The sequence below is a fragment of the Ambystoma mexicanum genome, chromosome 13 (genome assembly GCF_040938575.1).
Source record: "Ambystoma mexicanum isolate Mex_15411 chromosome 13, UKY_AmexF1_1, whole genome shotgun sequence".
NCBI classification, from domain to species: domain Eukaryota; kingdom Metazoa; phylum Chordata; class Amphibia; order Caudata; family Ambystomatidae; genus Ambystoma; species Ambystoma mexicanum.
In genome coordinates, this window is record NC_090938.1 from 733,682,762 (window position 1) to 733,751,200 (window position 68,439).

At 49.9% G+C, this 68,439-nt stretch overlaps 1 protein-coding gene across 1 annotated transcript; it reads right to left on the bottom strand.

Annotated features, from left to right (window-relative positions):
- Window positions 1-16,055: 16,055 nt before the first annotated feature.
- LOC138521843 (uncharacterized) lies at window positions 16,056-60,376 on the bottom strand. The gene is made up of 2 exons (XM_069634983.1): window positions 59,598-60,376; window positions 16,056-24,367 (listed from the first exon to the last, which is right to left on the bottom strand). Exons 1-2 carry the CDS (start codon window positions 60,159-60,161, stop codon window positions 23,936-23,938), a joined length of 996 nt encoding a protein of 331 aa, XP_069491084.1. The 5' UTR covers window positions 60,162-60,376; the 3' UTR covers window positions 16,056-23,935.
- Between the last annotated feature and the right edge of the window lie 8,063 nt (window positions 60,377-68,439).

Sequence of the window (68,439 nt, forward strand, 5' to 3'; positions counted from 1 at the left end):
CCCAAATATTCAGTCACCCTTGACATGAGACGCCTATAGGAGGATTTGGCATGGGTCCCAGGCACAGGCCTGCCAAACTCCACCTCCGGAGAGGTGTCAAGACCACTGGCATCATGCAAGGACTGACAGAGTTCCTCCATCTGACTGTGCCAAGACAAAAGGTCGTCAGGAACATCAGGAGGCACAACCATCTCCTCATCAGACCCTTCCTCCACCTCCAAAATATAATCCAAAGGTTGGAACAAATCCAATCTGGGAGGAGGAACAGAGAAGGGCTCAAAACCAGGCCTCACAGACTTACTGAGAGCCTTCCTCTGAGTTTCCACCGCCCTCGGGGGCACCTCCAGCAAATCCTCCACAAATGGCGTCGAAGGTGCTTTGGGAATCAGCGTCGACATCGACCGAGGCGCCGACGGCATCGACCACTTCTTCGAGGGCGCAGCCCCGAGAGTGTCCCTCGATGGACACGGCGCCGATGGCGTTGACGACTGCTTTGAGGGCGAAGCCCTGAGAGTGTCCTTCGACGGACACGGCGCCGATGGCGTTGACGCCTTCCTCGAAGGCTTCACAGGTTCCGACGGTCTCGATGGCATTGCGGACTGGGACCTGGGCCTGGCACAGCTATGGCGATCTCCCTTGTCCGAGCGGGAACTCGACGGCTCCCGATGATCGCGCCGACTGCCCGAGCCCGAAGGCATGCGAGTGGTGGACCGAGCCCGTTCCCTACTGGCATCTTTCGAAGGCGCGGCCGGAACTGTGCCTTGCGATTCAAAAATCGCCATCATATGCTGGCGGAATGCATCCCGTTCGGCCCGCGACGAAGACTTGGTGGGAAAGGTCAACCATCTGGCGGAGTCCTCCGACGAGGACGAGGAAGGCGACCGGTGATGGTGCTTCCTAGAGTACCTCAAAGAGGCAGAGGAATGTCGAGAACCACTCCGAGACCGAGACCCTCTGGATTTTCGCTGATGCGGAGAGTCACCCCTCGAGTCATCGGTCGAAAGCCCAGGAGACTTTGATTTATGGGGCTTAGACACCCTACCTACCTTTAATTTCTTATTACATTCCCGCAAGGCCTTAGACGTCAGGGACTGGCAATCATCGCAGTCATCGGTGGCGTGGCTTTCACCGAGGCACCAGAGGCAGAGGTCGTGCGGGTCCGTGATGGACATCTTCGATCCGCAGTCACGACATTTTTTAAAGCCTGACTTCGGGGTAGCAGAAGAAGAAGACATCACTATCGAAGAGAAGAATCGAGCGCGCCGAAATTCCGAAGCAAACACTTTTGCGGAAAAAACTGAACGGAACTGGAACTGAGTCTACGGGCGCCGTGCTCCTATATATAACATCCGGTGACACCGACGCTCGACGGAGGCCCTCGACAATGGATCAATGTCATCGACGCAGGACGCCCTCTGCTGAAATTTTCCGAAGTAGCACAGCTGTGGTCATTACCTGTCATAGATGCAGAATACGTCGGAGGACACAATCCCCTCGAATAGGAGTTTTCCCAATCCCAACCATTTATTAAAGGTTTTACAAATTGCACCCATTGTGTCAGTCTCTGCTTGTGATACCATGCCTCCCCTACATAGCGTTACCACCACATTTTTACCACTCTGCCCAACCCCTGATGAGGCCCAAGGTTAGATAATTCTGCAGCATATCACACAACACTTGCTTCAGTGATATAAGTTGGTCAGGATGATTCTGGAACAATTCACAAAAACATCTTAGTGGTTTTGCCACTTATTCACCACATCTTTTCACCACCACATCACAGTACTTCAACTTCCACCTGGTACACTCACCTACCAGGCCTACTACTACAAGGTGCTCTGCCCTGGTGTACTCTCCTGCCAGGACAGAAAAAAACTACTAACTATAAGTACTTCTGTGGTAAAGGTTAGCTTCCAACAAGTTAGCAATGTCTTTTGCTCAACAACATCAAGATTAAATATTCTTTCTGGGGAAACAAGAAGCACACTGGTGCTATTCGTTACACTCTTGTGTTTGCAACACGCAATCCAGGTTATGCTCCACACCTCCTGAATTTCTCCTGTTAGATGTATAGCCCTCCTGCCACTCTTGTTTCCCCACTTTTTAATCAACCAAATGCTGACAAAAGTTCTCTCTCATTTTCACACTCGCTTGGCTTTGGCAATGTGGGTTTAAGCCAGTTCCACTTATGACCTCCTTTACATATGGGCAGCATGTTTTACAAACACTAATTCTCTTAATTGCCTCCTCTTGGCTTTGGCAATGTTGTTTCTTTTTAACTTCCCTCAGTGTGATTCTCTTCTGGCTTTGACAATAGCTGTTTGTATTGGTTTCTATGAATATTGCCTTCTCTTGTTGCTGGCCTTTATCTTGACCAACATAAATACAACCACACCTCTCTGGTCTATTTGTTAAGTTCTTATTTTGTCAACTCCTTCTTTTACATCAGCTAGGTTTTCAAATGGATTATTATTCAGCTCTACATCAGTTTGCTATTCTGTATTCAAAATCAAAGTTACTTTGCCCCATCACTCTTTTTTAGTAGTTCTTCGGTTATAATACCCCGGCTTGGTCAGCGGGCGATCACGGAGCACTGCGGGGTCACAGCACAATAGTGGACTCGCCGGGTCTGGCGTGCGTGTCTTGTGTTGCTGCTGCTTCACGCAGCCCGGCAACCTGCTTCCTTTGTCCCCTGCGGCCTGTGCCAATCGGAAAAAAAGGAGCTCTCTTTGCTCCAGAGGCTCTCTGGTGCTCGGCTGCCACCAGAGCTTGCCTTACTTCGGGGAAAGCTTACAAAGTGTATGCTTCCTGCAGTGCACCCTCTGCTCGACACAACACAACAGTGGTAAAACTAGAAGACAATTTGGCGACAAGTTTCTGCGCTCAGCTTATCCTGATGGGAGTGTGGACGAGACACACCGGAAGGTTAGACTTGATATCCCCCATTTCCTGTCAGTTATTCACCCTATATTCCCTCTACCTTTATGAGATACTACAACTCCCATAACTCCCCTCCTTTCCTATCCAATCCAACTACTGAGACCAAGAAGAGGAAGACTGAGACCACGAAGATTACCACTAGTAACATGTACTGCCCTTGTCCCATTAATAAGTTCAGGCACTCAGTCGCAATCACACACACCTGAAACTCATGGACCGTTTTCAAAACTATAAAAGGTGGAGCACAGAAAAACAGAGAGATCGAGACGGGGCCAAGAAGGAAGACAAGCTGGATGATGAGCCGGAGGAGCAGCTGAGAGAGAGCTGCCAAGACCCAGGCCAGGGAGAACAGGATGCTGAGACGCTTACAGGCTGTGAGTTGAGGCAGGGGAAAGCGTGGCGAGGGAGCTGTGTCTCCAATAAGCCAGGAGAGTTCAGAGAAGGGAGCCGGCTAGTCCCTTTCCTCCATGTGCCAGCAAACTGCTTGTTTCCTCCTATGGGCCGCAAGGCCACTCAGGAGTGTCTGAGGGGTAGGTGTGCAAGACCCTGACCTCGTGGAGCTGAAAGCAGAAGGATGTGCAAAAGCAATCACAGCCGGTGAGTTCAAAGAAACGGGAGAACCCGGTTTGTGATATGTGCGATTGTGGAAGGCTACAGTGTTACACGTAAGGCTACGCGTTGAAGGATAAAGACATTGAACTGAAAGCTTGAATGTATTTAGCCGGCGAGGGAGCCGGTGAGAAACAAAGTAACGGAGCAGTGCCATGTGAGAAGGCACTTTGTTAAATCCTTCATGAAAGATATCAGAAAAGTGAATAATGAAAGCAAAATATGTTGAAAGCCATTGATGGGAAGGGCACGAGGGAAAGAGAGCATGCAGAGATCCCGAAAGGCTAATGTAAATGTGAATGGATATTTTTGTGAAACGAGGAACAGAGTGAACTGAATTGAAATATGCGAGGGAAGCCTAACACATTTGTACTGTGCATACTATCCACCTTGAAGGAACTTTGTGAGAACCGCATTGAACTGAACTTGGGGAAGGGAATGGTGAGCCACTTTCATTGCCATTCTGTCATTCTTTTGATACACTCTTTTATTTTCATACATTTTCCCACACTTAGTTATTGTGAAGCGGGAGGGCAAGTATATGTTTCTGACAGACTTTTCTTTGTTTGACGGGCTGAGTTGGACCATTTTATTTACTTTGATGGTAGAGACTACTCTCTTTATAGAATTAGGGCCAGTTTGGAAGTCTCCAACCCCAATCACACTTAATAAAGGTGTTGAAACGTGTATCCTTGCGTCTGTGTCCCTACTTGTGATACCATGCCTGTCTCACAGTATACAATTCAAATAATGCTCAACACGGATTCAATTATCAAATTACTGTTTATTGACTTTGTTCCCAGCGTTCGAAGTCATGTATTTATGATGTGTTGCTCCACATATTACTTGGATCCTTGGTTGTCATATAATGCGCATGGCCATATGAATTCTAATTTCTCTGCTTGGATCTCTTATTCAAGTCTTTATGTTATTCAAAGTGTCGGATTTCCCTGTTAAGATCTCTTGTTCAAATCCTTACAGTATTCAAAGTATCACTATACATCCTTGTACTCCTCAAGCTTGATTACTCTTTTTTTCTGTCCACAATTATGGTCCTCACTATAGTATTCCTCAATACGTGTGGATATTCAGGAGGATCTCTTGGTATCAATCAGTTGCATCCTGCTTAGTTATATTCATTGTGATTCTGGGAGTTATCCTACACTGTTCACAGTCTTGACAGTATCTGTTGTCACCAGAAATATGGTGCTCTATATGATAGTCCTGCTTTGCACTCAAATGCTGTTCTGCTGCCTCCAGGTTGCTGCTGCTTCACACGGCTCAGCAAATTGTTTCCTTGGGTCCCCTGCAGCCCGCGCCACTCGAAAAAAAGGGCTTTCTCTGCTCCAGAGGCTCTCACTTACTTGCCTGCCACCAGAGTTTGCCTTACTTTGGGGAACGCTTACAAAGTGTATGCTTCCCGCCGTGCAACCTCTGCAATTCAAGTCTCCAGGGGGAAAGCTTCCAACTTCAACGCTTCCCGCTATGTGACCTCTGCACTGAAGACTTAAAGAGGAAGAGACCGTTTCAGGACCGGCAACTGCTCAACATACGACAGTGGCCCCAGCGTCTCCATTCTCCTCCAGATTCTGCCTCTACTGCAACGTGGCGAGATCACGGCTACTCCACCTCCTGCTGTTACTCTTCTTCATGGCCTGCACCTGAGGGGGCCTTTTATGCCTCCCAGTCTCCCTCAAGAGTGGGTCATTATCACTAATAGGCGGCAACTTTCCATCTCGTGCCTCTGCAGCCCTCTCCTTCTTACCCGTAACTTCGGGAACTGTGGGACTTGGAGTCCACAATGTAAAAATCAGCTTTGCCTACAGTTTCGATTTTACAGTATGTCATCAAAAGGGTAGGGTTTCTGGGGAAGTTATAAAATGGATTTTCCCATTCTTCTTGGCCTGTCAACCCCCACCCCTAAGTGTGATCCTGCCGCAGAGCACCCCCCAGCCCTCTCCAGGGTCCGGATCAGGAAACGTCTAGCTTTCCCTGGCAACAACATGAAAGGGGTCCCAGGCTGGGGTTTTCTGGGGGAATCATCTCGGATTCATCACGTAGTGCACAGGATAATCATGTGTATGCTTGTAGGAGAGGGATAATCCATTGAGTGAAGGCTGGGTAGATGATGGAGGCCCACAGCTATGCATATGGGGCAGGTAATTGGGTATGTGGGCACATGATAGGTGTGTATATGGGGCAGGTGATAGGGCATTTGGGCACAGGATAGGTGTGTATATGGGGCAGGTGATAGGGCATGTGGGTACAGGATAGGTATGTATATGTGGAAGGTGATGGGACATGTGGGCACAGGATGGGTATGGGTTTAGGCTTGGCTGGGGCACTGAGTCAATACTGGTATCTGTTAACGTCCCTGCGCAGATCGTAGATCAGGGTGGTATCGGAGCCCTTATCCTCCTAGATCTTTCTGCTGCATTTGATACCATTCATCATGCCATCCTGATTCAGAGACTGTCATTGGCGGGTGTCTCTGGCTGGGTCCGTGACTGGTTTCTTTCCCTTCTCTATGATGGATCTTAATCTGTCTTTCTCTCTCTCTTCACTTCACCTTACCTTCCCTTCACCTGTGCTGTGCTTCAGAGTTCTGCTCCCCCCTCCTCTTTAATGTATATATCCAGCCTCTCATCAATCTCATTCACTCTTGGTGTGTTATTTTTATGCTGATGACACCCAGATCCTGATTCAGCTTTATCTTGCCCTCCTCTCTACAGCCAAGTGCTGCCTCTCCCGCTTTTCCACAATCTATGTCTGGATGGGGCACAACGGACTCCGGCTCAATGGCGATAAGACAGAGGTTCTTATGGTTGGCACCCCTCCCTACGCTTCACCATGGTCTCCCGCTTTTTGGCCGGCTGAGCTTGGCCCCCTACCACTGCCTTCCACAATGGTCAAAGACCTGCGGGTTAAGCTGTCAGCCTTTCTTTCCTTGTTGCCCCAGTTGAGCGCGACTGCCAAACCGTTCATTTCAAGTTATGGATCTTGCGGAAAGTGCTTCCCTTTCTTCCTCCTCCACTCCGTCCTCATGTTGTTTCCTCTTTGATCGCAGGCTCTTTCGATTATTGTAACTCTCTTTATCTTGCCCAACCAGGCAATCTTCTTCATCACCTTCAAATTCTGCAAAATTCAGCATCTAGACTGGCCACTGGGACCTCTCGCCTTGCCTCTGCCCCCATTATTCTCAACTCCCTGCATTGGCTGTCAGTATCTAAGCGTGTCACATTCAAGGCACCCTGCATTGTACATCGCGCCTTCTATAAGATCTGAGTACCTGCAGAATACATTCATCTGTTATATACCCCGGTGGCCACTCCATTCTGCCGCTGCATTGTGTTTGTTTATTTGTTTGTTTATTTATTTATAGCGTGCACCAGACCCGAAGGTATCCGGGCGCGTGTTCAAGAATACTTTAAGCTTTACAGGTTACAAATGTTTACAGGTTGCAATTACTTACATATAACAGTTACATTGTGCATTTCTGTACCTTGGTTCAAGCTCTCCTGTGTGGAGGGTCGCTCTTTTTCATTCTCTGCAGCTCAGTTGTGGAACTCTTTTCCCATCTCGTTTCTGTTTTCTGCTTGATTCTTCTCCTATGTTCTTTCAGCTTCCAATCATACTCATTGAGTTGGGTAGAGTTGTATCTCTCTCTCTCTCTCTCTCTCTCTCTCTCTCTCTCTCTCTCTCTCTCTCTCTCTCTCTCTCGTACTGGCGATACTGAAATCTGAACGATCCCGCCCATTCGCCCTGCACAGGGTGGGGTCGGGCCCTGTAGTATCAGTGTAGGTGATTTCGGGAGATTGATGATTTTGCAATTTTTCAAAAACAGGAAATGAGTACACAATATAACATACACAAGGCTATAGCAGACCCCCACGTGCATGTCAGCTACAGACCCGTGCAATGCCGGTCGGTATGGCTAGTGGGTAATAATTCTAAACTGGTGAAATATCCTGTGGAGTTAATGCACCTACGGCAGAGTTTTGTGTTCAATTGGTTTAAGATGTTTCAGGCACCTGCTGCAGAAATACTTGCAAGGTTGCTTGCTCTAATTACAGGGCAAACGACTAAGCCTTGATCTTTCCAAAACTGATGCGCGTGAGTACTATTGATCGTTCATAATAATGCACTTGCTTCTACAGTTCATGCTATTTCATAGAAAAGTCAATGGTGGGCGCCACCATAATTCAGTTTAGACAAACTCTATTTACATAAAAGGGAAGAAAGGCTGAGCCTTGATTGGCAGCTGTAACCTTGCCAGCATGTGCTTAACTCTCTGAGCTAGACTATTTGACCAGATGTGTCCTTTCTTTATCACATACCAGTTTTCCCTCTATTTTTACAGTAGTCTGAGAATGCATCTCTTCACCATTCAAAAGCCGGAGCGCTCAGGGACGTCATTTGGGGGTCGCAACTGTGACCCCTGAGGGCTCCCTTGCTACCCCTGTGGTCTCCCTTGCTACCTCTAAAAAATTAAATTAAGTACTTAAGAACAATGCTATGTGATGCAAGTTCCTGTTTTGTCTAGGGGTGAAAGGTCGTGTTCCATCGCTTCCTGTGATATCACTTCAGGTGGGGTGAAATGACATCACTTCCTGTGATGTCATCAGAGGTCAAGGGTTGTGTGATGTCACTTTCGCTACCCCTGGCCTTTTGGTGAAATGACGGACATGGTCCGAGCGCTGAATGCCAGAAAAGGTGGCCACCGCTGGCTGGCAGGCGGCATGAGTAGGCAACCATGCCACATCGGACAGGTGGACGTGCACACCTAATGCGCCCTGAAACTGATGCCATTGCCTACAACTTCCACGCCTGCTGTGCGCCTTCCAGTGGGCTCAATTTATAATTTCATGTGTGGCCACATAGAGACTCTGGAGCCCAATTCATGGAATTTTTTGCACAGTTAAAAGTCACTTTGCACTGCCGACACAAACCCTGATTCATGGAACTGTGCACAGTGTATTCTTGCAGTGCAAAGTCAGTGCAAAGTTCATGCTTCACTGCAAAAATGACTTTGCACGGCAAAAATACACTTTGCACAGTTCCAGGAATCAGGGTTAATGTCGGCAGTGCAAAGTCACTTTGAACCATGCAAAAAATTCCATGAATCGGGCCCTTAGTGTAGAGCATGGACTGAACTGTGGGCTGTGTGTAATGCTGTGAGATGAGAAATTGAGTAACTCCACAAGCATTGGCAAAATCAATAGCTATGACTTTTGTGTGGCTTGGGACGGGCATCTGCCAGGCACTCTTATAATAGCACTGGTAACAGCTGGAAATGGTGTGAGAACCTGGGCATATCATGTCAGTGCCTACTGCCTGGCAGTACCTATCTAATAACACATTTTTGGGAGTTCTGATTTGAACTGCGAATACAGCGAGTGCACATTTAAAGTGACACGCCTTTGGTTAGTGGGGACTGATGCTTGCTTGGGGATGTGAGCATGCAATCAGATCAAGCCTTTGGGAGGGGCTGCAGATTATCACGGCAGAACAGCCTTATTCAGAGGTGCCGAGTCCAGGGGGGCAGGAGTGTCATCTTGCCACTGGTGCGGTGGAGAGTCATGCTTTCTCAAATGCTGGTAAGATAGCTCAGGGGGTTGAGCGCTCGCCGCTGTGCTCTCTGTGTGATCTGTAGATTGCAGGTTCGAATCCCGTCAAGGCCAACTCAGCCTTCCATCCTTCTGAGGTAGATAACATGACTACCAACTTTGGTTGGGTGATATTGTTCTATGGAAAGCGCTTTGGCCAAAGCGCTATGTAAATAGCACATCGATGGGTACGGCAGGACTTTTGCCTCCTCACCTGCTGTGTTCAGGCCTTGTGAAGGGTTAGCATGCATCTTGCAGAATTAGCAATGGCTGCTCACTTCAAAGTAGGAAGGACACCTGTAATCATCTCAGCCTTGATTGGAGGGGGCGGGGACAGGCCAGAGCTTTTTGTATGCATTGGAGGATTAGGGAATCCTAAAGCCGAATGCTGCAAAGACAGCTCGGAAGGTTAAGCGACTGCTGCTGAAATGTTATATTTTTAGAGCTGCCTGTAAATACTGTCCTTTTTGCAATAGCTGCTGCTAAATGTTCTGCCAAATGTGTTGTTTGGTCCCGGGGATGGGTACGCCCCTCCCCAACTTCACTAGGTGTGGGGATCTCTGCCCCAGAGCAAAAAATCAAAAGTTGGCACCCATGGGTTTATTGGCCTCACCCCAATAGGAGAATGCCAGGAAGTCAGTGCAGAGCTGCGGTCGTAAATTACCACATATACGATAAGCTTTCTCAGCCAGTCACAGGAGGGGGGCAACAGAATGGAGCTTTTTGGCCCTAATACTGGGCCTGGCTAAAACATGAGGTGTCCATTTGGGCAGAGGAGGTATGCGGTGGGGAGAGGGACAAGGGGACTGACTTAGCCCATACCACACATTTCATTGCACGCAGGGATCTCGATGTGTCAGGACCAGGCAGTGCTTTAAGTGGGCCAGTGCTATCCGGTCCTCAGTACCTACACTTCGTATTTTTGAGCATTTGAGTACCTGGACATCTCAACGCCTGAAAGAGAGTACCGGTACTCAACTGTGTTGCAAGGCGACAATGAAAGCTTTTCCACTTTGTCGCAACTTAAAGGACTCGGCTTCTGCAGCCTTTGCTGGGGAAAGCAACACCCCTCCCTTCTCCTCTCTCCACCACCCGCAGTGACCATAATGTCTCCTTCAGGGCTCACCCTGCAGAACAAAAGGAGAGGCAAACATGCAGCCACTGTGCTCTCAGGACACCAGGTGCCGAACACTGTCTCGCTAAATGGGACAAACACGCAGACACTGTGCTCTCAGCACACCAGGCATGGAATACTGTTTCGCTAAGTGGGACAAACACGCAGCCACTGTGCTCTCAGCCCACCAGGCGCCGAACACTGTCTCGCTAAGTGAGACAAACACGCAGCCACTGTGCTCTCAGCACACCAGGTGCCGAAAACTGTCTCGCTAAGTGGGACAAACACGCAGCCACTGTGCACTCAGCACACCAGGCATGGAATACTGTTTCGCTAAGTGGGACAAACACGCAGCCACTGTGCTCTCAGCCCACCAGGCGCCGAACACTGTCTCGCTAAGTGAGACAAACACGCAGCCACTGTGCTCTCAGCACACCAGGTGCCGAAAACTGTCTCGCTAAGTGGGACAAACACGCAGCCACTGTGCACTCAGCACACCAGGCATGGAATACTGTTTCGCTAAGTGGGACAAACACGCAGCCACTGTGCTCTCAGCCCACCAGGCGCCGAACACTGTCTCGCTAAGTGAGACAAACACGCAGCCACTGTGCTCTCAGCACACCAGGTGCCGAAAACTGTCTCGCTAAGTGGGACAAACACGCAGCCACTGTGCACTCAGCACACCAGGCATGGAATACTCTTTCGCTAAGTGGGACAAACATGCGGCCACTGTGCTCTCAGCACACCAGGCGCAGAATACTGTTTCGCTAAGGGGGCCAAACATGCAGCCACTGAGCTCTCAGCACACCAGGCGCGGAATACTGTTTCGCTAAGTGGGACAAACATGCGGCCACTAAGCTCTCAGCACATCAGGCGCGGAACACTGTGTCGCTAAGTGGGACATACACGCGGCCACTGTGCTCTCAGGACACCAGGCGCAGAACACTGTCTTGCTAAGTGGGCAAACACGCAGCCACTATGCTCTCAGCACAGCAGGCACGGAACACTGTCTCGCTAAGTGTGACAAACAAGCAGCCACTGTGCTCACAGCACACCAGGCGCCGAACACTGTCTCGCTAAGTCGGACAAACATGCAGCCACTGTGCTCTCAGCACACCAGGCGCCGAAAACTGTCTCACTAGGTGGGACAAACACGCAACCACTGTGCACTCAGCACACCAGGCATGGAATACTGTTTCGCTAAGTGGGACAAACACGCAGCCACTGTGCTCTCAGCACACCAGGCACCGAACACTGCCTCGCTAAGTGGGACAAACACGCAGCCACTGTGCTCTCAGCACACCAGGTGCCGAAAACTGTCTCGCTAAGTGGGACAATCACGCAGCCACTGTGCACTCAGCACACCAGGCATGGAATACTCTTTCGCTAAGTGGGACAAACACACAGCCACTGTGCTCTCAGCACACCAGGCGTGGAATACTGTTTCGCTAAGTGGGACAAACATGCGGCCACTGTGCTCTCAGCACACCAGGCGCGGAATACTATTTCGCTAAGGGGGCCAAACATGCAGCCACTGAGCTCTCAGCACACCGGGCGTGGAACACTGTTCGCTTAGTGGGACAAACATGCAGCCACTGTGCCCTCAGCACACTAGGCGTGGAACACTGTTTCGCTTAGGGGGCCAAACATGCAGCCACTGTGCTCTCAGCACACCAGGCGTGGAACACTGTTCGCTAAGTGGGACAAACACGCAGCCACTGTGCTTCCAGCACACCAGGCGCCGAAAACTGTCTCGCTAAGTGGGACAAACACGCAGCCACTGTGCACTCAGCACACCAGGCATGGAATACTGTTTCGCTAAATAGGATAAACACGCAGCCACTGTGCTCTGAGCACACCAGGTGCCGAACACTGTCTCGCTAAGTGGGGCAAACACGCAGCCACTGTGCACTCAGCACACCAGGCATGGAATACTGTTTCGCTAAATGGGACAAACACGCAGCCACTGTGCTCTCAGCACACCAGGTGCCGAACACTGTCTCGCTAAGTGGGACAAACACGCAGCCTCTGTGCACTCAGCACAGCAGGCATGGAATACTGTTTCGCTTAGTGGGACAAACACGCAGTCACTGCGCTCTCAGCACACTAGGCGCGGAATACTGTTTCGTTAAGGGGGCCAAACATGCAGCCACTGAGCTCTCAGCACACCGGGCGTGGAACATTGTTCGCTAAGGGGGCCAAACATGCAGCCACTGTGCTCTTAGCACAGCAGGCGTGGGACACAGTTTCGCTTAGGGGGGCAAACATGCAGCCACTGTGCTCTCAGCACACCAGGAGTGGAATACTGATTCGGTAAGGGGGCCAAAATGCAGCCACTGTGCTCTCAGCACAGCAGGCGTGGGACACAGTTTCGCTAAGGGGGCCAAAAATGCAGCCACTGTGCTCTCAGCACACCAGGAGTGGAATACTGTTTCGGTAAGGGGGCCTAACATGCAGCTACGTTTCTCTCAGCACACCAGGTGTGGGACACTGTCTCGCTAAGTGGGACAAGCATGCAGCCACTGTGCTCTCAGCACAGCAGGCGTGGGACATTGTCTCGCTAAGTGGGACAAGCATGCAGCTACGCTGCTCTCAGCACACCAGGCGTGGGACACTATCTCGCGAAGTGGCCTTCACCTGTTACCACTGGTGTCCTTTGATGGAGCAGGGATTGATTTACTTTGTAAGATGTTAATTTGTTACTAGCAGTGCCTATTCTAATATGTAAATGTTTAAATTAATGGGACTTGTGATGGAAAGTGTTCGACTGAAAACTCACACTCAGCTCCAGTTACCAACCGAATTGCTTATTAGGCAATGAAAGCGAGCAATAATGAAACTTAGTTTACAGCAATGATATCTGCTCATTTGATGCGCAAAAAAGAAAGTCTCATTTCATATGGATATTCCAACTTTCTAAACACAGCGCATAACAACAAACTGGAAGTGTGTGTGTGAAAGGATCTCAGGTACACTGCTTTACCAAAGTGTGTGCTCCTTGGCACATAATTAATCTCACTGGGCATTGCCTACAAACAACAGGGTGTGCCCAAAGTGCTGCGTCAAAATGGCCAGCGCCGAATGTCCGGTTTTGTAGCTTGGTGGGTACCTGCACTTCTATCTATCTATCTGTCTGTCTGTCTGTCTCTGTCTGTCTGTCTATCTATCTGTCTGTCTGTCTGTCTGTCTATCTATCTATCTATCTATCTATCTATCTATCTATCTATCTATCTATCCATCCATCCAAATTTATTTTTTATATAGCGCTGTTCGCCCTCAGCCCTCAGAGCGCTCATGAGGATGGACAACATAATACTCAAAGCATTAGAAGAAACATTGGTATAGCAGAGTTCTGGTAACCTAAGAACAGATGAAAGTAACAATTAGTAAAACTGTTACTTCATGGAACAGCCAGGTCTTAAGTTGTTTTTTAAACATGTTAAGAGACACACAGTTCTTAAGGATGGGCGGAAGGGAATTCCAGACCATAGGTGCCCAGTAATTAAAGTTGGTTCCACCAATTCTTTTGAGGATTTGTCGAGATTGAGGCAAATCGTGATCATTTGTGGACCAGAGATTTCTTCTGTTGGGTGCTTTCTTTATCTTATCAACTAGATCCTTTCGGTGCAGTACCTGCAAGGTATTTAAAAACCATACCTGCACCTTTACTTTTGATCCTTTGTTCGACCGGGAGCCAAGGTAGCTTCCTCCTTGCTGATGAGATCTTGGAGTGTCGGCTTAGACCAAAGACAGCCCTGACTGCTCCATTCTGTATTGCTTGCCTTTTAGTGTTGTTGGACTTAGAAGTGCCCATAAGAAGACTATTGCAGTAGTCTAATTTAGAATGTATTATGGCACCAGCGATCATGGCAAGATTTTGCTCAGTCAGGTAAGGGTGAATTTGCCATAATAAAGTAGAGTAGAAAGCACACGTTGGTTTTAAATATGACGCACGCCTCTTAAAAGAAAGATGTGAGTCCATGAATCATGATCTGATACCAGAACGCTGTTATTATTCATTTTAAAGCTTCGATATTGATCTTCTCATTTTTGTAACTTTACGGGGATTCCAACTATTAATAGTTCTGTTTTTACTTCGTTTAACGCTAATGAGTTTGTCGCCGTCCATTTTTTAATAGCGTAAAACACCTCCCCGACTCTTTCCCTGACAACCCAAAGACCAATTAGGCGTTATCTTTTTTCCATTTAAAGCAGCACTGCGACCAGGGAAAGGTTCGCTGCTGGGCACATGCCCACACTGCTGCGCAGCAGGAGGCTTCCTGAATCCAGTGCCGGATTAAACGCTGTGGGAGGCCCCTAGGTAGTCAAAATGGTAGACCGCCCCCCTCACAAATCATCTCCTAATACGTTTTTAATTTTCTGCACCGCTTTATGTTGATCCGTTGTCCCAGGGTCCCTAAAAGGAGTGGGACACATAGGCCGGTGCCTACTTGGCCTAATGGATAAACTGGCGCTGCCCGAGTCAGACGAGGGAAAGGGGCTGGTTGAAAGACAAAGCTGACCTGCCTGCTTTGGTGCCACGGTGTCAGCTCGCACTCGCCAAAGAGCACGTTTTTGATCTGCTACTTTAGTTCCTCTCGCAGGACGCACGTAACACAAGAGGTACCCCAGATGCCTTCATGCCCTGCAGGCTGTAGCACAGGAATCAGCAACCTTTGGCTGATGGCGCTCGAGATGTTTTAGACTACAACTCCCATCATCCCATATCATCATAGTCAATACCCACATACCATGGGAATTGTAGTTCAAACATCTGCAGTGCCAAAGGTTGTAGACCCCTGCTGTAGCAAAACGAAGTGATGAAAGGAGAAACTTTATTCTTAGATAAAAAGTAAAACTGCTGATGGTAATTGAAGGGAAGCTGCTGAGCCTCAAAGAACATTTTCATCTTGGACTTGTTTCACGACTCCCTGGTGGGGGGCCTTATCAGGACTGTATCACCAGCACGCACACTGCTCTTGTATGCAACACAAACATGATTTCATTAATGGATTTAAAATGTATCTAATGTTATGTGCCATTTGTATAGCGCCTAATGCCATTGTTATGGCCTCAAAGCACTGCAGGGTTAACGTCTTTGCAGGACTGAAGTCTGATTTATGAGAATTGAAGGAGGACTTTTAGGATGCGTGTGTGCATTTTAGCCAGCATGAGGCAGGGAGGAGCGGCTAAGTCCCTGCTAGCGACCCATGGAGAGCTGGTTAGTGGATGGGTGCTGTGATAGGCTGTTAGGAGGGTATGTGCGTAAAATGTAGTTTAATCCCACCCTGAAATTGAGTGCTTGGGCAAACGCCTACCCCGCCAGGTGGTTGCACCGGGTCTGGGAACGAGAGGTCCAGAAGGGATGAATGTGGGTTTAGTGGAGTGATCAGCAATAAGCAGATGTCCTTTGCCCCCAACGATCCCACCTCCCCCCCCCCCCACTTTGGGAAAGGTATGAAGAGACCACCCTTCAGGTTGAGCTAGTACTTGTTGCAGAGGCCGGGGGCAGAGCCAGAAAAACCTGTTTCCATATTTCTTTCCCAGGTTCAGCTTTTTTGACTTCTGGTGTTGTGCTGGCCCTCCAGAGAAGGGATTTCCCCATCTAGGTAGATTGATATTTTGGTTCTGACTGCCTTATCCTTAAGAAAGTGCATTATGAACTGTATATATCCTGTGATAGTTCTGTTCCAGACAGTATGCATGTTATACAGACACCAATAGACACATGCTTTTCATATGCACTTGACATCACTGTTGCCCTCAATTGTTAACTGCAAAAAATGTTAAGACTGATATACACTGATTTTATTTCAATTTTTGAAAACACTGGAACAGTCACCATCGAAAATGACAAAACATAAATACTGAAAACCAGTATTAAAAAAAAAGAAAATAAATAAAAAAGAACAAACCCTCCAAATGACTGGCTGCCATAGTTTGGAGCGTGTATTTATTGTACAGGATGGACAGAGAACCTGGGCAGACCCAGTGGGGTTCAGTCCCATTGTAGTTGCTTGACTATAGATGTACAGCCCTCTAAATAATTGTTGTGTGGCATGTGGTGGGAACTAATGTCACTCAGCATGGCCCGCCCCTAGTGCATGGGGGTAGGCGAGAGACTGTGCCACTCCTGCAAGGGAGGAGCTGTAGCTGGGATCCACTGTCATGGTTCAGAGGTCTGCAGCCTTTGGCTCTTCTGATGTTTTGGACTACAACTCCTAGCAGCCCTAACCAGCAAAGTCTGGGGAGCCACAGGTTGCAGACCCATAGCTTACAACATTAGATGGCAGGAAGGGATGCGTACGCCGTAGGTATTTGCAAACACCTTGAATGAAGGGCACCAGGATTGCCAATGGCCAGACCATTCTCTCGGTGAGATGCCATCTAGCTGCGAGCCCCAGGGTGATTTTACAGCCCCTCCCCTGGAGTTTACAGGAAGCCTGGGGGTTTGAAGGCATTTTTGAGCTTGATGTCGACACATAACCACAGTCTTAGACTAAGCCAGTGACGTTCTCGTTCTGCCGGTCTGCTGCAGGGCATTTCGCCCACCTGGGTAATTTGGTTCCGTGGCACTGCAGCAAGGTGAACCCTAAGATCTCTTTTTACTGTGGTTGAGATTATATGGGCAGGCCTGGCACAAGGCCTTTATCCTAGGCCTGTCCTGCTGTAGGAGCCGACTCTTAGCTTCTGGAAGCCTTGTGTGATGATTTTCAGGATGGCGTCCAGCAGAGGCATAGCCAGGACTATCTAAAGAGTGGGGCCTGAAGCTAAATGTCTAACAAGTGGGGCCTGCAGCGAATGTCTAACAAGTGGGGCCTGAAGCTAATGTCTAACAAGTGGGGCCTGAAGCTAATATCTAACAAGTGGGGACTGAAGCTAACGTCTAACAAGTGGCCCCTGAAGCTAACGTCTAACAAGTGGGGCCGGAAGCTGATGTCTAACAAGTGGGCCTGCAGCTAATGTCTACCAAGTGGGGCCTGAAGCTGATGTCTACCAAGTGGGGCCTGAAGCTCATGTCTACCAAGTGGGCCCTGAAGCTAATGTCTAACAAGGGGCCCCTAAAGCTAATGTCTAACAAGTGGGGCCGGAAGCTGATGTCTAACAAGTGGGGCCTGCAGCTGATGTCTACCAAGTGGGGCCTGCAGCTAATGTCTACCAAGTGGGGCCTGAAGCTGATGTCTACCAAGTGGGGCCTGAAGCTCATGTCTACCTAGTGGGCCCTGAAGCTGATGTCTAACAAGTGGCCCTGAAGCTGATGTCTACCAAGTGGGCCCTGAAACTGATGTCTAACAAGTGGGGCCTGAAGCTGTTGTTTAACAAGTGGCCCTGAAGCTGTTGTCTAACAAGTGGCCCTGAAGCTGATGTCTAACAAGTGTGCCTGAAGCTGATGTCTAACAAGTGGGCCCTGATGCTGATGTCTAACAAGTGGGGCCTGAAGCTAATGTCTAACGAGTGGGGCCTGCAGCTAATGTCTAACGAGTGGGGCCTGAAGCTAACGTCTAACAAGTGGGGCCTGAAGCTAACGTCTAACAAGTGGCCCCTGAAGCTAACGTCTAACAAGTGGGGCCTGAAGCTGATGTCTGACAAGTGGGCCCTCAAGCTGATGTCTGACAAGTGGGCCCTCAAGCTGATGTCTAACAAGTGGGCCCTGAAGCTGATGTCTAACAAGTGGCCCAGAAGCTGAAGTCTAACAAGTGGGGACTGAAGCTGATGTCTAACAAGTGGGCCCTGAAGCTGATGTCTAACAAGTGGCCCCGAAGCTGATGTTTAACAAGTGGGCCCTGAAGCTGAAGTCTAACAAGTGGCCTTGAAGCTGATGTTTAACAACTGGGCCCTGATGCTAATGTCTAACCAGTGGGGCCCGAAGCTAATGTCTACCAAGTGGGGCCCGAAGCTAATGTCTACCAAGTGGGGCCCGAAGCTGATGTCTAACAAGTGGGCCCTGATGCTGATGTCCAACAAGTGGGGCCTGAAGTTAATGTCTAACGAGTGGGGCCTGCAGCTAATGTCTAACGAGTGGGGCCTGAAGCTAACGTCTAACGAGTGTGGCCTGAAGCTAACGTCTAACAAGTGGGGCCTGAAGCTAACGTCTAACAAGTGGCCCCTGAAGCTAACGTCTAACAAGTGGGGCCTGAAGCTGATGTCTAACAAGTGGGCCCTCAAGCTGATGTCTGACAAGTGGGCCCTCAAGCTGATGTCTAACAAGTGGGCCCTGAAGCTGATGTCTAACAAGTGGCCCAGAAGCTGAAGTCTAACAAGTGGGGCCTGAAGCTGATGTCTAACAAGTGGGCCCTGAAGCTGATGCCTAACAAGTGGCCCCGAAGCTGATGTTTAACAAGTGGGCCCTGAAGCTGAAGTCTAACAAGTGGCCTTGAAGCTGATGTTTAACAACTGGGCCCTGATGCTAATGTCTAACCAGTGGGGCCCGAAGCTAATGTCTACCAAGTGGGGCCCGAAGCTAATGTCTACCAAGTGGGGCCTGAAGCTAATGTCTAACAAGTGTGGCATTAAGCTGATGTCTAACAAGTGGGGCCTGAAGCTAATGTCTAACAAGTGGGCCCTGAAGCTGATGTCTAACAAGTGGGCCCTGAAGCTAATGTCTAACAAGTGGGCCCTGAAGCTGATGTCTAACAAGTGGAGCCGGAAGCTAATGTTTAACAAGTGGAGCCGGAAGCTGATGTCTAACAAGTGGGGCCTGAAGCTAATGTCTAACAAGTGCGGCATTAAGCTGATGTCTAACAAGTGTCCCTGAAGCTGATGTTTAACAAGTGGGGCCTGACCTAATGTCTACCAAGTGGGGCCTGAAGCTAATGTCTAACAAGTGGGCCCCGAAGCTAATGGCTAACAAGTGGGCCCTGAAGCTAATGTCTAACAAGTGGGCCCTCAAGCTGATGTCTGACAAGTGGGCCCTCAAGCTGATGTCTAACAAGTGGGCCCTGAAGCTGATGTCTAACAAGTGGCCCAGAAGCTGAAGTCTAACAAGTGGGGCCTGAAGCTGATGTCTAACAAGTGGGCCCTGAAGCTGATGTCTAACAAGTGGCCCCGAAGCTGAAGTCTAACAAGTGGCCTTGAAGCTGATGTTTAACAACTGGGCCCTGATGCTAATGTCTAACCAGTGGGGCCCGAAGCTAATGTCTACCAAGTGGGGCCCGAAGCTAATGTCTACCAAGTGGGGCCTGAAGCTAATGTCTAACAAGTGCGGCATTAAGCTGATGTCTAACAAGTGGGCCCTGAAGCTGATGTCTAACAAGTGGGGCCTGAAGCGAATGTCTATCAAGTGGGGCCTGAAGCTAATGTCTAACAAGTGGGCCCTGAAGCTAATGTCTAACAAGTGGGCCCTGAAGCTGATGTCTAACAAGTGGCCCTGAAGCTGATGTTTAACAAGTGGGGCCTGACCTAATGTCTAACAAGTGGGGCCTGAAGCTAATGTCTAATAAGTGGGGCCTGAAGCTGATGTCTAACAAGTGGGCCCTGAAGCTGATGTCTAACAAGTGGCCCTGGCACTGATGTTTAACAAGTGGGGCCTGAGGCTAATGTCTAACAAGTGGGGCCTGGAGCTAATGTCTAACGAGTGGGGCCTGAAGCTAACGTCTAACGAGTGGGGCCTGAAGCTAACGTCTAACAAGTGGGGCCTGAAGCTAACGTCTAACAAGTGGCCCCTGAAGCTAACATCTAACAAGTGGCCCCTGAAGCTAATGTCTACCAAGTGGGGCCTGAAGCTGATGTCTACCAAGTGGAGCCTGAAGCTCATGTCTACCAAGTGGGCCCTGAAGCTAATGTCTAACAAGGGGCCCCTAAAGCTAATGTCTAACAAGTGGGGCCGGAAGCTGATGTCTAACAAGTGGGGCCTGCAGCTGATGTCTACCAAGTGGGGCCTGCAGCTAATGTCTACCAAGTGGGGCCTGAAGCTGATGTCTACCAAGTGGGGCCTGAAGCTCATGTCTACCTAGTGGGCCCTGAAGCTGATGTCTAACAAGTGGCCCTGAAGCTGATGTCTACCAAGTGGGCCCTGAAACTGATGTCTAACAAGTGGGGCCTGAAGCTGTTGTTTAACAAGTGGCCCTGAAGCTGTTGTCTAACAAGTGGCCCTGAAGCTGATGTCTAACAAGTGTGCCTGAAGCTGATGTCTAACAAGTGGGCCCTGATGCTGATGTCTAACAAGTGGGGCCTGAAGCTAATGTCTAACGAGTGGGGCCTGCAGCTAATGTCTAACGAGTGGGGCCTGAAGCTAACGTCTAACAAGTGGCCCCTGAAGCTAACGTCTAACAAGTGGGGCCTGAAGCTGATGTCTGACAAGTGGGCCCTCAAGCTGATGTCTGACAAGTGGGCCCTCAAGCTGACGTCTAACAAGTGGGCCCTGAAGCTGATGTCTAACAAGTGGCCCAGAAGCTGAAGTCTAACAAGTGGGGACTGAAGCTGATGTCTAACAAGTGGGCCCTGAAGCTGATGTCTAACAAGTGGCCCCGAAGCTGATGTTTAACAAGTGGGCCCTGAAGCTGAAGTCTAACAAGTGGCCTTGAAGCTGATGTTTAACAACTGGGCCCTGATGCTAATGTCTAACCAGTGGGGCCCGAAGCTAATGTCTACCAAGTGGGGCCCGAAGCTAATGTCTACCAAGTGGGGCCCGAAGCTGATGTCTAACAAGTGGGCCCTGATGCTGATGTCCAACAAGTGGGGCCTGAAGCTAATGTCTAACGAGTGGGGCCTGCAGCTAATGTCTAACGAGTGGGGCCTGAAGCTAACGTCTAACGAGTGTGGCCTGAAGCTAACGTCTAACAAGTGGGGCCTGAAGCTAACGTCTAACAAGTGGCCCCTGAAGCTAACGTCTAACAAGTGGGGCCTGAAGCTGATGTCTAACAAGTGGGCCCTCAAGCTGATGTCTGACAAGTGGGCCCTCAAGCTGATGTCTAACAAGTGGGCCCTGAAGCTGATGTCTAACAAGTGGCCCAGAAGCTGAAGTCTAACAAGTGGGGCCTGAAGCTGATGTCTAACAAGTGGGCCCTGAAGCTGATGTCTAACAAGTGGCCCCGAAGCTGATGTTTAACAAGTGGGCCCTGAAGCTGAAGTCTAACAAGTGGCCTTGAAGCTGATGTTTAACAACTGGGCCCTGATGCTAATGTCTAACCAGTGGGGCCCGAAGCTAATGTCTACCAAGTGGGGCCCGAAGCTAATGTCTACCAAGTGGGGCCTGAAGCTAATGTCTAACAAGTGTGGCATTAAGCTGATGTCTAACAAGTGGGGCCTGAAGCTAATGTCTAACAAGTGGGCCCTGAAGCTGATGTCTAACAAGTGGGCCCTGAAGCTAATGTCTAACAAGTGGGCCCTGAAGCTGATGTCTAACAAGTGGAGCCGGAAGCTAATGTTTAACAAGTGGAGCCGGAAGCTGATGTCTAACAAGTGGGGCCTGAAGCTAATGTCTAACAAGTGCGGCATTAAGCTGATGTCTAACAAGTGTCCCTGAAGCTGATGTTTAACAAGTGGGGCCTGACCTAATGTCTACCAAGTGGGGCCTGAAGCTAATGTCTAACAAGTGGGCCCCGAAGCTAATGGCTAACAAGTGGGCCCTGAAGCTAATGTCTAACAAGTGGGCCCTCAAGCTGATGTCTGACAAGTGGGCCCTCAAGCTGATGTCTAACAAGTGGGCCCTGAAGCTGATGTCTAACAAGTGGCCCAGAAGCTGAAGTCTAACAAGTGGGGCCTGAAGCTGATGTCTAACAAGTGGGCCCTGAAGCTGATGTCTAACAAGTGGCCCCGAAGCTGAAGTCTAACAAGTGGCCTTGAAGCTGATGTTTAACAACTGGGCCCTGATGCTAATGTCTAACCAGTGGGGCCCGAAGCTAATGTCTACCAAGTGGGGCCCGAAGCTAATGTCTACCAAGTGGGGCCTGAAGCTAATGTCTAACAAGTGCGGCATTAAGCTGATGTCTAACAAGTGGGCCCTGAAGCTGATGTCTAACAAGTGGGGCCTGAAGCGAATGTCTATCAAGTGGGGCCTGAAGCTAATGTCTAACAAGTGGGCCCTGAAGCTAATGTCTAACAAGTGGGCCCTGAAGCTGATGTCTAACAAGTGGCCCTGAAGCTGATGTTTAACAAGTGGGGCCTGACCTAATGTCTAACAAGTGGGGCCTGAAGCTAATGTCTAATAAGTGGGGCCTGAAGCTGATGTCTAACAAGTGGGCCCTGAAGCTGATGTCTAACAAGTGGCCCTGGCACTGATGTTTAACAAGTGGGGCCTGAGGCTAATGTCTAACAAGTGGGGCCTGGAGCTAATGTCTAACGAGTGGAGCCTGAAGCTAACGTCTAACGAGTGGGGCCTGAAGCTAACGTCTAACAAGTGGGGCCTGAAGCTAACGTCTAACAAGTGGCCCCTGAAGCTAACATCTAACAAGTGGCCCCTGAAGCTAACATCTAACAAGTGGGGCCTGAAGGTAATTTCTAACAGGTGGGGCCTGAAGGTAATGTCTAACGAGTGGGGCCTGAAGCTAATGTCTAACGAGTGGGGCCTGAAGCTAATGTCTAACAAGTGGGGCCTGACCTAATGTCTAACAAGTGGGGCCTGAAGCTAATGTCTAACGAGTGGGGCCTGCAGCTAATGTCTAACGAGTGGGGCCTGAAGCTAATGTCTAACAAGTGGGGCCTGAAGCTAATGTCTAACAAGTGGGGCCCGAAAGTAATGTCTAACAAGTGGGGCCTGAAGCTAATGTCTAACAAGTGGGGTCTGAAGGTAATGTAGTGGGGCCCACCGCAATGACATTAACATCTGTAAATGCCCACACAGCACTGAGTGGGCATTTACAGATTTTGGGTGGGCCTTGCCCGCTCAGGCCCTACCCTCTCTAAGACTCTGGTGTCTAGGCCACCGTGAAAATGTAGGGCTGTCCGGGGCATGGGAAAATGAATCTTCCAATGAATATTTTTGAGTTTTAAATATATTTATTGTTGCATTGGTAGCTTGATGTAGTTTTGAACCGACCCATGTTCAATCTTGTCGCACTGAAGGGACTAACTCAAAAAGTGCACACTGTACCAGAGTGGACACTGGGCATTAAACTCAAATCTGCGTTTCCATGGCCCTTTCGCACCCTTCTACTATGGCGTTCTTGCTTAACACCAGGCAGCCTGAGACCTCAACGGCCAGTGTTCCTTCGGCCTACTCCTTGTGCAGCTGGGAGGCAGGCTCCAGCTTGCATGTTCTTTGGAGCTCATCTGATTCTCAGGTTGCTTGCGAGGTACTAATATTCATAGTGCACAGCTGTCCCACGGACCTCCATTGCAGTTTCCCATTGCTAGAGGTTGACCATCAGCTCCTGAGAACCAAGAAAGGCCACACGAAGTGTCTCGGCTAAAGCGCCACAGTCAGTGCAGTGCATAGAACAGAGATCTACTCATAGCCCTTGTCCTTCCCTCCTTATTACTCCTGCACCTGCTCAGTGGCCGGTGCCTCTAGGTACATGGTGCGCAACCAGGGGTCTTAGCGTGGCCCTTCGAATGCAGTCTTAATGAAGTGTCTAAGCGTTGCAGAGAAGCCTCAAGGAGTTTGAAGGCAGTAGAGGGACCTCAAGAATAGAAGCCTGTTCCTGGATAACTCCTTGCCATGTGCTGCCTTTGCACTGTTCTAGGCTGACTTGGCAGGCACTTTTACAGTCTGGATAGGAAGCCTCACTCAGCGATCCCAGCGCTGCTCCCTGAGGCGCTGCTGTTGACGCTGGCCCAGCTTGTGGACTTCCAGGTGACTGGCCTGCAAGATGGCTGCTGGGGCTTTTTGACCGGTGTCGCTAGGCCCTTTCAGTTGAGCGTCCTTCATAAGGTGGTCTGCCAGCTCGCTGGTGGACGGAACGTCTAGTATAGCGTAGTCTCGGTCTACCAGGACAGCCTCAATGAATGGAGGGGCCACCAGTGGGCCATTTTCTGGATCTTCTTGGTAAGTAGCCTTAGGCCCCATCAGACACGGCTTATTGAGTGGAAGGGCTGACAGCATGGTGCTTGGTGGCACTTCATGGCTAAGGTCGCCAAGCGGACCATCGCACAGCAGGTGGGTCTCCTCAGTTTGTTTAGCCAGAGCTGCGTCTTCCACAGCTGGGTCTTCAACACGTACCTGAAAAAGAAGCGCACGAGAAGTCTGTGATTAGAGCTGGGCATGGGGCAAAATGGTGAGCCCAAAGAGCTTGACCAATAAAGACAGTAGCCTCCCTTGTGACCCACCAACCTTGGGGATGCCAATATTGCCCCTTCCTTTGAACTCATTCATAGCGGAACACACCTCTTGACGCCCCCAAATGTTGCAGTGCTAGTAAAGTCATGTCCTGGGACTTCCCTACAAGTAAAGCATTGTACTGTGGACAAGACCTTGGGTAAAACAATGGACGAGGGACAGGTCTACAAGTGAAGCCACATACCGGGTCATGGTCACAATAATATTAATCCACGGGGGCAGGACTACAATTTAAAGGAGGTACTGATCACTCGCTCAACTCCCCCAGCCATTCCAACAGTATCTCTCTCCACCTGGTTTTCTTGACATCATCCTGTCCTCCTGCCAACCTCACCATTGACCCGTCTCCCTTTGACTTCTTCCTCCTTCAATGTGAAATCTCTGTCCCTCCTCCTCCCACCCCCTGCCCAACCCCTCCATCTTCAAACATGAATGCCAACCCGACTTCTTGACTCCTTACCTCAAAGGAATCCTTTCCTGCCTCCTCAAACTATCCCCTCCTAACGCCGCCTCCTTAATTAACCAAGCATTCGTCAACTTCAACCTGTCTCTTTGATCCCCATCTGAGCACGACTACTCTGCCCATGACTTAGTTAACCCCGAGCACGACTACTCTGCCCATGACTTAGTTAACCCCATCCATGCCCCGCCACCAACATTGACTCATCACAGTGATTCGCCATCTTAAAACGCACATAAACCAGCACCTGGACCTTAGACTTAAACTGCGCTCCCCGCGTCTGCGCACTGCTAACAAAGAGGCCCTCCTTGCACGTGCATCTATCCTTCGACGCTGCTAAATCATGCTACTTTACCAACCTCACCTCCTTCCTCCGTTCCCACCCCCACAAGCTCTCCTCCAGCCTTCAAGCCATGCCTTCCCACCGCCCTCCTTATCTGATGACGTTGACCTCTACTTTTCTTGTGTAATATCCCAGATCTGCGACGCCTCCCCTGCCCTCCCCTTTCCGCTATCCTCATTCTCACCCCAACTTCCATCTACCAGGTCCTGCCTTCTATCCCTTCCCTCCAACCTCACCTTCTGAACTCTACCCTATCCTCTGCAAGGCCTAGCCATCTTGTTCCCTAGCAACTGATCTAAGGCCTTTCATCAGTCGCCTGCTCCGACCTCTTCTCCTCCTTAATACCTTCCCTCTTTTCTGGGATTTTCCCTACCTGCTTCTAAAATCGCTGCTGTTCAGAAAGCGGTCAACCCCCCTATAGCATTCCCTATAACCAATGGCCAGTCTCTCTCCTGGCCACTCCCCCAAAATCATTTGAAGCATGTTCTTTAGTGGGATCTCCCACTACTTACAAGCCAGTGCTCTGCATGACTCCCTCCGATCAAGGTTCCAGTCCCGCTACTCCGCGGAAAACCGTCATTACCCACGTACCCAACCTCCTGACCACACACTGCCATCTCAAAAGCTTTCTCCCTGACCTGCTCACCCTCTCCCTCAAAGTGCACAACCTTTGCATCCTATATGTCTATGATCTAAAGCTTCAATAATTCATCACATCCAGCGCTACACCCAGGGGTGGACTGGGAACCAAAAGAGGTCCTGGAAATAATTTTCAAAGTGGCCCCATATTACACATTTTCAGCAAGTCCAACCATTTTCCTATGGGAAAATGTGGCAATACCACACAAAAGAAGCCCAGGGTGAAGATGCCTGCCAGGAAATCTCCAGAGTTGCCTATGGGCCAGTCCACCCCCGCCCTTGTTGCAGAGGCCTGCCAGGAAATCTCCAGAGTTCCCTATGGGCCTGTCCACCCCTGCCCAGGGTGCAGAGGCCTGCCAGGAAATCTCCAGAGTTCCCTATAGTCCAGTCCACCCCTGCCCAGGGTGCTGAGGCCTACCAGGAAACCTCATGAGTGCCCTATAGGCCAGTCCACCCCTGCCCAGGGTGCAGGGGCCTGCCAGGAAATATCCAGAGTTCCCTATGGGCCAGTCCACCCCCACCCATGGTGCAGAGGCCTACCAGGAAATCTCCAGAATTCCCTATAGTCCGGTCCACCCCTGCCCAGGGTGCTGAGGCCTACCAGGAAACCTCATGAGTGCCCTATAGGCCAGTCCACCCCTGCCCAGGGTGCAGGGGCCTGCCAGGAAATCTCCAGAGTTCCCTATGGGCCAGTCCACCCCCACCCATGTTGCAGAGGCCTACCAGGAAATCTCCAGAATTCCCTATAGTCCGGTCCACCCTTGCCCTGGGTGCTGAGGCCTACTAGGAAACCTCATGAGTGCCCTATAGGCCAGTCCACCCCTGCCCAGGGTGCAGGGGCCTGCCAGGAAATCTCTAGAGTTCCCAATAGTCCAGTCCACCCTTGCCCAGGGTGCTGAGGCCTACCAGGAAACCTCATGAGTGCCCAATAGGCCAGTCCACCCTTGCCCAGGGTGCAGGGGCCTGCCAGGAAATCTCTAGAGTTCCCTATAGGCCAGTCCCCCTCTGCCCAGAGTGCAGAGGCCTGCCAGGAAATCTCCAGAGTTCCCTATAGACCAGTGTACCCCTGGCTACACCTGCTAAAGTTAACCCAATGAACACCAGAACAATGACATTCCCCTCCTTACCTACCTCTCCAACCAAACCCCCAGTCGTCCCCACTTGACCTTACAGGCCTTGACTACTGTGCAATCTTCTCCTGCGGGGTACCCCACCTACACTTCTGACCTCCTATAAAAAAAGCTTAATTTTGCAAATCACACTCTCTTCAACATTAATTACCGACCTCTCCTCATCATCTCTATGCTGCATCATGCTGAATGCCTAACTGAGCCCTCTTCAAATTCCCACTCATGGAATTCACATATGTTCATGGCAGTGCCCCCTTAGGCACACTACTTCCCTTCAACTGAATTCTCAATTCAGTCTCTGCATTCCCTGTCAACCCTGTGTCCCCTGCACTGCCGCTCCTTCTCCCTACTTGCTCCTTTCCACTGGAACTCACTTCCCCCCTGCAATTAAAAACACGTATAAAATGTATGTCGACATATCAGCACTGAAAGGTGATCTCCTCCTGCAGAAAACCCGCTCCCCATTTTTCCTTGTTCCACCCTCGATCTTTGTCCCGCCCTACAACATTTTTAGTTTTTGCTACTAGGCATCTCTAAAGCGCCACCTATAAGCCAAAACTATTTCATTGGAGCGCAGGCAGGAGGGAAATGGGACGTGAGAAGGGACACACAGCTTCTAGGTCTTGTTTGGGTATGTTCCCACCCATTGATTGTCCCTGGCCATGGTAAACCCTATGGCTATTCTCACCTACTACCTGTCCCTCCCTGCACAAAACACCTCCTCGTCGGAACTCTTTAAATTAGCTCTATCAAGCAGTAACATCAAACTATGCGCTGTAAAGAGCCCACTGTTACTTCAAAGCAGGCTTCGGAGAGGTAATGGCATAAATGCTGTTGTAAATGTGCTACTGGTGTAGGTGGGAGTGGACTGCAAGTAAAGCCGTGCCCTGTAGCAGGACCAGAATTCGAGCCATGCCTTGGAGTGGAAGTAAAGCAATGCATTGGTAGTAGACTACAAGTAAAGCCATGCCCTGCAGCAGGACTACATGTAGAGCCATGCCTTGGAGTGGAAGTAAAGCAATGCATTGGTAGTAGACTACAAGTAAAGCCATGCCCTGCAGCAGGACTACATGTAGAGCCATGCCTTGGGAGTGTAAGTAAAGCTGTGCATTGGTAGTGGACTACAACTAAAGCCATGCATTTCGAGTGGACTACAAGTAAAGCCATACATTGGGAGTCGACAACAAGTAAAGCCATGCCCTGAAGCAGGGCTCCAGGTAAAGCCATGCACTGGAAGTGGACTGCAAGTAAAGCCAGGCTCTGTAACAGAGCTACAGGTAAAGCCATGCATGGACTACAAGTAAAGCCATGTCCTGGAGCAGGAGTACAGGTAAAGCCATCCATTGGCCTGAAGCTCCAACTGTTAGTGCCTTCCTGTTTTTGCCACCCTTTTTCCCTACTTAAGCAGCCCTCCAGCCTCATTTCCTTTGCAGTTGGTGAGCAGGTCCAAGTGGATCTAGGTGATGTGGCCTAAGCCCCACCCACTGTCTTAGCCCTGCCTCTTCCTTTCTGCTGTTAGCGCTAAGATAAAGGGCATCTCTCGCCCGGGCGTCCGAAGTGAATGGCAGACGAAGAAAAGGGCCATTCCTATTTGGACCTGTTCAGACCAGGAGGACCCAGGGCCTGAACCCCTACTCAGACAACAGGTAAGCACGAACCAACATGTGTTTTCTCCCTTCTTCCCCACAGGCCATCTCCACCATCACCAGGAAACGCAACAAAATTGCCCCTCCTCTAAGGCAAGGACACTGTAATCCTGCAACCTCACCTACATCAGCCTCAGGCCCATCAGCAACCCCTCCCCGTCCACAATACGGAAGTTGATGCTCGCCAACGTCCGCTCAGCTGTCACCCATGCAGCAGACATCGCCAACCTCATCACTACACACATCTTTGAAGCCATCGTCATCACCGAGACCTGGCTGACACCCACATCCTAGACGTCCTTGTCACCGACGGCTACAGCATCCAACACAGAGACCGGACGAACAAGACAGGACAAATGATCCCTGTACTAAAAAAAATAATTCTGGATCTCGACAACTTAGGTAACTATCGCCCCATCTGTAGAAAAAAGAGGGGGTGAGACGCGCACTCTAGTTCCCAGCTTTGTATACCTGCTGCAGTACAGTTGCTCTTCTCCTCCAAGCACTTTCATGTCTCTAACAATCTTCAGGGAGGCAGTCTTTTCAGGTGTTGCTGGTTAGTCTCAATTTTGGTCTCAGGGAATTCTGGTAACTGTTGTCAATTCTGGTAACCAGGAACCAACTCCCCTCCAATAGCACAATTTGTTTCCCATGGTGTGGGGGAGGGGCCAAACCATCAATGTTGCTCTCCTAGGTAGGGCATGGTGACCCCGTTGCCGCTGCCTCTGGAGCTCGGGACTTTGGAACCAATATGTAGAAAAAAGAGAGGGTGAGGCGCGCACTCTAGTTCCCAGCTTTGTATAGCTGCTGCAGTTCAGTTGCTCTTCTCCTCCAAGTGCTTTCATGTCTCTAACAATCTTCAGGGAGGCAGTCTTTTCAGGTGTTGCTGATTAGTCTCAATTTTAGTCTCAGGGAATTCTGGTAACTGTAGTCAATTCTGGTAACCAGGAACCAACCCATCACCCATCTTCCCATTCTCGATAAGATCTTGAGAAAGCTGTAGCCGCACAACTGCAGCAACACATCGACGCCAACAATTTCCTCCAAATCTACCAATTTGGGTTCAGACCCAGATGCAGCACAGAGACAGCAACTATACAGGTGGTCGATAACAACCTCAATATCCTTGATGATGGCCACCCCTACCTCCTGGTTCTACTCAACCTCTCGGCCGTTTTCCACACAGTAGACCACCAGGTGCTTACGGCACCCTATATTGGCACATGGGAATCAGCAACCATGTCCTACACTGGTTTAAGTCCAACCTCGCCAACCGCCAGCAGTTTGTTCAGATGGACTCCTCTAGATCGCCAATGCTACTTGTCAACTGTGGAGTCCGCAGCGTTCCATACTCTCCCCAGTGATCTTCACTTTATACAAGGAGCCGCTGGGAGCCCTCCTAGCCACATAAAACATCTACATCCACCAATACGCCGACGACAAGATCAACTCTTCAAGGACATCCACAGGCTCAAAACCTGCCTGTCGTTGATCCAGACTTGGATGTCCAGTGCATACTTGAATCTCAACCTCTCCAAGCCCCAATTCCTGCTCCTCCCCAACAACACTGAACACCCAGACATACAGACCCGGCTATCAACCATGAACTCTGAGGGCTTCACACCTGAGCTCACCTCTTGTGCCAAGTCCCTCGGGTTCTACATCGACAAACTTGGACAGCTTAGTATCAGCGCTCCCACCTGCGGAAAGGCAAGCCCTTCCTCCCTCCGGACAGGTTTACATCCACTGTTCAGGCACTGGTCCTATGCCAGCTGGATAGGGGCAATGAACTCCTCAAAGGCCTCCCGTCATCCTCCCTTGTGCCCCTGAGAAGTGTCCTACACGCAGCCGCATGACTCATCAAGGGTCTACGCTGATACGACCACATCACCCTGGCCCTCATCGACCTTCACTGGCTCCCACTGCATGTACAAATCACCTTCAAGTCTTGCTGCATCATCCATAAGGCAGTCACGCAGCTACCTCACGGAGAAACTCAGCATCTCTGGCGGACAGCGCACCACCAGAAGCTAGGACACGTGCAGACTTGAAATCCACTGCAGCAAAAAGGAAAGGACCAGAAAACAAGCCTTCTCTGCCTATGCCCCAAGACTATGGAACCTCCTCCCTGTCAGCATCAGACTTGCCCCCACGCTCTTACAATTCAGAAAAGAACTCAAGACACACCTCTTCAAGGAGTCCCTCCTCCTCAACACCTCAGCCATCATGTTCTCTGTTCCTCTCTGTATCCTACTCCCCGCTGTATATCTGTTCTGTTGTATACCTCTCCAAAGGGCTCCATTATGTATCTATATTGTTGTAAACCTCTGTAAAGCACTCTGTTACTTCTCGAAGCTAGGTCCGCTCTCAATAAATACCATAATAATAATAATAATAATAATAATAATAATAATAATAATTGGGGGTGGACTACAAGTAAATCCATGAACTGGGAGTGGATTAAAAGTAAAGCCATCCCTTATAGCAGGACTACAGGTAAAGGCATGCATTGGAAGTAAAGCCAGGCCCTGGAGCAGGGCTACATGTACAACCATGAATTGGGAGTGAACTACAGGTAAAGCCATGCCCTGTAGGACGACTACAGATAAAGTCATGCCTTGGGAGTGGACTACAGGTAAAGCCATGCATTGGGAGTGGACTACAAGTAAAGTCAGGCCCTGGAGCAGGGCTACAGGTAAAGCCATGCAGCGAGAGTGAACTACAGGTAAAGCCATGCATTGGGAGTGGACTACAGGTAAAGCCATGCCCTGTAGGAAGACTACAGGTAAAGCCATGCATTGGGAGTGGACTACAGGTAAAGCCATGCCCTGTAGGAAGACTACAGGTAAAGCCATGCATTGGGAGTGGACTACAGGTAAAGCCATGCCCTGTAGGAAGACTACAGGTAAAGCCATGCCTTGGGAGTGGACTACAAGTAAAGTAAAGCCATGCATTGGGAGTGGACTACAGGTAAAGCCAAGCCTTGGGAGTGGACTACAGGTAAAGGTATGCATTGGGAGTGGACTACAGGTAAAGCCAAGCCTTGGGAGTGGACTACAGGTAAAGCCATGCCTTGGGAGTGGACTACAGGTAAAGCCATGCATTGGGAGTGGACTACAAGTAAAGTCAGGCCCTGGAGCAGGGCTACAGGTAAAGCCATGCAGCGAGAGTGAACTACAGGTAAAGCCATGCATTGGGAGTGGACTTTAGGTAAAGCCATGCCTTGGGAGGGGACTACAAGTAAAGTAAAGCCATGCATTGGGAGTGGACTACAGGTAAAACCATGCATTGGGAGTGGACCTCAGGCAAAGCTATGCCCTGTAGCAGGACTATAGGTAAAGGCTTGCATTGGGAGTGGACTACAGGGGTAAAGCAATGTCCTGGAGCAGGGCTACAGGTAAAGGCATGAATTGGGAGTGGACTACAGGTAAAGGAGGCATGCACTGGGTGTGGACTTACAGGTAAAGGCATGCATTGGGAGTGGAGTACAAGTGAAGCCATGAATTGAGAGTGGACTACAGCTAAAGCCGTGCATTGGGAGTGGACTACAAGTACATCCATAGATTAGGAGTGGACTACAAGTAAAGTCAGGCCTTGGAGCAGGGCTCCAGGTAAAGCCATGTACTGAGAGTGGACTACAGGTAAAGCCATGCCCTGGAGCAGGGCTACAGGTAAAGCTATCCTGACCAAGAGCGTGACATAGGGTCACCGAGGTTTGCAGTGGAGCTAGATCGCCGCTAGCTCAAATAGACAAAACAACACCTGAAGAGGTGATAGTCACAAAAACAGGTTTTTTTTATTTTACACTAACAAAGAAAACGAAACCAAAATGTTTACAGACTGTGCCGTGGTGCTGAAGGTATGCATATTTGTGGGTTAGTATGCAAGGTGAAACAAACACAGTTTTTTACATATGTTGTTTTAAATGATAAGACATTTAGGGCCTTATTACACGGTAGGCGGTAAGGGTTTACCGGTACCGGTATTTTACCGGTACCGGTAAACCCTTACCGCCTTACTACGAGGGCCCTTTGCGGGTTGGAGAATTTAACGCCTGCTTTTTGCAGGCGTTAAAAACCAACCCGCAAAGGGACCAGGGAGCTAATTACGGTACCGCAATTTGCGGTGCTGTAATTAGAACATTCCCCATTCCCATTATGCCCTATGGGGCAAAAATGGGAATGGGGAAGGTCAATGGGGGAAGGGGGAATTACCGCCCCACCAACCTTGGAATAGGGCGGTAATTCCCCTTTCCACCAAGGCGGTGCCGGTATTTTACTGGCATGGACCAAGGTGCTAATAGCACCTTGGTCCACCGCCGTCCGTGTAATGAGGCCCTTAGCCTTGTCGACACACTATTTTGTGTTGCTGGTTCGGTGTGAGCGATCTAGCTCCACTGCAAACCTCGTTGACCCTATGTCACGCTCTTGGTCAGGGTAGCTTTGACTCAATTCTTGTCTTACTGTACCTATTACCCTCCCGAGTCAAGCCCCCACACAAAAAAGAGGGTTCGCCCAACTTTCTCTCATGGGCTACAGGTAAAGCCATGCCTTGGGAGTGGACTACAAGTAAAGCCATACATTGGGAGTGAACTACAATTGAAGCCATGAATTGAGAGTGGACTACAAGTAAAGCCATGCATTGGGAGTGGGCTACAGCTAAAGCCATGCATTGGGAGTGGACTACAGGTAGATCCATGCCTGTAGCAAGACTACAGGTAAAGCCATGTCTTGGGAGTGGACTACAAGTAAAGCCATGAAGTGAGAGTGAACTACAGGTAGATCCATGCCTGTAGCAAGACTACATGTAAAGCCATGCCTTGGGAGTAGACTGCGAGTAAAGCCATGCCCTGTAGCAGGACCATAGGTAAAGGCATGCATTGGGAGTGGACTTACAGGTAAAGGCTGGCATTGGGAGTGAAGTACAAGTGAAGCAATGCCCGGAAGCAGGACTACAGGTAAAGGCATGCATTGGGAGTGGACTGCAAGTAAAGCCATGCCCTGTAGCAGGACTGGGAGTGGACTACAGGTAAAGGAGGATTGCATTGGGAGTGGACTACAGGTAAAGGGGGCTTGCATTGGGACTGGACTACAGGTAAAGGAGGCTTGCATTGGGAGTGAACTACAAGTGAAGCCATGCCCTGGAGCAGGACTACAGGTAAAGGCATGCATTGGGAGTGGACTGCAAGTAAAGCTATGCCCTGTAGCAGGACTGGGAGTGGACTACAGGTAAAGGAGGATTGCATTGGGAGTGGACTAGAGGTAAAGGCTTGTATTGGGAGTGGACTACAGGAGAGGCTTGTATTGGGAGTGGACTACAGGTAAAGGCATGCATTGTGAGTACTCTACAGGAAGCGGCATGCATTGGGAGTGGACTACAAGTAAAGGAGGCATGCATTGGGAGTGGACTTACAGGTAAAGGCATGCATTGGCAGTGGACAACAAGTGAAGCCATGAATTGGGAGTGGACTACAGGTAAAGCCATGCCCCGAAGCAGGACTACAGGTAAAGGCTTGCATTGGGAGTGGACTACAGGTAAAGGCTTGCATTGGAGTGGACTACAGGTAAAATCTTGCATTGGGAGTGGACTAAAGGTAAAGGCATGCATTGGGAGTGGACTAAAGGTAAAAGCCGCATTGGGAGTGGACTACAGGTGAAGCCATGCCCGGGAGCAGGACTACAGGTAGAGGCATGCATTGGGAGTGGACTACAAGTTAAGGAGGCATGCATTGGGAATGGACTTAGAGGTAAAGGCATGCATTGGGAGTGGACAACAAGTGAAGCCATGAATTGGAAGTGGACTACAGGTGAAGCCATGCCCTGAAGCAGGACTACAGGTAAAGGCTTGCATTGGGAGTGGACTACAGGTAGAGGCATGCATTGGGAGTGGACTACAAGTAAAGGAGGCAAGCATTGGGAGTGGACTTACAGGTAAAGGCATGCATTCGGAGTGGACAACAAGTGAAGCCATGAATTGGGAGTGGCCTACAGGTAAAGCCATGCCCTGAAGCAGGACTACAGGTAAAGGCTTGCATTGGGAGTGGACTACAGGTAAAGCCATGCCTTGGGAGTGGACTACAGGTAAAGCCATGCCTTGGAAGCGGACTACAGGTAAAGCCATGCCTTGGAAGCGGACTACAGGTAAAGCCATGCCTTGGAAGCGGACTACAGGTAAAGCCATGCCTTGGGAGTGGACTACAGGTAAAGCCATGCCTTGGAAGCGGACTACAGGTAAAGCCATGCCTTTGGAGTGGTCTACAGGTAAAGCCATGTATTGGGAGTGGACTACAAGTAAAGCCATGCATTGGGAGTGGACTACAGGTAGAGCCATGCATTGGGAGTGGACTACAGGCAAAGCAATGCCCTGGAGCAGGACTACAGGTAAAGGCATGCTTGGGAGTGAATTACAAGTAAAGGCTTGCATTGGGAGTGGACTACAGGTCAAGCCATGACCTGTAGCAGGACTACAGCTAAAGGCATGCATTGTGAGTGGACTACAGGTGAAGCCATACCCGGAAGCAGGACTACAGGTAAAGGCATGCATTGGGAGTGGACTACAGGTAAAGGAGGCATGCATTGGGAGTGGATTTACAGGTAAAGGCATGCATTGGGAGTGGACTACAGTTGAAGCCATGCCCTGTAGAAGGAGTACATCCATAGATTGGGAGTGGACTACAAGTAAAGTCAGGCCTTGGAGCAGGGCTCCAGGTAAAGCCATGCACTGAGAGTGAACTACAGGTAAAGCCATGCCCTGGAGCAGGGCTACAGGTAAAGCCATGCCTTAGGAGTGGATTACAAGTAAAGCCATACATTGGGAGTGGACTACAAGTGAAGCCATGAATTGAGAGTGGACTACAGGTAGATCCATGCCTGTAGCAAGACTACAGGTAAAGGCATGCATTGGGAGTTGACTGCAAGTAAAGCCATGCCCTGTAGCAGGACTACAGGTAAGGCATGCATTGGGAGTGGACTTACAGGTAAAGGTTTGCATTGGGAGTGGACTACAGGTAAAGGCTTACATTGGGAGTGAACTACAAGTGAAGCCATGCCCTGTAGCAGGACGACAGGTAAAGGCGTGCATTGGGAGTTGACTCAAGTAAAGCCATGCCCTGTAGCAGGACTGGGAGTGGACTACAGGTAAAGGAGGATTTCACTGGGAGTGGACTACAGGCAAAGGAGGTGCATTGGGAGTGGACTACAAGTGAAGCCATGCCCTGTAGCAGGACTACAGGTGAAGGCATGCATTCGGAGTGGACTACAGGTAAAGGCATGCATTGGGAGTGGACTACAGGTGAATCCATGCCCTGTAGCAGGACTACAGGTGAAGGCATGCCTTGGGGGTGGACTGCAAGTAAAGCCATGCCCTGTAGCAGGACTGGGAGTGGACTACAGGTAAAGGAGGATTGCACTGGGAGTGGACTACAGGCAAAGGAGGCTTGCATTGGGAGTGGACTACAGGTAAAGGCATGCATTGGGAGTGGACTACAGGAAAGGCTTGTATTGGGAGTGGACTACAGGTAAAGGCATGCATTGGGGGTGGACTACATGTAAAGGAGGATTGCATTGGGAGTGGACTACAGGTAAAGGAAGCTTTCATTGGGAGTGGACTACAGGTAAAGGCTTGCATTGGGAGTGGACTACGGGTAAAGGTTTGCATTGGGAGTGGACTACGGGTAAAGGCTTGCATTGGGAGTGGACTACGGGTAAAGGCTTGCATTGGGAGTGGACTACAGTTAAAGGCTTGCATTGGGAGTGGACTACAGGTAAAGGCTTGCATTGGGAGTGGACTACAGGTAAAGGCTTGCATTGGGAGTGGACTACAGGTAAAGGCATGCATTGGGAGTGGACTATAGGTGAAGCCATGCCCGGGAGCAGGACTACAGGTAAAGGCATGCATTGGGAGTGGACTACAGGTAAAGGAGGCATGCATTGGGAGTGGACGTACAGGTAAAGGTATGCATTGGGAGTGGACTACAAGTGAAGCCATGAATTGGGAGTGGACTACAGGTAAAACCATGCCCTGAAGCAGGACTACAGGTAAAGGCTTGCATTGGGAGTGGACTACAGGTAAAGGCATGCCCTGAAGCAGGACTACAGGTAAACACTTGCATTGGGTAAAGGCTTGCATTGGGAGTGGACTACAGGTGAAGCCATGCCCTGTAGCAGGACTACAGGTAAAGGCATGCATTGGGAGTGGACTACAGGTGAAGCCATGCCCTGTAGCAGGACTACAGGTAAAGGCATGCATTGGGAGTGGACTACTGGTGAAGCCATGCCCTGTAGCAGGATTATAGGTAAAGGCTTGCATTGGGAGTGGGCTGCAAGTAAAGCCAGGCCCTGTAGCAGGACTACAGGTAAGGCATGCATTGGGGGTGGATTTACAGGTAAAGGCATGCATTGGGAGTGGACTACTGGTGAAGCCATGCCCTGTAGCAGGATTATAGGTAAAGGCTTGCATTGGGAGTGAACTACAAGTGAAGCCATGCCCTGTAGCAGGACGACAGGTAAAGGCGTGCATTGGGAGTTGACTCAAGTAAAGCCATGCCCTGTAGCAGGACTGGGAGTGGACTACAGGTAAAGGAGGATTTCACTGGGAGTGGACTACAGGCAAAGGAGGTGCATTGGGAGTGGACTACAAGTGAAGCCATGCCCTGTAGCAGGACTACAGGTGAAGGCATGCATTCGGAGTGGACTACAGGTAAAGGCATGCATTGGGAGTGGACTACAGGTGAATCCATGCCCTGTAGCAGGACTACAGGTGAAGGCATGCCTTGGGGGTGGACTGCAAGTAAAGCCATGCCCTGTAGCAGGACTGGGAGTGGACTGCAGGTAAAGGAGGATTGCACTGGGAGTGGACTACAGGCAAAGGAGGCTTGCATTGGGAGTGGACTACAGGTAAAGGCATGTATTGGGAGTGGACTACAGGAAAGGCTTGTATTGGGAGTGGACTACAGGTAAAGGCATGCATTGGGAGTGGACTACATGTAAAGGAGGATTGCATTGGGAGTGGACTACAGGTAAAGGCATGCATTGGGAGTGGACTACAGGTAAAGGAAGCTTTCATTGGGAGTGGACTACAGGTAAAGGCTTGCATTGGGAGTGGACTACGGGTAAAGGTTTGCATTGGGAGTGGACTACGGGTAAAGGCTTGCATTGGGAGTGGACTACAGTTAAAGGCTTGCATTGGGAGTGGACTACAGGTAAAGGCTTGCATTGGGAGTGAACTACAGGTAAAGGCTTGCATTGGGAGTGGACTACAGGTAAAGGCTTGCATTGGGAGTGGACTACAGGTAAAGGCATGCATTGGGAGTGGACTATAGGTGAAGCCATGCCCGGGAGCAGGACTACAGGTAAAGGCATGCATTGGGAGTGGACTACAGGTAAAGGAGGCATGCATTGGGAGTGGACGTACAGGTAAAGGTATGCATTGGGAGTGGACTACAAGTGAAGCCATGAATTGGGAGTGGACTACAGGTAAAACCATGCCCTGAAGCAGGACTACAGGTAAAGGCTTGCATTGGAAGTGGACTACAGTAAAGGCATGCCCTGAAGCAGGACTACAGGTAAACACTTGCATTGGGTAAAGGCTTGCATTGGGAGTGGACAACAGGTAAAGGCATGCATTGGGAGTGGACTACAGGTAAAGGACGTTTGCATTGGGAGTGGACTACAGGTAAAGGCGTGCATTGGGAGTGGACCACAGGTAAAGCCATGCATTGGGAGTGGACTACAGGTAAAGCCATGCCCTGAAGCAGGACTACAGGTAAAGGCTTGCATTGGGAGTGGACTACAGGCAAAGGCTTGCATTGGGAGTTGACTACAGGTAAAGGACGCTTGCATTGGGAGTGGACTACAGGTAAAGGCATGCATTGGGAGTGGACGACAGGTAAAGGATGCTTGCATTGGGAGTGGACTACAGGTAAAGGCATGCATTGGGAGTGGACTACAGGTAAAGGACGCTTGCATTGGGAGTGGAGTACAGGTAAAGGCATGTATTGGGAGTGGACTACAGGTAAAGGCATGCATTGGGAGTGGACGACAGGTAAAGGATGCTTGCATTGGGAGTGGACTACAGGTAAAGGCATGCATTGGGAGTGGACTACAGGTAAAGGACGCTTGCATTGGGAGTGGACTACAGGTAAAGGCATGCATTGGGAGTGGACAACAGGTAAAGGATGCTTGCATTGGGAGTGGACTACAGGTAAAGGCATGCATTGGGAGTGGACTACAGGTAAAGGACGCTTGCATTGGGAGTGGAGTACAGGTAAAGGCATGTATTGGGAGTGGACTACAGGTAAAGGATGCTTGCATTGGGAGTGGACTAAAGGCAAAGCCATGCCCTGTAGCAGGACTACAGCTAAAGGCATGCATTGGGAGTGGACTACTGGTGAAGCCATGTCCGGAAGCAGGACTACAGGTAAAAGCTTGCATTGGGAGTGAACTGCAGGTAAAGGAGGCATACATTGGGAGTGGATTTACAGGTAGAGGCATGCATTGGGAGTGGACTACAAGTACATCCATAGATTTGGAGTGGACTACAAGTAAAGGCTTACATTGGGAGTGAACTACAAGTGAAGCCATGCCCTGTAGCAGGACTACAGGTAAAGGCATGCGTTGGGAGTTGACTCAATTAAAGCTATGCCCTGTAGCAGGACTGGGAGTGGACTACAGGTAAAGGCATGCATTGGGAGTGGACTACGGGTAAAGGAGGATTGCATTGGAAGTGGACTACAGGTAAAGCCATGCCTTGGGAGTGGACTACAGGTAAAGCCATGTATTGGGAGTGGACTACAGGTAAAGCCATGCCTTGGGAGTGGACTACAAGTAAAGCCATGCATTGGGAGTGGACTACAGGAAAAGCTATGCATTGGGCATGGACTAAAGGCAAAGCCATGCCCTGGAGCAGGACTACAGGTAAAGGCATGCATTGGGAGTGGAGTACAGGTAAAGGCATGCATTGGGAGTGGACTACAGGTAAAGGCTTGCATTGGGAGTGGACTACAGGTGAAGCCATGCCCTGTAGCAGGACTACAGCTAAAGGCATGCATTGGGAGTGGACTACTGGTGAAGCCATGCCCGGAAGCAGGACGACAGGTAAAGGCATGCATTGGGAGTGGATTTACAGGTAAAGGCATGCATTGGGAGTGGACTACAAGTACATCCATAGATTGGGAGTGGACTACAAGTAAAGTCAGGCCTTGGAGCAGGGCTCCAGGTAAAGCCATGCACTGAGAGTGAACTACAGGTAAAGCCATGCCCTGGAGCAGGGCTACAGGCAAAGCCATGCATTGGGAGTGGACTACAGGTAAATCAATGTCCTGGAGCAGGGCTACAGGTAAAGCCATGCCTTGGGAGTGGACTACAAGTAAAGCCATACATTGGGAGTGGACTACAAGTGAAGCCATGAATTGAGAGTGGACTACAGGTAGATCCATGCCTGTAGCAAGACTACAGGTAAAGCCATGTCTTGGGAGTGGACTACAAGTAAAGCCATGAAGTGAGAGTGGATTACAGGTAGATCCATGCCTGTAGCAAGACTACATGTAAAGCCATGCCTTGGGAGTGGACTGCGAGTAAAGCCATGCCCTGTAGCAGGACTATAGGTAAAGGCATGCATTGGAGTGGACTACAGGTGAAGCCATGCCCTGTCGCAGGACTACAGGTAAAGGCATGCATTGGGAGTGGACTACTGGTGAAGCCATGCCCTGTAGCAGGATTATAGGTAAAGGCTTGCATTGGGAGTGGGCTGCAAGTAAAGCCAGGCCCTGTAGCAGGACTACAGGTAAGGCATGCATTGGGAGTTGACTGCAAGTAAAGCCATGCCCTGTAGCAGGACTACAGGTAAGGCATGCATTGGGAGTGGACTTACAGGTAAAGGTTTGCATTGGGAGTGGACTACAGGTAAAGGCTTACATTGGGAGTGAACTACAAGTGAAGCCATGCCCTGTAGCAGGACTACAGGTAAAGGCGTGCATTGGGAGTTGACTCAAGTAAAGCCATGCCCTGTAGCAGGACTGGGAGTGGGCTACAGGTAAAGGAGGATTGCACTGGGAGTGGACTACAGGCAAAGGAGGCTTGCATTGGGAGTGGACTACAAGTGAAGCCATGCCCTGTAGCAGGACTACAGGTGAAGGCATGCATTCGGAATGGACTACAGGTAAAGGCATGCATTGGGAGTGGACTACAGGTGAAGCCATGCCCTGTAGCAGGACTACAGGTGAAGGCATGCCTTGGGAGTGGACTGCAAGTAAAGCCATGCCCTGTAGCATGACTGGGAGTGGACTACAGGTAAAGGAGGATTGCACTGGGAGTGGACTACAGGCAAAGGAGGCTTGCAATGGGAGTGGACTACAGGTAAAGGCATGCATTGGGAGTGGACTACAGGAAAGACTTGTATTGGGAGTGGACTACAGGTAAAGGCATGCATTGGGAGTGGACTACATGTAAAGGAGGATTGCATTGGGAGTGGACTACAGGTAAAGGCATGCATTGGGAGTGGACTACAGGTAAAGGAAGCTTGCATTGGGAGTGGACTACAGGTAAAGGCTTGCATTGGGAGTGGACTACGAGTAAAGGCTTGCATTGGGAGTGGACTACAGTTAAAGGCTTGCATTGGGAGTGGACTACAGGTAAAGGCTTGCATTGGGAGTGAACTACAGGTAAAGGCTTGCATTGGGAGTGGACTACAGGTAAAGGCTTGCATTGGGAGTGGACTACAGGTAAAGGCATGCATTGGGAGTGGACTATAGGTGAAGCCATGCCCGGGAGCAGGACTACAGGTAAAGGCATGCATTGGGAGTGGACTACAGGTAAAGGAGGCATGCATTGGGAGTGGACATACAGGTAAAGGTATGCATTGGGAGTGGACTACAAGTGAAGCCATGAATTGGGAGTGGACTACAGGTAAAGCCATGCCCTAAAGCAGGACTACAGGTAAAGGCTTGCATTGGGAGTGGACTACAGGTAAAGGCATGCCCTAAAGCAGGACTACAGGTAAACACTTGCATTGGGTTAAGGCTTGCATTGGGAGTGGGCTACAGGTAAAGGCTTGCATTGGGAGTGGACTACAGGTAAAGGCATGCATTGGGAGTGGACTACAGGTAAAGGACGTTTGCATTGGGAGTGGACTACAGGTAAAGGCGTGCATTGGGAGTGGACCACAGGTAAAGCCATGCATTGGGAGTGGACTACAGGTAAAGCCATGCCCTGAAGCAGGACTACAGGTAAAGGCTTGCATTGGGAGTGGACTACAGGTAAAGGCTTGCATTGGGAGTTGACTACAGGTAAAGGCATGCATTGGGAGTGGACTACAGGTAAAGGACGCTTGCATTGGGAGTGGACTACAGGTAAAGGCATGCATTGGGAGTGGACTACAGGTAAAGGACGCTTGCATTGGGAGTGGAGTACAGGTAAAGGCATGCATTGGGTGTGGACTACAGGTAAAGGATGCTTGCATTGAGAGTGGAGTAAAGGCAAAGCCATGCCCTGGAGCAGGACTACAGTTAAAGGCATGCATTGGGAGTGAATTACAGGTAAAGGACGCTTGCATTGGGAGTGGAGTACAGGTAAAGGCATGCATTGGGAGTGGACTACAGGTAAAGGACGCTTGCATTGGGAGTGGAGTACAGGTAAAGGCATGCATTGGGAGTGGACTACAGGTAAAGGCTTGCATTGGGAGTGGACTACAGGTGAAGCCATGCCCTGTAGCAGGACTACAGCTAAAGGCATGCATTGGGAGTGGACTACTGGTGAAGCCATGTCCGGAAGCAGGACTACAGGTAAAGGCATGCATTGGGAGTGGACTACAGGTAAAGGAGGCATGCATTGGGAGTGGATTTACAGGTAAAGGCATGCATTGGGAGTGGACTACAAGTACATCCATAGATTGGGAGTGGACTACAAGTAAAGGCTTACATTGGGAGTGAACTACAAGTGAAGCCAAGCCCTGTAGCAGGACTACAGGTAAAGGCATGCGTTGGGAGTTGACTCAATTAAAGCCATGCCCTGTAGCAGGACTGGGAGTGGACTACAGGTAAAGGAGGATTGCATTGGAAGTGGACTACAGGTAAAGCCATGCCTTGGGAGTGGACTACAGGTAAAGCCATGTATTGGGAGTGGGCTACAGGTAAAGCCATGCCTTGGAAGTGGACTACAAGTAAAGCCATGCGAAGGGACTGACAAGGGCAGTCAGCAGTACCAGCACGCTGTGCTGGTGTTCGAGTACCTTTTCAGTTTCTACTGTTTCTACTGTTGGAGGCGTGTGCTCAGAGGCGTGCCCCGAGCCCTCCATTCTACAAACATCCAGCCCTCCGCGAAGCGGACCGCGAAGGGACTGACAAGGGCAGTCAGCAGTACCAGCACGCTGTGCTGGTGTTCGAGTACCTTTTCAGTTTCTACTGTTTCTACTGTTGGAGGCGTGTGCTCAGAGGCGTGCCCCGAGCCCTCCATTCTACAAACATCCAGCCCTCCGCGAAGCGGACCGCGAAGGGACTGACAAGGGCAGTCAGCAGTACCAGCACGCTGTGCTGGTGTTCGAGTACCTTTTCAGTTTCTACTGTTTCTACTGTTGGAGGCGTGTGCTCAGAGGCGTGCCCCGAGCCCTCCATTCTACAAACATCCAGCCCTCCGCGAAGCGGACCGCGAAGGGACTGACAAGGGCAGTCAGCAGTACCAGCACGCTGTGCTGGTGTTCGAGTACCTTTTCAGTTTCTACTGTTTCTACTGTTGGAGGCGTGTGCTCAGAGGCGTGCCCCGAGCCCTCCATTCTACAAACATCCAGCCCTCCGCGAAGCGGACCGCGAAGGGACTGACAAGGGCAGTCAGCAGTACCAGCACGCTATGCTGGTGTTCGAGTACCTTTTCAGTTTCTACTGTTTCTACTGTTGGAGGCGTGTGCTCAGAGGCGTGCCCCGAGCCCTCCATTCTACAAACATCTAGCCCTCCGCGAAGCGGACCGCGAAGGGACTGACAAGGGCAGTCAGCAGTACCAGCACGCTGTGCTGGTGTTCGAGTACCTTTTCAGTTTCTACTGTTTCTACTGTTGGAGGCGTGTGCTCAGAGGCGTGCCCCGAGCCCTCCATTCTACAAACATCCAGCCCTCCGCGAAGCGGACCGCGAAGGGACTGACAAGGGCAGTCAGCAGTACCAGCACGCTATGCTGGTGTTCGAGTACCTTTTCAGTTTCTACTGTTTCTACTGTTGGAGGCGTGTGCTCAGAGGCGTGCCCCGAGCCCTCCATTCTACAAACATCTAGCCCTCCGCGAAGCGGACCGCGAAGGGACTGACAAGGGCAGTCAGCAGTACCAGCACGCTGTGCTGGTGTTCGAGTACCTTTTCAGTTTCTACTGTTTCTACTGTTGGAGGCGTGTGCTCAGAGGCGTGCCCCGAGCCCTCCATTCTACAAACATCCAGCCCTCCGCGAAGCGGACCGCGAAGGGACTGACAAGGGCAGTCAGCAGTACCAGCACGCTGTGCTGGTGTTCGAGTACCTTTTCAGTTTCTTCTGTTTCTACTGTTGGAGGCGTGTGCTTAGAGGCGTGCCCCGAGCCCTCCATTCTACAAACATCCAGCCCTCCGCAAAGCGGACCGCGAAGGGACTGACAAGGGCAGTCAGCAGTCCACGGGCCCGCGTGACCGCTTGACGAGCCTGCGACGAACGCACCTTGCTTGCATATCGATCCATCGCCCTTCAGGCCCGGCGGATGGCAGCCATAGAGGAGCCCGCAAAGCGGAAACTTGGGGTGGAGGCCCAGGACAAGCGCGTATTAAGAAACGGCAAACCTCGCCCGCCACCGTGTAACAACAAGGACAGCGCAACCTCGCCAGAAAGTGTAGAGCAACTGGCAACCCTGAGATTGCAGCGGATTTCCCGAATAAAACACGCGGGAAAAGAAGCACAGGTAAACTCCATCCGGCATACTGAGATGAACGAAGTAAGTGACTTCAGGTTTCCTCCGATTGAATCTCAAAGTGTGGAAGGTTTACCGGCTATAACAGCGCTAATGGCGACACGAGCCTTAGAAAATCCCCAAGCTGTTACAGCAACATCGATGTGTCCTGTGTCCCCCCCTACACCTTCAGTCACATCACCCACCCTCACAGCTCAGGGCCGAGAAATCGGGTGTGGAAGAATAATAAACCCGGTGATAGCCCCACTGTGCGCTGAAGGAGCGGAAGGAGAATGCCTCGAGCATCCTAACTCGCCCGTACGGGAGATGAGGGTGATGGGATCCTGGCACCTGCCCCAACCTATAGACTCCCTTGTGGTGAAAGTACTAAGTCCAGGGGGCACCACGGAGTCACTTCCCTCCGCACCCCAGGAGAAGCGGATAGTGGTCATGATACACAACACAGAGGGAGAGGAGGAGTTGAGAACACCCCCGGACTCAGTTGTCCTACTATCAGCTCCCCAAGTCTTGGGCAAACTGAAGCCATGCCCTGTAGCAGGACTACAGCTAAAGGCATGCATTGGGAGTGGACTACTGGTGAAGGAGGCATGCATTGGGAGTGGATTTACAGGTAAAGGCATGCATTTGGAGTGGACTACAACTACATCCATAGATTGGGAGTGGACTACAAGTAAAGTCAGGCCTTGGAGCAGGGCTCCAGGTAAAGCCATGCACTGAGAGTGAACTACAGGTAAAGCCATGCCCTGGAGCAGGGCTACAGGTAAAGCCATGCATTGGGAGTGGACTACAGGTAAATCAATGCCCTGGAGCAGGGCTACAGGTAAAGCCATGCCTTGGGAGTGGACTACAAGTAAAGCCATACATTGGGAGTGGACTCCAAGTGAAGCCATGAATTGTGAGTGGACTACAGGTAGATCCATGCCTGTAGCAAGACTACAGGTAAAGCCATGCCCGGAAGCAGGACTACAGGTAAAGGCTTGCATTGGGAGTGGACTACAGGTAAAGGAGGCATGCATTGGGAGTGGATTTACAGGTAAAGGCATGCATTTGGAGTGGACTACAACTACATCCATAGATTGGGAGTGGACTACAAGTAAAGTCAGGCCTTGGAGCAGGGCTCCAGGTAAAGCCATGCACTGAGAGTGAACTACAGGTAAAGCCATGCCCTGGAGCAGGGCTACAGGTAAAGCCATGCATTGGGAGTGGACTACAGGTAAATCAATGCCCTGGAGCAGGGCTACAGGTAAAGCCATGCCTTGGGAGTGGACTACAAGTAAAGCCATACATTGGGAGTGGACTCCAAGTGAAGCCATGAATTGTGAGTGGACTACAGGTAGATCCATGCCTGTAGCAAGACTACAGGTAAAGCCATGTCTTGGGAGTGGACTACAAGTAAAGCCATGAAGTGAGAGTGGACTACAGGTAGATCCAGGCCTGTAGCAAGACTACATGTAAAGCCATGCCTTGGGAGTGGACTGCGAGTAAAGCCATGCCCTGTAGCAGGACTATAGGTAAAGGCATGCATTGGAGTGGACTACAGGTGAAGCCATGCCCTGTAGCAGGACTACAGGTAAAGGCATGCATTGGGAGTTGACTGCAAGTAAAGCCATGCTCTGTAGCAGGATTATAGGTAAAGGCTTGCACTGGGAGTGGGCTGCAAGTAAAGCCAGGCCCTGTAGCAGGACTACAGGTAAGGCATGCATTGGGAGTGGACTTACAGGTAAAGGTTTGCATTGGGAGTGGCTTACATTGGGAGTGAACTACAAGTGAAGCCATGCCCTGTAGCAGGACGACAGGTAAAGGCGTGCATTGGGAGTTGACTCAAGTAAAGCCATGCCCTGTAGCAGGACTGGGAGTGGACTACAGGTAAAGGAGGATTTCACTGGGAGTGGACTACAGGCAAAGGAGGCTTGCATTGGGAGTGGACTACAAGTGAAGCCATGCCCTGTAGCAGGACTACAGGTGAAGGCATGCATTCGGAGTGGACTACAGGTAAAGGCATGCATTGGGAGTGGACTACAGGTGAAGCCATGCCCTGTAGCAGGACTACAGGTGAAGGCATGCCTTGGGGGTGGACTGCAAGTAAAGCCATGCCCTGTAGCAGGACTGGGAGTGGACTGCAGGTAAAGGAGGATTGCACTGGGAGTGGACTACAGGCAAAGGAGGCTTGCATTGGGAGTGGACTACAGGTAAAGGCATGCATTGGGAGTGGACTACAGGAAAGGCTTGTATTGGGAGTGGACTACAGGTAAAGGCACGCATTGGGAGTGGACTACATGTAAAGGAGGATTGCATTGGGAGTGGACTACAGGTAAAGGCATGCATTGGGAGTGGACTACAGGTAAAGGAAGCTTGCATTGGGAGTGGACTACAGGTAAAGGCTTGCATTGGGAGTGGACTACAGGTAAAGGTTTGCATTGGGAGTGGACTACGGGTAAAGGCTTGCATTGGGAGTGGACTACGAGTAAAGGCTTGCATTGGGTGTGGACTACAGTTAAAGGCTTGCATTGGGAGTGGACTACAGGTAAAGGCTTGCATTGGGAGTGAACTACAGGTAAAGACTTGCATTGGGAGTGGACTACAGGTAAAGGCTTGCATTGGGAGTGGACTACAGGTAAAGGCATGCATTGGGAGTGGACTATAGGTGAAGCCATGCCCGGGAGCAGGACTACAGGTAAAGGCATGCATTGGGAGTGGACTACAGGTAAAGGAGGCATGCATTGGGAGTGGACGTACAGGTAAAGGTATGCATTGGGAGTGGACTACAAGTGAAGCCATGAATTGGGAGTGGACTACAGGTAAAGCCATGCCCTGAAGCAGGACTACAGGTAAAGGCTTGCATTGGGAGTGGACTACAGGTAAAGGCATGCCCTGAAGCAGGACTACAGGTAAACACTTGCATTGGGTAAAGGCTTGCATTGGGAGTGGACAACAGGTAAAGGCATGCATTGGGAGTGGACTACAGGTAAAGGACGTTTGCATTGGGAGCGGACTACAGGTAAAGGCGTGCATTGGGAGTGGACCACAGGTAAAGCCATGCATTGGGAGTGGACTACAGGTAAAGCCCTGCCCTGAAGCAGGACAACAGGTAAAGGCTTGCATTGGGAGTGGACTACAGGCAAAGGCTTGCATTGGGAGTTGACTACAGGTAAAGGCTTGCATTGGGAGTGGACTACAGGTAAAGGCATGCATTGGGAGTGGACTACAGGTAAAGGACGCTTGCATTGGGAGTGGACTACAGGCAAAGGCATGCATTGGGAGTGGACGACAGGTAAAGGATGCTTGCATTGGGAGTGGACTACAGGTAAAGGCATGCATTGGGAGTGGACTACAGGTAAAGGACGCTTGCATTGGGAGTGGAGTACAGGTAAAGGCATGCATTGGGAGTGGACTACAGGTAAAGGATGCTTGCATTGGGAGTGGACTAAAGGCAAAGCCATGCCCTGTAGCAGGACTACAGCTAAAGGCATGAATTGGGAGTGGACTACTGGTGAAGCCATGCCCGGAAGCAGGACTACAGGTAAAGGCATGCATTGGGAGTGTAATGCAGGTAAAGGAGGCATGCATTGGGAGTGAATTTACAGGTAGAGGCATGCATTGGGAGTGGACTACAAGTACATCCATAGATTGGGAGTGGACTACAAGTAAAGGCTTACATTGGGAGTGAACTACAAGTGAAGCCATGCCCTGTAGCAGGACTACAGGTAAAGGCATGCGTTGGGAGTTGACTCAATTAAAGCTATGCCCTGTAGCAGGACTGGGAGTGGACTACAGGTAAAGTCATGCATTGGGAGTGGACTACAGGTAAAGGAGGATTGCATTGGAAGTGGACTACAGGTAAAGCCATGTATTGGGAGTGGACTACAGGTAAAGCCATGCCTTGGGAGTGGACTACAAGTAAAGCCATGCATTGGGAGTGGACTACAGGTAAAGCTATGCATTGGGCATGGACTAAAGGCAAAGCCATGCCCTGGAGCAGGACTACAGTTAAAGGCATGCATTGGGAGTGGACTACAGGTAAAGGCTTGCATTGGGAGTGGACTACAGGTGAAGCCATGCCCTGTAGCAGGACTACAGCTAAAGGCATGCATTGGGAGTGGACTACTGGTGAAGCCATGCCCGGAAGCAGGACTACAGGTAAAGGCATGCATTGGGAGTGGACTACAGGTAAAGGAGGCATGCATTGGGAGTGGATTTACAGGTAAAGGCATGCATTGGGAGTGGACTACAAGTACATCCATAGATTGGGAGTGGACTACAAGTAAAGTCAGGCCTTGGAGCAGGGCTCCAGGTAAAGCCATGCATTGGGAGTGGACTACAGGTAAATCAATGTCCTGGAGCAGGGCTACAGGTAAAGCCATGCCTTGGGAGTGGACTACAAGTAAAGCCATACATTGGGAGTGGACTACAAGTGAAGCCATGAATTGAGAGTGGACTACAGGTAGATCCATGCCTGTAGCAAGACTACAGGTAAAGCCATGTCTTGGGAGTGGACTACAAGTAAAGCCATGAAGTGAGAGTGGATTACAGGTAGATCCATGCCTGTAGCAAGACTACATGTAAAGCCATGCCTTGGGAGTGGACTGCGAGTAAAGCCATGCCCTGTAGCAGGACTATAGGTAAAGGCATGCATTGGAGTGGACTACAGGTGAAGCCATGCCCTGTAGCAGGACTACAGGTAAAGGCATGCATTGGGAGTGGACTACTGGTGAAGCCATGCCCTGTAGCAGGATTATAGGTAAAGGCTTGCATTGGGAGTGGGCTGCAAGTAAAGCCAGGCCCTGTAGCAGGACTACAGGTAAGGCATGCATTGGGAGTGGACTTACAGGTAAAGGTTTGCATTGGGAGTGGACTACAGGTAAAGGCTTACATTGGGAGTGAACTACAAGTGAAGCCATGCCCTGTAGCAGGACTACAGGTAAAGGCGTGCATTGGGAGTTGACTCAAGTAAAGCCATGCCCTGTAGCAGGACTGGGAGTGGACTACAGGTAAAGGAGGATTGCACTGGGAGTGGACTACAGGCAAAGGAGGCTTGCATTGGGAGTGGACTACAAGTGAAGCCATGCCCTGTAGCAGGACTACAGGTGAAGGCATGCATTCGGAGTGGACTACAGGTAAAGGCATGCATTGGGGGTGGACTACAGGTGAAGCCATGCCCTGTAGCAGGACTACATGTGAAGGCATGCCTTGGGAGTGGACTGCAAGTAAAGCCATGCCCTGTAGCAGGACTGGGAGTGGACTACAGGTAAAGGAGGATTGCACTGGGAGTGGACTACAGGCAAAGGAGGCTTGCATTGGGAGTGGACTACAGGTAAAGGCATGCATTGGGAGTGGACTACAGGAAAGACTTGTATTGGGAGTGGACTACAGGTAAAGGCATGCATTGGGAGTGGACTACATGTAAAGGAGGATTGCTTTGGGAGTGGACTACAGGTAAAGGCATGCATTGGGAGTGGACTACAGGTAAAGGAAGCTTGCATTGGGAGTGGACTACAGGTAAAGGCTTGCATTGGGAGTGGACTACGAGTAAAGGCTTGCATTGGGAGTGGACTACAGTTAAAGGCTTGCATTGGGAGTGAACTACAGGTAAAGGCTTGCATTGGGAGTGGACTACAGGTAAAGGCATGCATTGGGAGTGGACTACAGGTAAAGGCATGCATTGGGAGTGGACTATAGGTGAAGCCATGCCCGGGAGCAGGACTACAGGTAAAGGCATGCATTGGGAGTGGACTACAGGTAAAGGAGGCATGCATTGGGAGTGGACGTACAGGTAAAGGTATGCATTGGGAGTGGACTACAAGTGAAGCCATGAATTGGGAGTGGACTACAGGTAAAGCCATGCCCTGAAGCAGGACTACAGGTAAAGGCTTGCATTGGGAGTGGACTACAGGTAAAGGCATGCCCTGAAGCAGGACTACAGGTAAACACTTGCATTGGGTAAAGGCTTGCATTGGGAGTGGGCTACAGGTAAAGGCTTGCATTGGGAGTGGACCACAGGTAAAGCCATGCATTGGGAGTGGACCACAGGTAAAGGCATGCATTGGGAGTGGACCACAGGTAAAGGCATGCATTGGGAGAGGACTACAGGTAAAGGACGTTTGCATTGGGAGTGGACTACAGGTAAAGGCGTGCATTGGGAGTGGACCACAGGTAAAGCCATGCATTGGGAGTGGACTACAGGTAAAGCCATGCCCTGAAGCAGGACTACATGTAAAGGCTTGCATTGGGAGTGGACTACAGGTAAAGGCTTGCATTGGGAGTGGAGTACAGGTAAAGGCATGCATTGGGAGTGGACTACAGGTAAAGGATGCTTGCATTGGGAGTGGAGTACAGGTAAAGGCATGCATTGGGAGTGGACTACGGGTAAAGGCTTGCATTGGGAGTGGACTACAGGTGAAGCCATGCCCTGTAGCAGGACTACAGCTAAAGGCATGCATTGGGAGTGGACTACTGGTGAAGCCATGTCCGGAATCAGGACTACAGGTAAAGGCATGCATTGGGAGTGGACTACAGGTAAAGGAGGCATGCATTGGGAGTGGATTTACAGGTAAAGGCATGCATTGGGAGTGGACTACAAGTACATCCATAGATTGGGAGTGGACTACAAGTAAAGGCTTACATTGGAAGTGAACTACAAGTGAAGCCATGCCCTGTTGCAGGACTACAGGTAAAGGCATGCGTTGGGAGTTGACTCAATTAAAGCCATGTCCTGTAGCAGGACTGGGAGTGGACTACAGGTAAAGGAGGATTGCATTGGAAGTGGACTACAGGTAAAGCCATGCCTTGGGAGTGGACTACAGGTAAAGCCATGTATTGGGAGTGGACTACAGGTAAAGCCATGCCTTGGGAGTGGACTACAAGTAAAGCCATGCATTGGGAGTGGACTACAGGTAAAGCCATGCATTGGGAGTGGACTAAAGGCAAAGCCATGCCCTGTAGCAGGACTACAGGTAAAGGCTTGCATTGGGAGTGGACTACAGGTGAAGCCATGCCCTGTAGCAGGACTACAGCTAAAGGCATGCATTGGGAGTGGACTACTGGTGAAGCCATGCCCGGAAGCAGGACTACAGCTAAAGGCTTGCATTGGGAGTGGACTACAGGTAAAGGCATGCATTGGGAGTGGACTACAACTACATCCATAGATTGGGAGTGTACTACAAGTAAAGTCAGGCCTTGGAGCAGGGCTCCAGGTAAAGCCATGCCCTGGAGCAGGGCTACAGGTAAAGCCATGCATTGGGAGTGGACTACAGGTAAATCAATGACCTGGAGCAGGGCTACAGGTAAAGCCATGCCTTGGGAGTGGACTACAAGTGAAGCCATGAATTGTGAGTGGACTGCAGGTAGATCCATGCCTGTAGCAAGACTACAGGTAAAGCCATGTCTTGGGAGTGGACTACAAGTAAAGCCATGAAGTGAGAGTGGATTACAGGTAGATCCATGCCTGTAGCAAGACTACATGTAAAGCCATGCCTTGGGAGTGGACTGCGAGTAAAGCCATGCCCTGTAGCAGGACTATAGGTAAAGGCATGCATTGGAGTGGACTTCAGGTGAAGCCATGCCTTGTAGCAGGACTACAGGTAAAGGCATGCATTGGGAGTTGACTGCAAGTAAAGCCATGCCCTGTAGCAGGATTATAGGTAAAGGCTTGCATTGGGAGTGGGCTGCAAGTAAAGCCAGGCCCTGTAGCAGGACTACAGGTAAGGCATGCATTGGGAGTGGACTTACAGGTAAAGGTTTGCATTGGGAGTGGACTACAGGTAAAGGCTTACATTGGGAGTGAACTACAAGTGAAGCCATGCCCTGTAGCAGGACTACAGGTAAAGGTGTGCATTGGGAGTTGACTCAAGTAAAGCCATGCCCTGTAGCAGGACTGGTAGTGGACTACAGGTAAAGGAGGTTTGCACTGGGAGTGGACTACAGGCAAAGGAGGCTTGCATTGGGAGTGGACTACAAGTGAAGCCATGCCCTGTAGCAGGACTACAGGTGAAGGCATGCATTCGGAGTGGACTACAGGTAAAGGCATGCATTGGGAGTGGACTACAGGTGAAGCCATGCCCTGTAGCAGGACTACAGGTGAAGGCATGCCTTGGGAGTGGACTGCAAGTAAAGCCATGCCCTGTAGCAGGACTGGGAGTGGACTACAGGTAAAGGAGGATTGCACTGGGAGAGGACTACAGGCAAAGGAGGCTTGCATTGGGAGTGGACCACAGGTAAAGGCATGCGTTGGGAGTGGACTACAGGAAAGGCTTGTATTGGGAGTGGACTACAGGTAAAGGCATGCATTGGGAGTGGACTACATGTAAAGGAGGATTGCATTGGGAGTGGACTACAGGTAAAGGCATGCATTGGGAGTGGACTACATGTAAAGGAAGCTTGCATTGGGAGTGGACTACAGGTAAAGGCTTGCATTGGGAGTGGACTACGAGTAAAGGTTTGCATTGGGAGTGGACTACGGGTAAAGGCTTGCATTGGGAGTGGACTACGGGTAAAGGCTTGCATTGGGAGTGGACTACAGGTAAAGGCATGCATTGGGAGTGGACTACAGGTAAAGGCTTGCATTGGGAGTGGACTACAGGTAAAGGCATGCATTGGGAGTGGATGTACAGGTAAAGGCATGCATTGGGAGTGGACTACAGGTAAAGGAGGCATGCATTGGGAGTGGATGTACAGGTAAAGGCATGCATTGGGAGTGGACTACAGGTAAAGGAGGCATGCATTGGGAGTGGACGTACAGGTAAAGGTATGCATTGGGAGTGGACTACAAGTGAAGCCATGAATTGGGAGTGGACTACAGGTAAAGCCATGCCCTGAAGCAGGACTACAGGTAAAGGGTTGCATTGGGAGTGGACTACAGGTAAAGGCATGCCCTGAAGCAGGACTACAGGTAAACACTTGCATTGGGTAAAGGCTTGCATTGGGAGTGGACTACAGGTAAAGGCATGCATTGGGAGTGGACTACAGGTAAAGGACGTTTGCATTGGGAGTGGACTACAGGTAAAGGCGTGCATTGGGAGTGGACCACAGGTAAAGCCATGCATTGGGACTGGACTACAGGTAAAGCCATGCCCTGAAGCAGGACTACAGGTAAAGGCTTGCATTGGGAGTGGACTACAGGTAAAGGCTTGCATTGGGAGTGGACTACAGGTAAAGGCATGCATTGGGAGTGGACTACAGGTAAAGGACGCTTGCATTGGGAGTGGACTACAGGTAAAGGCATGCATTGGGAGTGGACTACAGGTAAAGGATGCTTGCATTGGGAGTGGACTACAGGTAAAGGCATGCATTGGGAGTGGACTACAGGTAAAGGACGCTTGCATTGGGAATGGGGTACAGGTAAAGGCATGCATTGGGAGTGGACTACAGGTAAAGGATGCTTGCATTGGGAGTGGACTAAAGGCAAAGCCATGCCCTGGAGCAGAACTACAGTTAAAGGCATGCATTGGGAGTGAATTACAGGTAAAGGCATGCATTGGGAGTGGAGTACAGGTAAAGGCATGCATTGGGAGTGGACTACAGGTAAAGGCATGCATTGGGAGTGGACTACAGGTGAAGCCATGCCCTGTAGCAGGACTACAGCTAAAGGCATGCATTGGGAGTGGACTACTGTGAAGCCATGCCCGGAAGCAGGACTACAGGTAAAGGCATGCATTGGGAGTGGACTACAGGTAAAGGAGGCATGCATTGGGAGTGGATTTACAGGTAAAGGCATGCATCGGGAGTGGACTACAAGTACATCCATAGATTGGGAGTGGACTACAAGTAAAGTCAGGCCTTGGCGCAGGGCTCCAGGTAAAGCCATGCACTGAGAGTGAACTACAGGTAAATCAATGCCTGGAGCAGGGCTACAGGTAAAGCCATGCCTTGGGAGTGGACTACAAGTGAAGCCATGAATTGAGAGTGGACTACAGGTAGATCCATGCCTGTAGCAAGACTACAGGTAAAGCCAAGTCTTGGGAGTGGACTACAAGTAAAGCCATGAAGTGAGAGTGGACTACAGGTAGATCAACCTGTAGCAAGACTACATGTAAAGCCATGCCTTGGGAGTGGACTGCGAGTAAAGCCATGCCCTGTAGCAGGACTATAGGTAAAGGCATGCATTGGAGTGGACTACAGGTGAAGCCATGCCCTGTAGCAGGACTACAGGTAAGGGCATGCATTGGGAGTTGACTGCAAGTAAAGCCATGCCGTGTAGCAGGATTATAGGTAAAGGCTTACATTGGGAGTGAACTACAAGTGAAGCCATGCCCTGTAGCAGGACTACAGGTAAAGGCATGCATTGGGAGTTGATTCAAGTAAAGCCATGCCCTGTAGCAGGACTGGGAGTGGACTACAAGTAAAGGAGGATTGCACTGGGAGTGGACTACAGGCAAAGGAGGCTTGCATTGGGAGTGGACTACAAGTGAAGCCATGCCCTGTAGCAGGCCTACAGGTGAAGACATGCATTCGGAGTGGACTACAGGTAAAGGCATGCATTGGGAGTGGACTACAGGTGAAGCCATGCCCTGTAGCAGGACTACAGGTAAGGGCATGCATTGGGAGTTGACTGCAAGTAAAGCCATGCCGTGTAGCAGGATTATAGGTAAAGGCTTACATTGGGAGTGAACTACAAGTGAAGCCATGCCCTGTAGCAGGACTACAGGTAAAGGCATGCATTGGGAGTTGATTCAAGTAAAGCCATGCCCTGTAGCAGGACTGGGAGTGGACTACAAGTAAAGGAGGATTGCACTGGGAGTGGACTACAGGCAAAGGAGGCTTGCATTGGGAGTGGACTACAAGTGAAGCCATGCCCTGTAGCAGGCCTACAGGTGAAGACATGCATTCGGAGTGGACTACAGGTAAAGGCATGCATTGGGAGTGGACTACAGGTGAAGCCATGCCCTGTAGCAGGACTACAGGTGAAGGCATGCCTTGGGAGTGGACTGCTAGTAAAGCCATGCCCTGTTGCAGGACTGGGAGTGGACTACAGGTAAAGGAGGATTGCACTGGGAGTGGACTACAGGCAAAGGAGGCTTGCATTGGGAGTGGACTACAGGTAAAGGCATGCATTGGGAGTGGACTACAGGAAAGGCTTGTATTGGGAGTGGACTACAGGTAAAGGCATGCATTGGGAGTGGACTACATGTAAATGAGGATTGCATTGGGAGTGGACTACAGGTAAAGGCTTGCATTGGGAGTGGACTACAGGTAAAGGCTTGCATTGGGAGTGGACTACAGGTAAAGGCTTGCATTGGGAGCTGACTACAGGTAAAGGCTTGCATTGGGAGTGGACTACGGGTAAAGGCTTGCATTGGGAGTGGACTACAGGCAAAGGAGGATTGCACTGGGAGTGGACTACAGGCAAAGGAGGCTTGCATTGGGAGTGGACTACAGGTAAAGGCATGCATTGGGAGTGGACTACAGGTAAAGGCATGCATTGGGAGTGGACTACATGTGAAGCCATGCCCGGAAGCAGGACTACAGGTAAACGCTTGCATTGGGAGTGGACTACAGGTAAAGGCTTGCATTGGGAGTGGACTACAGGTAAAGGCATGCATTGGGAGTGGACTACAGGTAAAGGTATGCATTGGGAGTGGACTACAAGTGAAGCCATGCCCTGAAGCAGGACTACAGGTAAACACTTGCATTGGGAGTGGGCTACAGGTAAAGGCTTGCATTGGGAGTGGGCTACAGGTAAAGGCTTGCATTGGGAGTGGACTACGGGTAAAGGCTTGCATTGGGAGTGGGCTACAGGTAAAGGCTTGCATTGGGAGTGGGCTACAGGTAAAGGCTTGCATTGGGAGTGGACTACGGGTAAAGGCATGCATTGGAAGTGGACTACAGGTAAAGGCATGCATTGGGAGTGGACTACAGGTAAAGGACGTTTGCATTGGGAGTGGACTACAGGTAAAGCCATGCCCTGAAGCAGGACTACAGGTAAACACTTGCATTGGGTAAATGCTTGCATTGGGAGTGGACTACAGGTAAAGGCATGCATTGGGAGTGGACTACAGGTAACGGCTTGCATTGGGAGTGGACTACAGGTAAAGGCTTGCATTGGGAGTGGACTACAGGTAAAGGCTTGCATTGGGAGTGGACTACAGGTAAAGGCATGCATTGGGAGTGGACTACAGGTAAAGGTATGCATTGGGAGTGGACTACAGGTAAAGGTATGCATTGGGAGTGGACTACAAGTGAAGCCATTAATTGGGAGTGGACTACAGGTAAAGCCATGCCCTGAAGCACGACTACGGGTAAACGCTTGCATTGGGTAAAGGCTTGCATTGGGAGTGGACTACAGGTAAAGGCATGCATTGGGAGTGGACTACAGGTAAAGGCATGCATTGGGAGTGGACTACAGGTAAAGGACGCTTGCATTGGGAGTGGACTACAGGTAAAGGCATGCATTGGGCGTGGACTACAGGTAAAGGCATGCATTGGGAGTGGACTACAGGTAAAGGCTTGCATTGGGAGTGGACTACAGGTAAAGGCTTGCATTGGGAGTGGACTACAGGTAAAGGCATGCATTGGGAGTGGACTACAGGTAAAGGCATGCATTGGGAGTGGACTATAGGTGAAGCCATGCCCGGGAGCAGGACTACAGGTAAAGGCATGCATTGGGAGTGGACTACAGGTAAAGGAGGCATGCATTGGGAGTGGACTACAAGTGAAGCAATGAATTGGGAGTGGACTACAGGTAAAGCCATGCCCTGAAGCAGGACTACAGGTAAAGGCTTGCATTGGGAGTGGACTACAGGTAAAGGCATGCATTGGGAGTGGACTACAGGTGAAGCCATGCCCGGGAGCAGGACTACAGGTAAAGGCATGCATTGGGAGTGGACGTACAGGTAAATTCAAAAGCCTTTTGAAGACTTGGCTCTTCAACAAGTTCTAACTGAACCAGTGCACTAATCCCCACCAATCAACTTTTTTACCTGACTGCTTTGTATATTAGTGTATATTATTGATTCCTATTATTGTACATTTTTGATTGTTATACATTTACACCTCTATGTTCATTCTAAGATTGCATTATCCCATTGTCTGTAACTACGCCGTGATACCCCCGGGTCTGGGCGTATAACAAATGTAATAAAATAAAATAAAATAAAATAAATAAAAATAAGTAAAGGCATGCATTGGGAGTGGACTACAGGCAAAGGAGGATTGCACTGGGAGTGGACTACAGGTAAAGGTATGCATTGGGAGTGGACTACAGGTAAAGGTATGCATTGGGAGTGGACTACAAGTGAAGCCATGCCCTGTAGCATGACTACAGCTAAAGGCATGCATTGGGAGTGGACTACAAGTGAAGCCATGCCCTGAAGCAGGACTACAGGTAAACGCTTGCATTGGGAGTGGACTACAGGTAAAGGCTTGCATTGGGAGTGGACTACAGGTAAAGGCATGCATTGGGAGTGGACGTCAGGTAAAGGTATGCATTGGGAGTGGACTACAAGTGAAGCCATGAATTGGGAGTGGACTACAGGTAAAGCCATGCCCTGAAGCAGGACTACAGGTAAAGGCTTGCATTGGGAGTGGACTACAGGTAAAGGCATGCATTGGGAGTGGACTACAGGTGAAGCCATGCCCGGGAGCAGGACTACAGGTAAAGGCTTGCATTGGGAGTGGACTACAGGCAAAGGAGGATTGCACTGGGAGTGGACTACAGGCAAAGGAGGCTTGCATTGGGAGTGGACTACAGGTAAAGGTATGCATTGGGAGTGGACTACAGGTAAACGCTTGCATTGGGAGTGGACTACAGGTAAAGGCTTGCATTGGGAGTGGACTACAGGTAAAGGCATGCATTGGGAGTGGACTTCAGGTAAAGGTATGCATTGGGAGTGGACTACAAGTGAAGCCATGCCCTGAAGCAGGACTACAGGTAAACGCTTGCATTGGGAGTGGGCTACAGGTAAAGGCTTGCATTGGGAGTGGACTACGGGTAAAGGCTTGCATTGGGAGTGGGCTACAGGTAAAGGCTTGCATTGGGAGTGGGCTACAGGTAAAGGCTTGCATTGGGAGTGGACTACGGGTAAAGGCATGCATTGGAAGTGGACTACAGGTAAAGGCATGCATTGGGAGTGGACTACAGGTAAAGGACGTTTGCATTGGGAGTGGACTACAGGTAAAGGCATGCATTGGGAGTGGACTACAGGTAAAGGATGTTTGCATTGGGAGTGGACTACAGGTAAAGGCGTGCATTGGGAGTGGACCACAGGTAAAGGCATGCCCTGAAGCAGGACTACAGGTAAACACTTGCATTGGGTAAATGCTTGCATTGGGAGTGGACTACAGGTAAAGGCATGCATTGGGAGTGGACTACAGGTAACGGCTTGCATTGGGAGTGGACTACAGGTAAAGGCTTGCATTGGGAGCGGACTACAGGTAAAGGCTTGCATTGGGAGTGGACTACAGGTAAAGGCATGCATTGGGAGTGGACTACAGGTAAAGGTATGCATTGGGAGTGGACTACAGGTAAAGGTATGCATTGGGAGTGGACTACAAGTGAAGCCATTAATTGGGAGTGGACTACAGGTAAAGCCATGCCCTGAAGCACGACTACGGGTAAACGCTTGCATTGGGTAAAGGCTTGCATTGGGAGTGGACTACAGGTAAAGGCATGCATTGGGAGTGGACTACAGGTAAAGGCATGCATTGGGAGTGGACTACAGGTAAAGGACGCTTGCATTGGGAGTGGACTACAGGTAAAGGCATGCATTGGGCGTGGACTACAGGTAAAGGCATGCATTGGGAGTGGACTACAGGTAAAGGCTTGCATTGGGAGTGGACTACAGGTAAAGGCATGCATTGGGAGTGGACTACAGGTAAAGGACGCTTGCATTGGGAGTGGACTACAGGTAAAGGCTTGCATTGGGGGTGGACTACAGGTAAAGGCATGCATTGGGAGTGGACTACAGGTAAAGGACGCTTGCATTGGGAGTGGACTACAGGTAAAGGCATGCATTGGGAGTGGACTACAGGTGAAGCCATGAATCGGGGCACACCAACCTCGCGTTCCTGCTTCACACCACATTGTGTATAGTGGATCCGTGTCACTTCCGGTGATATCCCCTTCCTCCACACAAGTTGCCACTTCCACAGGGCGGGGGCCCCGGGCCCCAAGACGAGATGCAGGCTTCCAGCATTCTGGGTTTCTCCTGGCAGCCTGGACACTGAGGCTGGGGCATGGGAACATGGCTGGCGCCAGCCTCTTCTCTGCATAGACCAGTGAAAAAGCAGGCAGGTGTTCCCCAGCTGCAGGGAGCTGCATGCCCACGGCTGTGCCGTGGGGCGCAGAGTGGCGCCATCCTTAGCTGCTGGGACAGCGCCCCAGATCTCCCAAGCTTTGTCCCAGTGACCAGGTCTGCCCAGTTCCAGCCGGCCAGCTCCTCGCACCCAGGTACTCCTGCCAATGTCAACTCTCCAACCAGGGTGGCCCGGGAAGACAGTGGGGTCCGGGTCGTATCGCCCTGGCCTGTTTTTCAGCACCCCTCTGGCGCCCTGGGCCTGGAGCACTCGCCGTGGACACCGGTTTACGGCTGCCCGGGCAGGGGCGGAGGGTACAGAAGCCATTGTCAAGGTCCAAAAGTCCAAGAAAGTTGACCCCAGCGACGGCTGTGCAACTCCCAAGCCTGGCTAGAGTGCTGCAGGGCCAGCTGTCAAAGGCTCCTGGGTCACCCCTCCTGCCAGGGCATGGCGGCTGCCTTACAGAGCATGCTAAAAGCAGAGCGCGGGCATTGCCAGCGCCTGCGGCAGGGGGCCCGGAGCAGAGGAGTTGCTGAAGGACAGCCAAGTGCACATGTTACCGGCAGCAGCAGGTGTTGCGCACGTGCGTCCTGCGCTGTTGCATCACCCTGCGCGATGGTTGGCTACGCCAGGACTTAAGAGACCCCGGAATAGACCCTGTGCAGCTCCTGATTTCATCAGCAGGCTCCAGATTTTTTTCTACAGTTATATTTGCACATGTTTTGCATTGCAATGTATTTAGTGAAAAAGTGACAATCAATTATGCATCGAACCCCGCATTACCTGTACGGAAGCATGTTACATGCTGCTCTTATAAGTCTGACCTCAGTACTCCTCTGCCATCAAAACAGCATAAGCATGTGACATCACTCCCACCTGTAATAACCTATTGCAGTTGTGTGTGACTCCACAGTGCTGCGGCCTGAGCCAGCACAGGCCAGAATAACAAAAGCCCAGCTTTTCACATTCCTTTCTGATAACCCAAAGCCGTTTCATGATAAGGCGATTGTTTCCCTGCAATGTTTATTGAGCTACCGCTGGCGTCGCTCGTGGTACCACCCATTTAAAAGCACAAACGAGGCATTTGTTTAATCTCTGCAAAATACTTGCTTGCAATAATCACTGTGAAACGTGATTTGGCGGTGTTTGTTGCTAAAAAGATTCTGCATCTAACCTTCATGCAAACACTTGAACGATATCCTGTGTCAGCATGTGTACAGAGGCCAGCACTGCAGGGGACGAGCATGTGATCGTGTATTATAAGGAATAAAATACCCCATCCCATACTTTAAAAGGATTGCACGTGGCAGTGCAGTTCCATGACCTTGTAAAAGGGTATTAGCATAATTGACATAAAACATTTGATCGAATTTGTTTGACCTTTTTCGGTCAAATATAATTAAATATATATGTGGGGCTGAGTAAGGGCATAGATTAGGTTGAGGGGAGATGGGATGCTGGGTTTCGGGGGGCTCCCCCTGCATCTTAGACTGAAAAAAGGTCCAATCAATGTGATCAAATGTGATTAGGTCAAATGTTTTAGGTCAAATAGACCCAAACCTGTAAAAGGGCTCTGCCATCAGCCTCGAGCCTCAGTTGTGTCAGGTGACACCCCACTGACTGCAAATATCCTCGTATCATCTGGTAGGGGGTACTTTATCCCGTATAACACATATCTTCAGTCTTTCCCACAATGTGGTGTGAAGCAGGAACGCGAGGTTGGTGTGCCCCGATTCATGGCGATTCTTGCGAACTCTTCTCATTTCAGCATTGGGCCTCCTGATTTCATCGCAGAACTGAGTCCTGTGCCTTCGTTTTTCCAAGTCTCCTGGCTTTGTCGTGAGTCTCCCTGGTCCCACTAACTCCTAACCTTTATTGTATACTTCCTGGTTGTATTGTTTGCCTTCTTTTAACTGGTCGCTGCTCCAGTCTTGTGAACTCTCCCGTTTGTATCGTGCCTCCTGCTCTAACAAAAAAGCGCCTTAAAAAACCACGCCAACATCAGCCACTATCTTTACGTTATTTTGATTCATACCGTGCGCCGCTGCCACCCAGAGGCAGCCTCCAGGCGCCCCTGGCTGGGTGCAGGTTCAGGACAGTGGTCTAAGTGTACAAAAAGAAGTAGTGGAACTATGTTGCCAGCTGGCCTGACCAGCTTCCCTCACACCCCATTGCCAGGTCCACTCCCACGCACGATACAAACCCCCCAAAAGAAACGCACCCGCTTTTTAAGGGAACGTTCAGTGCAGGGCACTGAAGTGCAAGTTTCAACTTCTTCCCACACTTTTATTTTAAAACAAAATCATTCCAGAACGGTTTCTTTTAAAAATAAAAGTATAGGAACGGTGAAATGTAATTAAAAAAAAGTAGAGGAGCACCGCTCAGAACCGCTGCCGTCCACTTTGAACACTGGTTCAGGAACAGGAGGAACTGGCGTCTGTGAGTGTTGTTTTGCATGTGGGAGTTGGTGCGGGGGGCCCCGTGCATTGTAACCATATGGGTAAGACTAAGTGCCTCGGGTGTGTGCTAGTGTTTGTGATGGTGTTAGTGGGCACATGTAGATGTTGAAAAGCAATATGTGTGTCCTTGCGCCTGTTCTTTGCATTGAATTCCTGTTAAAAAACAATATTAGCACAGCACACAGTTTTGGTTCTTGTACAGGCCCTGCCATAATATGCCCAGTAACTAACACCATTTGCCCGCTGTTGGCATTTTATAGCTAGGTTGCATCCTTATGGCAGTTTTTGGAAGGTGCTGTGAGGAGTCAGGGATGAGCCGTGGACACAGAGACCTCATGCTTTGGTTATAAACTTTGATAAACACAAAAGGGGGGTTTGGAAAATGCCTCACTGTCCCTACCCTACAAGGTATTTTCCCTACCTAAACTAAAACTAAGGGTCTGTCCATGTCAAGATGTCCAGAATAAAGCGTCCTGCACCCGAAATCCTATTCTAGCACTCACATTCTAAAGTAACTTTAAAGTGTTATGGGTAATGTCCTTGGCTTTGAAAGGTGCACAAATGTTCAAAGAAAGATGTAAATCCAACACAACAGTTCCCAATGAATAAGGTGCACAGTTCCAGGGAATGGCTCCCTTCCCCGGGTCTTTCTTCCCCAACACAACAGTTCAACAAAACAACAAAGGTTCTTTATAACCCAGAGGATATCTCCCTCCTCTTGGCATTGCAGGTCAAGTTTCAGGACATGTTCTCCCTTCCCCAGGTCTGTTCAAGATACTTCCAAACTCCTAAGGGCATGAGTCTTCCTTGGGGTTCTTTGGACAACAAACTATTTAAATATAATGCAACTTCAATTCTAGTCCCAGCTTTATAGGATGCGTGGTGTACTCCCCGGCCAGGTTATTCTCCACAGTCACTGTGACTTAATTCAGAGACTCGGCTTGGCCTGGTGTACGCTCTTGACAGGGCTTTTCTTGTATAATTCAATTTATGCACTTAATTCACAAACTTGACTTTGCCTGGTTTACCCTCCTACCAAGACTTTCCATACAGTTCACTTTATATACTTGATTCACAAACTTGACTTTGTCTAGTATACTCCCCGGCCAGGTTATTCTCCACAGTCACTGTGACTTAATTCAGAGACTCGGCTTGGCCTGGTGTACGCTCTTGACAGGGCTTCGTCATACAATTCCCACAAAAATACTTAGTGACGGGTTCAAAACGTAACGTTGTCCTATTTCTGTTACAATGACTTGGCTCGCCTCGCTGCCAAGACTGAGTGTACTTTATTTGGTTTGGTTTCTGCCCTGGAGTCCCTCGACCCTTTACTCTCAGTAGCTCAGGGCTTCCTGTGACTTCCCGGACCTTCAGCACCCATCGCTCTGCCCGTGTACCTGTTTCTCTGTTGTGCTGCTTCCTCCTGTCTGGTCGGTGGCATTTGTGTGCCTTCGGTGGTCAGCGGTTTCTCTGCCGCTTGCTTCTCATTCGGCACACCACCCACGTCTGGGATCTTGGGCCTGGCTGTCTCTGACGCCTGCTTCTTGCTTGGCTCTCCACCCACATCTGGGTTCTTGGGACAGGCTATCTCTTTTCCCGATTGGAATATCGTTTCCTGGCCAGAAACAAGCCAGAGGTTGGCCAGAAGGTAGCTTTGGGCAGTGTGTCCAGGCGGTCCTCCTCATCGGATCTCCCTCTCGCTCTTGCATTCCTTCTCTCTTGGCGTTCCCAGTTTCACAGGAATACTCCAGACAGCTTCTCTCCCAGTCATGCTGGATGGGGTTTTTAAGTGTCCCGGCACCTATCAAATGCTCAGACCGATTAGAGCACAGCTTGTGCTTTTTACATTCATGGATCTTTATTGCTCCAGTCAGCCTCTTCGTCCCAGTGTTTCCATACAAATAGGGGACAGAGAGTTGTTGGTGTTTTACTCACACGATATTAAGTAGGTGTTGTGGGTAGTGGAAGGGAACTGTCACACTAAGCCATAAAGGCTTGAGATATGAAGGGAGTATCCTTAAAAGGGAAAGGGGGGATATGTGTTCCTATCTGACAATGCTGTGTCATCGCCCTGAGTGTGACCTCTCCCATGTGGTCCTCCCTCATATAGCCACCCGCAGCATCAGGATCAGGTAGCGGCTGCCGTCCCCTAGCCCCATCGGGAGAGGCCGCTCTGGGAAAGGAGTAACAGCCTCGTCAGTTTCATCACAGTGACTCTCCCATGCCTACAAAAAATCAAAACTGTTCACTTAGCCAATTCTTATTTTTTGCATGCTTCGCCTAGTTGTATCGCCACTCTAACAGCAAGACACACATATACTTATCAAATGTGCAGCTTTCCCTATTTAGGAATGACAGTCTCTGAGTCACAAATAGTGTGTTATGCCGAGCCAGAAGAGCAGCCAAAAGAAATGAGCAAAATCCAAGATCAATGAGTGTTGCACATCCTGACATGTGTCCCAATCTATCCACATGTACCCAATTTACTAAATGGTATAAACGGATAGCACAGTTATATGTCACTTTGTTGCACTTGGAATGCTGACAGTCAAAATACTGGTGGCCGCTTCCCCTTCATCCTTTTTTTTTTTACAGGGGTTAACCCCTGTACCCTCCTTTATCCTTTCTACCCTATCTCCCTGCCCCTCTCGCTCCTGTATTGGTGGATCAAAGGGAATGGAGCCGTTTTTTTTTTTTTTTTTGCCAGAGGCATTCCAAGTTGAGCAAATGGACCAAATACTGATACCTCGTGAAATCTAGACAACCAAACACGAAGAATTATGTTATGGTCCCTTCAAAGCTTTTTAAGGAGGTGGACACAGAGCACCAGCATTAAAAACCTCCCAAAAAACGATAGTTATTCTACAGCTTCACGAGCATCTGGACCCTCATTAAAAAGGGTTGACTGGTTTCAGCTGTGCATCGGTTGCTAGCATTCATCAGGGCCAAAAAACACACCATTCCTCAGAAGTTCTACAGAACAAGGATGCATCGAAGTATAATACTACACAATTATAACTCTTTGGAACAAATATCCCCCATCAGTTGAATCCGACCATTGATAAGACCAGTTAATATGAATGTTATTAGTTACGAAGTTGCACAAAATATATAAAACATTCTCTAATGTGATACTCTTCAATACTGTATTCATGCAAAAAAGATGTATGATCGGAATAAAAAAGAAGGCCCACATTTCTTCTTTTTTCTGCCCATATACATTCTAATACCAAACATGGACAATAAGTCCAATTGCTGCAACTGTACACACACTCTACACACATCATGCAATTTTGACTTCACGACAGTAAAATTACCCCAGTTTCTTGCTTTCGATATAAAAAAACCCACAACCAATGGTCCACAGCGCCAACCAACGGAGGATAAAGTTGGAAAGTCAGCACCCTTAATGGAATTACAAGTAGAGGCAACAAATGTTTGTATGTGCAGGACTAGATAGAGACTACAGGCAGTGGGGGCTGTGAGGGATCAAGAGAAAGACTCGGACACAGTGGGACTTATGGTGATAGTTAATGACTTTTATTGATGAAATAAAATAGGGGTTGGGGAAATTCTACCCATCACTAACTCTAGGAGGGGTTTCCCAACCTCAACAAAACTAAGGAACGTCTGTGTCAGAGTGTCCAAAACAAAATGTTCTCTGTCCTGTGTCCAAAATCCTAACCTGAACCTCACACATTAAACCCAATATAACGTGAAGGGGAAAATATCTTGTAGCTGATCACCTACAGCTTATCTCAAAGTTCCAACAAAAAATTCTAAAGTGTAAAAGAAAACGAACAAAGCTCTACCAGTAAAAGGGGGTCTTCCCTTGCCCTGGATGTTTCTATGGGCCTCATTACGACCCTGGCGGAGAGGGTTTTACGCCAGCGTAGTGCATGGCGTACCTCTCCGCCATACTACGAGTTCCCGTAGCGCCATGGCGGCCTTTTCCGCCTGGTTTTACCAGGCGGAGAAAACCATGGCGCTACGGGACCTCGTTGTTAATTACGCCGCCGTACTTTACGGCGGCGTAATTAACTCCTTCCCCACTCCCATTATACCCTATGGGGCAAAAATGGGAATGGGGAAGGGCAGAATGGGGATTGGGGATTTACCGCCCCGCCAAGGTCGGAATGGGGCGGTAAATCCGCCAACCCCCATGGCGCTATCGGCGGCTTTCCGCCATGCTTCGCGGTGCATTTAGCACCGCGAAATCCGCCTGGGTCGTAATGAGGCCCTATGTCTTCAATGTTCTTCACTTTCACATTACCATATCCCACAATCTCAGGGGGAATGACTCTTCCCCTGAGTTTCCTCCGGTTTACACAGTTCATCAACTCAAGATATACGTTCTCTCTCTTCTGGGTTATACCATTGCACAATCTAAAGGAGTATTTTTAGGCTGGGCTTTCACTGTTCCGCAATTCACATGCGTAAGGAGTGTGCCTCTGTCCCTGAGCTTTCATAGCTTTTTCACAATTCACAGGTTTCACGGTTCTGAGTTCACAGTTTGCAGGGTTGTGCTTGTCACCTAAATTTCCTTAGCTTCTCCACAATGTATAGGTTACATAGTTTCACATTTCACATGCTCAAACGATATGCCGATTCTCCTGAGTTTTCTTGACCTTTTCACACTTTACATACTACACAGCAAAAGAGGAGGGAGACTTCCTTCCCCTAGATTCCGCACATTTCGGGGACTGCTTTCCCCTTTTTCCAAGTTCAATAATTTTAATTCGGTGTGGGTCCCAGACTCTCTGTATGCCAGGTTTCCTTTACTGACAGGACTCTCTTGTTTGATCACTTGGTTGCAGGTCCCAGACTCGCTGTATGCCTGGTTTACTTTCCTGCCAGGACTTTCTTATTTCATTACTTGGGTGCGAGTCCCAGACTTACTTTATGCCAGGTTTATTCTCCTGCCAGGACTTTCTGATTTCGTTATTTGGGTGCAGGTCCCAAACTCGGTGTATGCCTGGTATACTCTCATGCCAGGACATTCTTATTTCGTACCTGGGTGCAGGTCCCAGACTTGCTGTATGCCTGGTGCACTCTTCTGCCAGGACCTTCTTATTTGGTTCAGTATTTGGGTGTGGGTCCTGCACTCATACTTTGCACCAGTAATCACCTTCTCTTTTATATAGTTCCAAGATTATTTAATTATACTTTTTAAATATTGAGTCAGCAATCAGTCTCTTTGCTCAATCGCCCCAGTGTCCCAGCTCCCCCTGTTTGTGCTTACCAGGTTCATCAATGGTGCGTTGCATCTGCCATGAAGAGCCCCAGGGTCCCAACCTCGCTCTCTGGGCTCACTGGTCTCTGTCGGCAACCTTGGCATCCTTTGTGTTGCACGGTTTTCACTGCTGCTGCTTGCTTGCCGGCTGGACGAGTGCCCTGTGTGCTCTCTGATTCCTGCTTTTCCTTCTTCTTCCCCCGACAGCTCCTGCTGCCCATGACTCAAGTGAGGCAAACCTTCTGCTTCTAGACTTCTCTGGAAGGCACTTCCAGCAGCTTCTCTGCTCCACACTGCAGCCTGCTCTCCTTTGATGTCCCGAACGACGACGGGAAAAGTGAGTCTTTCCGTCTCTCCAGATGTGGTGCATTTATTTGTCCCTGCACCTGTTAACCTTTTCCAACATCTAGAATGCGTAGTTTGCTTTCCGGTTCTAGTGATCTTCATTGCTTAAGCCCTCTTCCGCACCTCAGTGTGTCATCAAGCAAAGGAGAATGTAAATATGGTTGGTGATTGGTCATAAATGGAGGTTCTACACCCGGATTACAGTATGCCATACAGGATTGGATGGGCGGGGGCAAGTGGGTGTTACTAGAGGCTAAAGAAACTGTCTTGATGTAGCGAGTTTGGTCCGCCTCCCCAAGGGTTGACTTCCCTCATGGGGTCCTCCCACTATAGCCACCCCAGGGCCAAAGTCGGGTAGCTTCTGCCTTTCCCCTAATCATAAGAGAAGTTTCCCTCCAGGGAAGCAGTGACGATATTGCTAGATTCATCTGTGGGCTCAACTCCAAAACTTGGAGGAGAAGGTTGCCCACACAGAAACCCAGTTACAAGATATTATAGAGATAAAGAATAGGATTGTGACTTCATAAGAGGACGCAAGTTGCCAAAAGTGTAGATGGCAGCAAAAGTA

Excerpts from the sequence above, each read along its gene's own strand:
- LOC138521843 (XM_069634983.1), bottom strand. The coding sequence starts at position 60,161 with ATGGCTTCTGTACCCTCCGCCCCTGCCCGGGCAGCCGTAAACCGGTGT. Across the intron at positions 24,368-59,597 it reads GTGTGAAGCAGGAACGCGAG|GTACGTGTTGAAGACCCAGC; the intron begins GTTGGTGTGCCC and ends CTTCTTTTTCAG.